The 71,208-nt window shown below is 50.8% G+C and overlaps 2 protein-coding genes and 1 long non-coding RNA gene across 3 annotated transcripts in view; 2 read left to right on the forward strand and 1 right to left on the reverse strand.

Moving 5' to 3' along the window:
* Positions 1-26,633: 26,633 nt before the first annotated feature.
* On the forward strand, positions 26,634-32,826 carry LOC142076396 (uncharacterized). The gene is made up of 2 exons (XR_012671183.1): positions 26,634-26,915; positions 31,081-32,826. It is a non-coding gene; the product is annotated as an uncharacterized LOC142076396 (long non-coding RNA).
* A 2,505-nt stretch (positions 32,827-35,331) lies between these two features.
* LOC142076405 (olfactory receptor 14C36-like) lies at positions 35,332-36,267 on the reverse strand. The gene has a single exon (XM_075138705.1). It carries the CDS (start codon positions 36,265-36,267, stop codon positions 35,332-35,334), a length of 936 nt encoding a protein of 311 aa, XP_074994806.1.
* A 34,514-nt stretch (positions 36,268-70,781) lies between these two features.
* Positions 70,782-71,208, forward strand: part of LOC142076431 (olfactory receptor 14J1-like) — a 1,344-nt gene continuing 917 nt past the window's right edge. The window contains exon 1 of the mRNA XM_075138733.1: positions 70,782-71,208. This exon is cut by the window's right edge and continues 917 nt beyond it. Within this exon, the coding sequence (XP_074994834.1) occupies positions 70,782-71,208 (427 nt within the window).

A 71,208-nucleotide genomic window follows, 5' to 3' on the forward strand; every position in this document is an offset into this window, starting at 1 on the left:
GAAGCATAAATCTGTACAGGAAAATGGTTCAATGACATGAAAGGAGTATGGAATGGTTTAGTTTATTGTGTATTAGCACTGAGTATGATCAGTGGCTCAGCAAGAGCTCTGCACTGTTGGGAGAGAGGGCAGTTCTTGAAGTGCTGATCTCTTCTGATGCACAACATGCCAGTTGCAATGGTGTACGTTAGGTACAAAGAGAGGAAACCTGCTCCTAGGGAGATGATGTAACTTACTGAAGGAGGGGAGGTGTTTATTCCAGATAAAGCAATACAGAGTTTTAGATATGGCTGTTACAAAATTTTCCATAAGCAACATCTGATTCTGACGTCCCCTGCAGCAAGATTTTAGAGGTTTTTTCCCTTTTCTTAGTGCCACTAGAAAAGAGTGACAGATATAGTTCACTGCCATGGAAGGAATCTTCATAGCACTGGGGGTGTTTTTGTATAAAAATTGATCTTTGCCAATTTGTTTAGATTTATGAAAGTCATATGGTTTAGTTTTCGGTAGTGCTGTGAGGAGCAGGGAGTTGGACTCCATGACCCTTCTGGGTGCCTTCCAACTTGAGATATTCTAGGATTCTAGGATTGTGGGTACCACGGAAAGGCATTTAAAAGATAATGCAATCATCAGGCACAGTCAGCATGGGTTCACAAAGGGCTTTTGATACTGTCCCTCACAGCATCCTTCTGGGCAAGTTGTCCAGCCGTGAGATGAGGGGGCTCCCGGAGCACTCACGGGTGAAGAACTGGCTGGACGGCAGGGCTCAAAGTGTCGCAGTGACCGGGGCTGCATCTGGCTGGCAGCTGGTCACCAGTGGTGTTCCTCAGGGCTCCATCCTGGGGCCGGTTCTATACATTTATCAATGTTCAATGTATTTCTCAATGATCTGGAGGCAGGAGTGGAATCCGTTGTTAGCAAGTTTGCTGATGATCCCAAACTGGGAGGTGCTGTTGACTCTCTCGAGGGATGAGAGGCCTTGTCGAGGGATCCGGCTAGGTTGGAGCATTGAGCAGTCATCATGAAGGGCATGACATTCAACGAGTCCAAATGCCGGGTTCTGCACCCGGGACGGAGTAACGCTCTGGACACAAGTACAGAGTGGGAGTGGCTGGAGAGCAGCCCTGCAGAAAGGGGTCTGGGGGTGCTGGTTGGCAGCAGACTCCATGTGAGTCTCAGTCTGGGCTTGCCCCGCAGCAGTGCCTGCTGCAGGGTGCTGCAGAGCTCTGGGCACTCCCACCACAGCCCCAGCCTCTCGGAAGGACCCAGAAGCTCCTCGGGGTGGGGAGGGGCTCTCATCCTCCCCATCAGTCCCACGGCTCGAGACCGGCAAAGGTCCAAGGAATTGGTTCTGTCACTCTTGGTGTGCTGTTGTGTCCTTTCCAGAAAAGCTCCCAGACAGCCTGTGCCACCCCCACCCCCAGGTCCAGTGGCACAGGAGCTGCCCCAAGCTGGTGAACAGAAAAACCTCTTTCTCCTGCTTCTGGCCTTCTTTCTGACCCACACGTGGTGCTCCACTCTTCTCCAGGCAAACCCCTGCTCCACAGAGAGCCTTTCCCCAGGGGAGTGTGTCCGTGCTGGCCTGGCCAGTTGTTGCTGGCTCCCTCCCCTGAGGTGCCCACAGGGCCCGGAGCTGGTGCTGCTGCTCTGCAGAGCTGCCCTGGCACCATGGGCTGACTCCATCCTGGCCATGCTGGTGCGGGAGTGAAGCAGATCTGGCCAGACTGGCATCACTGCCCTGACAGGTTTCTCCCATGGCTCTGGGGCTGGGATACTCCGAGAAATCACAGGGCCTTTCAGCTCTTTCAGGATGTGTTCAGGTGTGTCACTGCATCCAGCCCATGGCTCCTCACTGAAGATGATGTGAAGCACTCTTCAGGCTGCCTTCCTCGTGCCTGCTGTGTCTCCGCTGCCTCTCTGGCATTGCAGAGCCCCGTTGGGCTGTGCATCCTTCAGGTTAGCCCTTTTCCTTTGGGTGACTCCACTTTTGGGGAAGTTTTGGAAACCTCCATTCACTTCCCACCCTGAGGAACCCAGTGACCCAGAGATGCCCTGTGCTCTCCTGGTGGGTTCAGATCCCCTGTCTGAAGGTCGGGCATCTTTGACCAGCCCTGCCGTATGTGAGAGAGCCTCAAGCAGATGCCTTTTGACCGTCCAGGATCTCCATGGCATTGGGCACCAGTAAAGTGAAGGCTCACTCCAGCCCTCATTCCCTCACACATCAAGCCATGCCCTTGTCCCCCTAAGCCAATGCAGCACCCAAGCCCAACAGCAGGGCCTTTTCGCCTGCAATTCCCTGAGCGTATTCTGCACTCCACTGTGGAAAGAAGAGCCCAAGCTGCACACGCTGCACGCAGGCAATCCCCTTTATTTACAGACATGCCACAAAGGAGGCCAGCAGTAGCGCAGTGATAGACTCATGGAGAGAAGGCCTTTGGGCCAGACAGACTGGCTTCAGCCTCTTGAGAAGGACGATGAAAGCAAACATTTCCGAACAAACACGATTATAACCAGTACAATGCCAAAAGGACACAAGTTGCCTGAGATCACTTGGAGAAACCTTGTGAAGAGAGATGGGCAGCTTATTTCTGCTGAAATACGACTTCTCGAATCAGGTTCTTCAGGGCATTCTTGAGTTCCTTGTTCCTCATGCTGTAGATGAGGGGGTTCACTGCTGGAGGTACCACTGAGTACAGAACTGTCACCACTAGATCCAGGGATGGGGAGGAGATGGAGGGGGGCTTCAGATAGGAAAACATGCCAGTGCTGACAAAAAGGGAGACCACAGCCAGGTGAGGGATGCACGTGGAGAAGGCTTTGTGCCGTCCCTGCACAGAGGGGATCCTCAGCACAGCCCTGAAGATCTGCACATAGGACACCATAATGAAAATAAAACAACCAAAATGAAAAGAAAAACTTACCACAAGAAGCCCAATTTCGCTGAGGTAGGCGTGTGAGCAGGAGAGCTTGAGGAGTGGGGGTATTTCACAGAAGAACTGGTCCACAGCATTGCCCTTGCAGAGGGGCAGTGAAAATGTATTGATGGTGTGAAGGAGAGAATTGAGAAAAGCAGTGCCCCAGGCAGCTGCTGCCATGTGGACACAAGCTCTGCTGCCCAGGAGGGTCCCATAGTGCAGGGGTTGGCAGATGGCAACGTAGCGGTCATAGGCCATGATGGTGAGAATGTAATACTCTGCTATTACCAAAAAGGCAAAGAGAAAGAGCTGGGCAGCACATCCCAAGTAAGAGATGGCCCTGGTGTCCCGGAGGGAATTGGCCATGGATTTGGGGACAGTGGTGGAGATGCAGCCCAGGTCAAGGACAGAGAGGTTGAGGAGGAAGAAGTACATGGGGGTGTGGAGGCGGTGGTCGCAGGCTATGGCGGTGATGATGAGGCCGTTGCCCAGCAGGGCAGCCAGGTAGATGCCCAGGAAGAGCCAGAAGTGCAAGAGCTGCAGCTCCCGCGTGTCTGCGAAGGCCAGGAGGAGGAAGTGGGTGATGGAGCTGGTGTTGGACATCTGCTGCCTCTGGGCATGGGGGACTGTCCAAGAGGGAAAAGACAGTGACAAGTTAGGAGAAACTTCTCTGAGCAAAACCAAAGCCATTTCTCATAGGACCCCCAAAAGTGTCTCTCGCCCTTCAAGAAGACCTTTGGCAGGTCCCTTGCACGAGCTCTGGTTGGTGCTGGCTGAGGGTGCCCCAGGGAGCCGCAGGCTCTGCTGTGGGCTCTGGAGAAGTCAGCCGCTCTGTCCATCAGCTCTGATCTCACTGCCCTGTGCTGGCAGCTCTTTCAGCTGGAGGATTCTGGCACTCGCGTGTTCCCCCAAAAGAAACTGGACACTGTTGGGAGCAGAGGAATCCACGTTCTGAGTGCACATCTCCAAAGCCCTCACCCCATCGTACCTGAGGAGGATCTCAGCTCTCCCCTCCCAACCACGGACACAGAGGGCTCCTCACAGCTGCCCACATACAGCCACCCAGCAGCATTTCAATGGCCTTAGCACCGAGGTGTCTTCTCCATGGGGCTCCTGCATGACATAGCGATGCCCCGGGAGAGCTTTGCCCTACTGGCGGGCAGCCTGCAGCCCAGCAGGACCTCCCAAGGAAAGACTCAACTCTCCTAAATCTCCTATGTCAGGGAAGGAGGGTGAGATGTGTGCCAGCCGCACACCCTGCAGTGCCCAGAGCCCCAAAGGTTAACAGGGTGCGAGTTGGATGCTTTTCCTCCACGGACATACGGGCATGACAGTAGACACAGCGTTGGTGTCTGAGCTGCACTTGAATCCTCACCCCCCACAGCAGTGAGTGTCACAGTAAGAACAAGGGCGGCAGGGAGAAGAGGAGAACGTGCCAAAGTTCCCCTGCCAAGGGAGGCAGGGGAGGGAGACACAGTCAGAGACTTGAGTTTTTCTCCTCTTTGGTGGTCAGGCTGCTGGGAAGGCAACTCATGGCCAAGTGTCCATGACATGAAGGGCAGAGGCTCTGCTGTGTGAGTGAGGAGAGCAGGGGGTTGCTCCAGGGAAAGCATCTGCACTGCAGGGGATGGCAGGGAGGTGCCTGAACCCCTCCTGCCATGGCCTTTCTGGAAGCAGTTCTCTCTTCCTCGCTGCCCATGGCTCTGCTGCCTGGAGCTCTTCTGGGCCAGGACCTGTTTCTCTGCCCTCACCTCTCCTCCCTCTTCATGCTCACAGAGCCCATCCACCCTGCTGCGTGCTCAGCTCTGCCCTGCAGACTCCTCCTGGCAGCAGGGCACTGCCCAGGGACATCTCGGTGTGTGCAGGGGCTAAGGAGCAGCTCAGGCAAGTCCTAACGAGAACTGGGGTCTCATTGCCTACTCCAGAGCAGAGCAACCAATTCCCATCTCCCACTGCCCACCCAGACAACCCAGGGGAGAAAACTCAAAGCACACACTGCTTCCCTTTCAGGTAATCCCCTACCTCGACACCCATCTTTAACATGACCCTCTGCAAATGTCCTCTGGGTGATGGAGAAGCCTGAGTAGCCCTGACCCACGCTGCACCCTCTGGACAGCAGAAGGACCCTGCCCTGCCGGGGCTCACTCCTTCACCCACAGCTTCTCCCCGCAGCGTCGTGGGGAGCTCCCCGGGCAGGCTGAGTGCTGAGCCTGGCAGGCGGCAGAGTCCCTGCCCTGGTGCTCAGCCCCCTGGGGTGCAGGGACCCTGCTCGGAAGGACAGCCCTGGCCACCCCTGCCTGCACACACGCCTTCACACCCTGGAGCAGTGCCCAGGAGAAGGCAGCCGTCATGCCCTCTCCTTCTGACGGTGCAGCAGGGAAGCCCTGCTCTGCAGTACCTCCTCCTCCTCTACAGCAGGGAAGCTGTGAGAGTCCTCCTGAAAGATCATAGTTGCTGTGGCATGTACCAGCTTTTGGATATACCTCCAGGAACAGCAGCTACATTGTCCTGCACCCAGGCACTTACCATGTAGAGGGCTGTGAAGATCTCTCCCCGCAGTGAGCTCTCAGCATCCTCCCACTCCAGACTGCCTTTACGCTCTCTCTGCCTCGCTCCCTCCCCTCGGAGCCTGCAGGCAGTGCCCTCAGCCCTGCTGCACTTTGCAGAGGAGCTGCTCCTGGGCAGAGCTGTCTCTCTGCAGCACTGCCCACTTGCCAGGAGCTCCCTCCTTCCAGGAGCCCAGCCCAGCTCAGCAGCAGAGGACCAGCCCAAGGCAGCACTTGCTCTGCCCCTTGGGGCTCCCTCGAGGGGTCCCTGGGGCTCCAGGGGAACCTGCTGGGAAACAGCCTGAAGTCATCCCTGATCTTCCCTCCCTCAGCTGCGCAGAGACACTTCCTTCTCCTCTCAGGAAAAGACTTGGCCATGAGAATCCCCTTTCTTTGTCCCAGAATTAGACAGGACTCCCAGGAAGGTGACAAGCAAAGACCTAATTTCTCCAAGCTGGGGGATATCCTCACGTGAATGAAATAGGCATTTCAGTGTGGCTCTGTAGTCCTAGGGCTCGAAAGACATTCAGCTCTCTGTTGTCCACGCCATGTCTCTGCTCTGAAGCAAAGCCTTTGCACACAGGGGGTCTTGGGCGCTTGGGACCAGGTTTCCTTGGGGCAGGGACGAGCTTGCCTGCTTCCACAGCTGCAGGGCTTCAGCCCAAACGTGCAGCAATGGCCTCAGCCAGGGCCACAGGCAGGAAGAGCTGGAGCTGCTCCTGAGGAGACAGAGCTGTGACATGGTTGCAGAGCTTCGGACAGCTGCTCTTCAAGGACAGCATCCTCCAAGGTCAGCAAGGCTCTAGATTGAAACTCCCTCTGAACTTGAAAGGCCATTGAAGGGCACCAGAAGGAGCATTCACTGCTTCAGGAACAGTTAAAGAAGAAACAAAGGTGCTGTGTGGCCACTGCTGAATGTGGTGAGAGCAGGAGCAGATAGATCTGAGGTTCTCTGTGTCCTCTTTGCCTCAGGCTTCCCCAGCAAGGTCTGCCAGACCTCTGGGACTCAGGGCAGGACTCTGGAGGAGATCAAGCAGCGGTGCATGGGGATCAAGTCAGGGATCACTTGAGCCAACGCAATCCTTACCAGTCGAGGGGACAGGAGGGGCGGCATCCCAGGGAGCTGAGAGAGCAGCCCAACGTCACAGTGAAGCCTCTCTCCATCATCTTTCACAGGTGGTGGTGTCTGTGGGGATTCCCTGATGACTCGCAGCACCCAAACCTTGCACGCACCTTTCAAAACTGCCCCAAGGATGTGCAGAGGAGTGGAAGGCTGTGCCCCAGATCATGTTCCCTCAGGTCCCATTTCTGGGGGTCTGAAAGAGAAGGTGACTGGATTTACTGGATTTAGCTTGTCTCTCGCCATCCTCTTTGCTTTCTGTGGTGAAAGGACAGGACTGCTGGACACAGGGAGACCAGTGGTTGTCTTTTAACCTGGAAGTCAGTGAAGGTTTCAACATGCCTGGAGGCATCGAGCTAGTAGGGTCTTGCAGGGGTCTGTCCTTCCACCTGCCTTCTTTTACCTTTTTTTAATGCCCAGGAGGAGATGAGACAGGGCTCTGTGGCTGGGTAGCAGCTCTGTGGGAAAGGCTCTGCTGGTCCTTGGATTTCATTAGGCAAAACAGGAGCCATCACCAAAGAAGGCCAACAGCATCCTTTGTTTCTCTCTTCATTCCTTGAAATTACAAGTGCTTCTCTTTTATTATCCTAATACCCTCCAAAACGAACAGCCTACCCTCTTAAACCTTTCCCGATTGGCTGTGCATTTCTTGATTTGCTCCCGCTTTTGCTCCTGCGGTTGGTGATTCCCCAGCCTTTGGTGGGAGCCTGGACCAGAGACCCCCAGTAGTCCCTTTTCCCACCATCTCTTCCATGCCCTTGTGCTTTACAATGTCCCCAGGTTGTGGAGGATCACAAAATCAAATGAAGCAGGTGATAGATTCAAAAATAAACTTGATTTAAATCAAAATATTTTAGCAGATAACTAACTCGAAATGAGGCTCATCAAAATCATTCAACCTATAAGATGAGGGCTCTCAACCTCGAGGAGTTTCCTTGGGCAGCGTCCCCACCCAAGGGGAGAGTCCCCGGCTGCAGCCCCGCTGCTCCGAGGAGGACCGACTCAACTTGCCCTCCGGTGGGGCTCCATTTGTACCCCAGTTGAATCTGACCTGTGGTCAACTCTGAGTGGCTGAGGGCCTTAACTTTCTTACTCCTCGCCCGAGGTGTATATGTGACCTATAGAGTGTACGTGTTGGCCGGCACGTGCCACCTTAAAGGCGCAAAATTAAGGGCGCAAAAAGTAAGGATGCAATGGTCCTGGTGCCTCCGGTCTTTTGTCGAGGCGGGTGAATCCGCCACACAATCCACCCCCTGACCACAGTCACCATTCGACTGGTTTGCTTGGAGTGGAGGTACAGTCAAATCTTGCCTCCAAAGTTAAAAGGGAGCGCAGTCTCGGTGAGGTCCGTGCTCACCGTGAATCTTCATTTCTCAGTTTAAGGTCGTACTGGAACATCAATTGTACCAACAGAGTCTAAAGGAACACCAATTATACAAACAGATTTCGAGGGAGTACACTCCATGGTTAATATAGATTTCCTTATTGTGCACTTAACACAACTTATAACAACACAAATCACAACAATCACAAGTACTACCATTATCAGAGATTGGAGAAGGCTGGTTAGCCATCCTGACAAAGAAAACCCAAACACATCGAAAACTTTCCCCAACCAATTAGTCCCCAGTGCAGCAACAATTGCCTCTGAGTCCTTTGCTACTTTTGTCATTTTGTTGATCTGGTCTTGAAGGGGTCCTGACACGTTCGGAATGTGGGCACAGCACTCATCTACCCATCGGTTCACGACTCCACATACGCCTTTCTCCTTTACCAGCATCAGATCTAATACAGCTCAGTTTTGAATAGTCATTCTACTGGTATGCTGTAATTGATCATCTAAAAGCCCCGAACTATCAGACGTGGCGTTGGCCAAGGCTGACAGCTCCAGACCCAGTTCCAGAATAGCCTGCCGGTTCCGTACCAGAGCAACTCCCATCCCAAAAATTGATTCCAGCCACCATCCTACTTGTGTTGAGGCTTCCCACCATTCCCCCTGCAAGTCCCTTGGGCTGCGTTCCCACCGCTTATGTGGCATGGATCCTCCCTGATAAATGGGACAGAGAGAGAGCACAGCGAATGTGCAGGCTAGTCCCGGGATGGTTGGGTATCATCGGGAACACAGGCGGCCGTCAGAACATGCCCCCACTGAGTTAGGAGGTGCAGAGACAAAGGATGTTTGGCCTGAACCTGGCATGGCAGTAAGGGGACAACAGTAATCTTTCTTACTACAACCCAGGGCAGAGGGCCGAAAGTAACTGGCATTGTTACATAGGCAGCCCTGTGTTAAAGCTTCCTGAGCAGGAGGGTATAGCCATAACAGTGGCATTTCATCTCTGTCTTTACACCCGATCTGTGCCTGGCAGTTCCAGAGCGGAGATTTCCCTACCGGGAATACCTTATCCTTTTCCCCGTACCAGCTGGGCGCATGAGTGTATCCAGCCCACGTGCAGTTGAGGAGGCAGTCCCATGAATTCTGATTACACACGCTGGGACATCCATTATTATCCTTTTTGGGGTGTTTGATGCACCATGAGGCCTTTAACGGTTTTGTATACTGTAGGGAGAGGTCATCAGTGCTCCAGCGAGCACTGTATTCGCTAGCTCCCCGTGGAATTTCGGGGCATGGTGTAGGTCGAAGAATATAATCACATATGGCATCCCATCCCGAACTAGAATTTACTGCTCCTGGTGACCAACTGTAGACAATATAAGTATAGCCTCTTCCCTCGATCTCCCTAAATCTCCAACTAGAATTATTATATTGCTCCCATGTGAGCTTGAGGGCTAGAGATATGTTAATGTCCTCCACAAAAATTGGTAAAGGGTCTTCTGCTGACTTGGGTGTGGGCAGGCAAACCGTTACAGAGGTTAAGTTCATCATTCGGGCAAATCCTACCATCATTTTTGCTACCATATGGCTGTCCAGGTCCTGGTTGTTTCCGTTGGTCACTGTCACCATTGCCAGTAGGAGCACCAAGGCAGTCGCTTTTCCATTGTCCTCTAAGAAAACACAGAGCTGGGCCTCGGGCTTGAACGCAGGCGTCAGGGTTAGAAGTCAGGGCTTATCCACCGAGCATTAATACGGTGGGTTTTCCTGTTCCCGTCCAGAGCTTCCCAGGTATATAAGCCTTTGGGTTTTGCCAGGGTCATGGGTACAATGCCAATGGAAGGTAGCTTCACCATGACAGGTTGGCCCACGTACACCCGTAGTAGGAATTGGTCCCTTTTTTTGCCAGTATGGTGTCGTCTCCCATTAATGGTCCCATAGGACAAAACGCTTGAATTTTGGGGTTTCCATAACTTCCCCAGCAGTTGTTAAAAACAAAGACTGCCTGTGGTAATCGTATGTCCCAGTTGTGGCGTGAGACATCGGCATGTCTTTTAATCAAACCATTGGTTATTTCAACTATACCGTTAGCCTGAGGATAATATGGTGTATGGAACACCCATTTGATGCCTTCCTCTCCAGTCCAGTCTTGCACCACTGTGGCTGTAAAATGTGACCCATTATCACTTTGAATGCACTCGGGAGCGGGTAAAATACTAAACCAGTTTCTTAAAGCTTGGACCGTCTGGTCTCTGGTGGCGGTGCTAACAGCTGTAGCCATAGTCAGTCCTGACACCACCTCTACTCCTACCAAGTTCTATTTCTTCCCATGGGATGGCTGCAAAGGACCAATATAATCGATTTGCCAGGTGCTCCAAAGAGCCTTGCCTAGTCTGATATGTTGGAGTGTGCTGTGTTGGAGTGACCCGGGGTCGGAATAGGAGCGCGTTCCCGGAGTAATGAGGAGTCCCAATGTGGGTATGGTCATTCTCCTTTATTTCAAGATACTGTGCTACCTTTATAAGCTAGCCACACTAACACACGCACCTACGAATCCTCTATTGGTTTACAGTCAGCAAGCACACGAATCTTAACATACACAGATTGGTCAAAAGCAGGTGTCCACGCGAACGCTTCCTGCGCCTGCATTCCGTTACCTAATCTACTGATAGTTACATTCCTCAGCCTGTTTTTCCTACTCTACTATCACTTCAGAGACTCTAAAACTACAGTTGCTCTTTAGCAGCCTTATACTATTACTAACAAATCCTCAGTGCTTGGAATGTTCATAGGATGACCGTTATTTAATAAAAATCCCTCCACAAATTCCCCCCTTTTTGTTTTTGAACAATCCAAGCCTGATTTACTACTTTCGATACAGCCTTTTTTATACAACTAAAAGCAATAAAAAAGCATACACACAATATTAAGATGATAATCAATATACGCAAGCCTTCTTTTATCAGAGCTATCAGCCATTGCGGCAACTCTCTAAAAAGATTCATGAGCCATTCATCTAAAATGCCATGATTTTGTGGTATCATGTTTACATGGTTTTTTAACCATTGTAATTGTTTATATGTAGACTCACCATGATCGGATAGGTTCATGCAACACATAAACTCTTCTACCCAGAAACCAGGCACACCAAACAGGTTCTGAAAGGCTCAGTTGCCGTAGCAAGACACAAAACAAAACGCAGATTGATCTGTTTTGTTTGCCTAGGTAACCTCTTCTTGTGAGAGTGCAGGCTTCACCGCTCGGCTAGGCACCCATATTGGTCCCTTATCTGTGGAAACACACATGTATCCCCTTCTATTAAATGTTACCGAAACTGGGCCCAGCCACATGCCAGTGATTGGGTCTCGATACCTTACTTTTAGTTTCAGAAGCGTTGTATGAGAGTTAAACTTAAGGTTTTGGTGATGGATTATAATCGATGGCTCTTCTCTGTCTCCCATCAGACACAAATAATTTAGGGTAAATAGGACTTTATGCAGTCTCATCTGCGGGTCCTTTTCTTCCTCCTTTTGCTTTGCTAGATAGTCCTTCAATACCTGATGCATGCGTTCTACAAGGCTTTGCCCCGTCGGTGAGTGTGGGATGCCAGTAATATGCTTGACCCCCCATCTCATCAGAAAGGTTCTCAACTTCTGACTGGTGTAAGCAGGGCCATTGTCTGTTTTCAGTTGTTCTGGCACACCCAACACCGCGAAGCAAGCAAGGAGGTGCTTACACACATGATGAGCCTTCTCACCCGATAAAGCCGTGGCCCATATTACTTTAGAGAAGGTATCTATGGTGACATGTTCATATTTGAGCTGCCCAAATTCAGCAATGTGAGTGACGTCAGTCTGCCAGAGCTCTAAAGCCTTGAGACCTTTTGGATTAACGCCCAGCCCTATTCCAGGTCCATGATTTCCACACTTGGGACAGGCCTGTATGCTAGAGCGAGCTTCGTTTTCTGATAACCCATATTGCCTTCTTAAACCCTTTAAGTTTTGATGAAATATTTCATGACCCTGCCTAGCTTGTAAAAATTTATCTACAGGTGGTACATGACACGCTGGACTGACAAGATTGTCCGCTATCTGATTGCCTTGTCCTAAACCCAACTCCCATTGATGGCTACAGATATCAATAACACAACACGGAGCCACTCGCTGGGAGATGGTCGATCTTAATTGAATAAATAATTTACCTAGCTGAGGATTATTTGTTTCCCTAATCAGCGCATCTTGAATTCTTGGTATAAGCCCAGCTACATATAGAGAATCAGTCACCACATTCAAAGGATGATCAAGCCAGTTCCCTAACGCCCATACCACCGCCATTAATTCTAAAGTCTGTAAGGTATCTCCAGCTTGCCCTTGCAAAATCTTTTTGCACCATTGATCTGTTTCCCACCATACGCATGCAGCTTGTCTAGAGCGTTTTCCCGCATCTGTATATACCGTCAACCCCTCGAGAATCGGGCTAACAATCACTTTAGGTTTTTCTAGCCACTGATTTCGTTTTAGAATCTGCCACAATTTCCCTTGAGGTTGCTGAGAATGCACCTTTCCGCTAAATCCTAACAGAGATTCTTGAATGGCCAGCATGTGACATATCCACCATTCTAAATCTACAGCATTAACAGGAATACCGATGTCTGCTGGTTCCTGTCCTGTCAGCTCTATAATTCGCGTTCTCCCTTTTCGGATTAATTCCCCTACGGCTTCAGGACGAGTTTGTATACTGAAATGTGGTTGTACCCGTAAGAAAACGCATTCCAAAATTTGAAAAAGGGAGGAATTTGGCGAGTTATCATTACTCTTGTTGTCAATGGCAATCACGGAGTTCATTCCCTGTTGTCCCTTCATCTCCCCCTTCTTGTTTTGCCATTGACATATAACGGCAAAAGGTGATTCTTCGGTGTTACAGATAAGCAAAGAAAGTGGCAGTTCAAGGACTCTTCTTGCAGTCCAGGCTATAGTAAGTTTGTTTATAATGTGCTGTAAGGCTACGTGATGTTTGTCCGTCATATGAATTTCAGCTGCAGGCTGAGTGCCTCGCAGTAATTCAGTTAGTGGTTTAATGTCTGCATTGGTAATGCCAGCGCAATTGCGAACCCATTGGATGTCGCCTAAGACCGTTTGCACATCAGCCAATGTTTTAAGTGGAGTTTTTAGTGCTATTTTTTGAGGACGAATTTTTGCCTGTTCAATGATCCACCCTAGGTATTTCCAAGGTGGAGACCTTTGGATCTTTTCCGGTGCAATTACAAGTCCCTTGTCTGCTAGCATGGTTGTTAACTGTTGTATATGATGCACCTCAAAAGGAACTTGTTGACAACACAAAATATCATCCATATAATGATAGATGATAGTTTCAGGCCATTTTTCTCTTATCGGTTGCAGTGCCCAGGCGACGTATAATTGACACAATGTAGGAGAGTTTTTCATCCCTTGTGGAAGCACCACCCACTCATACCGCTCTGCTGGTGCTGCTTTATTTATCGAGGGTATGGAAAAGGCAAATCTCTGAGTGTCCTGAGGGTGCAGTGGGATTGTGAAAAAGCAGTCCTTTAAATCAAGTATAAGTATGTGCCAATTTTCAGGTAACATATTAGGTGATGGCATTCCAGGTTGTAAGGCTCCCATAGGCAACATTTGGTCATTTATTTTCCTCAAATCATGTGGTAAACGCCACTTCTCACTTTTCTTAAGGATGACAAAAATAGGAGTATTCCATGGACTGACAGATGGTTTGATATGTCCCTCTAGAAGTTGTTCGGATACCAGTTGTTTAATTATTTGCAATCGCTCTTTAGTCACGGGCCACTGGTCAACCCAAACAGGGTCATTGGAGATCCATGTTAACGGTGGGTTGGGCGATTGCTCCCCAGTGCCCATGACTAAAAATGCTTTGTAGTCAGCATTGTCCCGATCTGACTGAGAACATCACGTCCAATTAATGCTTCCAAATTTCCAGGGAGTGACAAAACATGGACCTTCAGTGTTGCCCTCTGGCCTTCTGGGAAACTCACTTGAACCGGTTTACTACTTATATATGGGGCTGAGTTCCCTCCCACTCCTGCAATTAATGCCTTTGGGGTTTCTATTTCCCACTGCAACGGCCAAATTGCTCGAGTTATAATAGTTATGTTGGCACCAGTGTCTAACATTGCATTGATTCTTATTGAAAGGTTATCCTGAGTCAAAGTCACAGTTTCGAGTGGGCGATGGTCTAATTTTGTAGTGAAACATACAGCAGGTCCAGTAGAACCAAATCCTTTACACCCACGTTCTTCCCAATCTTGGTTTGATCGATTTAAAGGATTTTTAAAAGCTAATATCTGGGCTATCTGACTGCCTTTTGGGATGAAGAGAGGAGGACTTATTGTATAGGCCATAATATGAATTTGACCAGTATAGTCTGCATCAATGACTCCAGGAATTACGATCAATCCTTTTATTCCTGCAGAAGATTGACCTAAAAGGATTCCACCTATCCTATTACTATCAGCTACTAAAGGCCCTACTGCATTGCTAGGGATTTTGCACACTTCTGTATTGGTTAAAGTGAAATCTATTGTTGTTTCCAAGTCGACCCCCAAACTTCCTTTGGTGGCAGCCGAGTGTTTTAGTAAAAAACCTGATTGCTGCTGTTGTTCTGAGGGGGCATTTGTTTCTGCACGCGGCCTCTCCTCGCGCTCAATTTGAAGTTTCCCGAACAGGCCTTAGTAGCATGGGTATTTTTTTGACACCGATCACACCATACGGGAGCACGACAATTTCGCTTGCTATGCCCCTGTTCCCCACAATGATAGCAGATGCCTTTAAAGGGCTGAACTATTCCTGGAGAGTGTTTTCGCCTAACAACAGCTGCCAATGGTTGCACTACTTCTTTGACAGCACTTTGCAGCACAGCTGCCATCGACTCATTTTGTTGTTGAACCCCTGCTCTTTCCACCCGAGAAAGCATTTCTTCCACTCCTGCCCCTTTGGGCAGACTGGCTAGAATGGCCCTGGTAGTGTTATTGGCGTTATCAAAGGCCAAAATTCTAAACATTTGTTGTTTATTGTCCTCTCCCAAATCTGGGTGGTTCATTACTGCATCCCAAAGCCTATCAATAAAGTTGCTATACTTCTCAGTTGCACCTTGCGTCACCGAGCTGACAGAAGGGCCTTCTGATCCTGGTAAGGAAAGAAACGCATCTAAAGCAAGCTTAGAAGATAACTGTAACATATTGACAGGAAAAGTTAGTTGGACATTTATATCAGCATAACGTCCCCCCCCAATGAGCATTTCTGCTGTGACCCCATATAATGGATCCCCTTGTGTTGATGTTGGGCAGCAGCATTCACTGCCCTCTGAGACCATGACGATCCCCATAACAAAAACTGCGTAGGTGTCAACAGAAGTCTCATCAGACTTTGACAATCATGAGGACACATCAAATCAGCAGAAAAAATCCAAATAACAATTTGTAGCGAGGCTTCCGATTTAACACCATACTGCGATATAGTATTTTTGGCTTGTTGTAGAATCTTCCAATCATGCGGTTCCCATTTTCCTTGACCGTTTTGCTGTACCACCGGAAAAGCCATGGGGCCAATGTTGGATGCAACCCCCCACTGTCCATCCAAAATAGCATCCCGAACAACTCCACTCCATCGGCCGGGATGGGTAGCCACGGTAGGAGGCTACCATTAACCATGGAGTGTACTCCCTCGAAATCTGTTTGTATAATTGGTGTTCCTTTAGACTCTGTTGGTACAATTGATGTTCCAGTACGACCTTAAACTGAGAAATGAAGATTCACGGTGAGCACGGACCTCACCGAGACTGCGCTCCCTTTTAACTTTGGAGGCAAGAGGTGACTGTACCATCACTCCAAGGAAGCCAGTCGAATGGTGACTGTGGTCAGGGGGTGGATTGTGTGGCGGGTGCACCTGTCCCGATAAAGGACCGGAGGCATCAGGACCATTGCATCCTTACTTTTCGCACCCTTAATTTTGCACCTTTAAGGTGGCAAATGCCGACCATCACGTACACACTATAGGTCACGTATACACCTTGGGCGAGGAGTAAGAAAGTTAAGGCCCTCAGCCACTCAGAGTTGACCACAGGTCAGATTCAACTGGGGTATAAATGGAGCCCCACCAGACGGCATGTTGAGTCGGTCCTCCTCGGAGCAGCGGGTGTGCAGTCGGCGACTTTCCCCTTCGGTCAGGCCGCTGCCCAAGGAAACTCCTCGAGGTTGAGAGCACTCATCTTATAGGTTGAATGATTTTGATGAGCCTCATTTCAAGTTACTTTGCTGCTAAACAATTTTTGCTTAAATCAAGTTTATTTTTGAATCTATCACCTGCTTAATTTGATTTTGTGAGCCTCCACAACATGGGGACACTGCAAGGCACAAGGGCATGGAACAGATTGTGGGAAAAGGGACTACTAGGGGTCTCTGGTCCAGGCTCCCAACAAAACCTGGGGAATCACCAATGGCGAGTCAGGTCGGCTGTGACTTTGTAGAGCTGAAACCTGAAAACCTCCAAAGATGGAGAGCACAGAGAGTCTCTGGGTGTCCTGCTGCTCTGCAGCATCACCCTCCCAGCCAGTTTTTCCTGAGGCCCAGTCTGAAGCCCCCAGGAAGAAGCCTTGTGGCTGTTGTCTCTGTCATAGCATCTGCCATTGCAGAAGAGCTTGGCTCCACCACCGCTCCAGGCAGGTGTCACCTGCTTTTAGACTGCCCTCTGCCTCCCCTTCAGCAGACTAAAGAGGCCCAGTTGCCTCAGCCTCTCCACACAGCTCATGTGCTTTAGGCTCCTAAGCCCATGGTAACAGCCTTCCTCTGGACCTTCTCCAGTTTCTCCATCCTCCTTTCAAGATGGGAAACCCATGGGCTCCTAGGGCATCCACCAGAACTCCCATGCCCTTCTCCTCAGAACAATCCTCAGCCAGTCAGGTCCCAGCCTGTCCTGATGCACGAGGTTCTTCTGACCCAGTGCAGACCTTACCCCCTTCACCTTTAAATCATCAGGAGGTTTCTGTTGGCCAAGTCCCCATGTGTGTCAAGGTCCCTCTGGAGTGAAACTCCAACACGTCAGCAGTTAAGGTTTGTGGGCCAGTGTCTCAAACAAGATAACGAGATGGGGAATTGCAGGACATTCCAAGGACTGAAAGGGCATGATGTGCTTAACTGAGTTGCTATACAAGATTGAAAACTACCACAGCAACCACCTCAGAAATACCAAAAGAGGGAAAGAAACAAAAAATGCACAGGCAATGGGGAAAGGTTTAAGAGGGTAGGCTGTTCGTTTTGGAGGGTATTAGGGTAAGAAAAGAGAAGCACTTGTAATATCAAGGAATGAAGAGAGAAGCAAAGGATGCCATTGGCTTTCTTTGCTGATGGCTCCTGTTTTGCCTAATGAAATCCAAGGACCACCAGAGCCTTTCCCGCAGAGCTGCTACGCAGCCACACAGCCCCTGGCCTCTGTCATTGCATGGGATTGGTGCACCGCAAGGCAGATTTGTCTTTAGTGGACATTGTGATGTTACTTTTTGCGAATCCCTCTGGCCTGTCTTTGTCCTTCGGGATAGCAGACCTGCTCTCCACTGCAGCGTCTGCTCTCCTCAATATGATGTCATCTGCAAATGCTATGAAAAAGCACTCGCTCATCTCCTCCAGGTCATGAAAAACACGTTAAAGAGGGCAGGTGGCAGGACAGACCCCTGCAGGACCCTACGAGCTCGATGCCTGCAGGCAGAGTACCACGCATTGATCACGTCCCTCTGAGCCCGACCATTCATCTGGTTATTTACCCATCTACTTATCCACCCATGCAGACCATAATATCTGAACTTGGGACAAGAATATAGTGGGTGGGTGATGTTGAAAACTTCACTGACTTCCAGGTTAAAAGACAACCACTGGTCTCCCTGTGTCCAGCAGTCCTGTCCTTTCATCACAGAAAGCAAAGCGGATGGCGAGAGACAAGCTAAATCCAGTAAATCCAGTCACCTTCTCTTTCAGACCCCCAGAAATGGGACCTGAGGGAACACGATGTGGGGCACAGCCTTCCGCTCCTCTGCACATCCATGGGGCAGTTTTGAAAGGTGCGTGCAAGGTTTGGGTGCTGCGAGTCATCAGGGAATCCCCACAGACACCACCACCTTTGAAAGATGATGGAGAGTGGCTTCACTGTGACCTTGGGCTGCTCTCTCAGCTCCCTGGGATGCCGCCCCTCCTGTCCCCTCGACTGGTAAGGATCGCGTTGGCTCAAGTGATCCCTGACTTGATCCCCATGCACCGCTGCTTGATCTCCTCCAGAGTCCTGCCCTGAGTCCCAGAGGCCTGGCAGACCTTGCTGGGGAAGACTGAGGCAAAGAGGACACAGAGAAGCTCAGATCTATCTGCTCCTGCTCTCACCACATTCAGCAGTGGCCACACAGCACCTTTGTTTCTTCTTTAACTGTTCCTGAAGCAGTGACCACTCCTTCTGGTGCCCTTCAATGGCCTTTCAAGTTCAGAGGGAGTTTTGATCTGGAGCCTTGCTGAGCTTGGAGGATGCTGTCCTTGAAGAGCAGCTGTCCTGAGCTCTGCAACCATGTCACAGCTCTGTCTCCTCAGGAGCAGCTCCAGCTCTTCCTGCCTGTGGCCCTGGCTGAGGCCATTGCTGCACGTTTGGGCTGGAGCCCTGCAGCTGTGGAAGCAGGCAAGCTCGTCCCTGCCCTAAGGAAACCTGGTCCCAAGCGCCCAAGACCCCCTGTGTGCAAAGGCTTTGCTTCAGAGCAGAGACATGGCGTGGACAACAGAGAGCTGAATGTCTTTCGAGCCCTAGGACTACAAAGCCACACTGAAATGCCTATTTCATTCACGTGAGGATATCCCCCAGCTTGGAGAAATTAGGTCTTTGCTTGTCACCTTCCTGGGAGTCCTGTCTAATGCTGGGACAAAGAAAGGGGATTCTCATGGCCAAGTCTTCTCCTGAGAGGAGAAGTAAGTGTCTCTGTGCAGCTGAGGGAGGGAAGATCAGGGATGACTTCAGGCTGTTTCCCAGCAGGTTCCCCTGGAGCCCCAGGGACCCCTCGAGGGAGCCGCGAGGGGCAGAGCAAGTGCTGCCTTGGGCTGGTCCTCTGCTGCTGAGCTGGGCTGGGCTCCTGGAAGGAGGGAGCTCCTGGCAAGTGGGCAGTGCTGCAGAGAGACAGCTCTGCCCAGGAGCAGCTCCTCTGCAAAGCGCAGCAGGGCTGAGGGCACTGCCTGCAGACACCGAGGGGAGGGAGCGAGGCAGAGAGAGCGTAAAGGCAGTCTGGAGTGGGCGGATGCTGAGAGCTCACTGCGCGGAGAGATCTTCACAGCCCTCTACATGGTAAGTGCCTGGGTGCAGGACAATGTAGCTGGTGTTCCTGGAGGGATATCCAAAAGCTGGTACATGCCACAGCAACTATGGTCTTTCAGGAGGACTCTCTCAGCTTCCCTGCTGTAGAGGAGGAGGAGGTGCTGCAGAGCAGGGCTTCCCTGCTGCACCTTCAGAAGGAGAGGGCATGACGGCTGCCTTCTCCCGGGCACTGCTCCAGGGTGTGAAGGCGTGTGTGCAGGCAGGGGTGGCCAGGGCTGTCCTTCCGAGCAGGGTCCCTGCACCGCAGGGGGCTGTGCACCAGGGCAGGGACTCTGCCGCCTGCCAGGCTCAGCACTCAGCCTGCCCGGGGAGCTCCCCACGATGCTGTGGGGAGAAGCTGTGGGTGGAAGGAGTGAGCCCCGACAGGGCAGGGTCCTTCTGCTGTCCAGAGAGTGCAGCGTGGGTCAGGGCTGCTCAGGCTTCTCCATCACCCAGAGGACATTTGCAGAGGGTCATGTTAAAGATGGGTGTCGAGGTAGGGGATTACCTGAAAGGGAAGAAGTGTGTGCTTTGAGTTTTCTCCCCTGGGTTGGCTGGGTGGGCAGTGGGAGATGGGAATTGATTGCTCTGCTCTGGAGTAGGCAATGAGACCCCAGTTCTCGTTAGGACTTGCCTGAGCTGCTCCTTAGCCCCTGCACACACCGAGATGTCCCTGGGCAGTGCCCTGCTGCCAGGAGGTGTCTGCAGGGCAGAGCTGAGCACGCAGCAGGGTGGATGGGCTCTGTGAGCATGAAGAGGGAGGAGCCGTGAGGGCAGACAAACAGGTCCTGGCCCAGAAGAGCTCCAGGCAGCAGAACCATGGGCAGCAAGGAAGACAGAACTGCTCCCAGAAAGGCCATGGCAGGAGGGCTTCAGGCACCTCCCTGCCATCCCCTGCAGTGCAGATGCTTTCCCTGGAGCAACCCCCTGCTCTCCTCACTCACACAGCAGAGCCTCTGCCCTTCATGTCATGGACACTTGGCCATGAGTTGCCTTCCCAGCAGCCTGACCACCAAAGAGGAGAAAAACTCAAGTCTCTGACTGTGTCTCCTTCCCCTGCCTCCCTTGGCAGGGGAACTCTGGCACGTTCTCCTCTTCTCCTTGCCACCCTTGTTCTTACCGTGGCACTCAATGCTGTGGGGGGGTGAGGATTCAAGTGCAGCTCAGACACCAACGCTGTGTCTACTGTCATGCCCGTCTGTCCGTGGAGGAAAAGCATCCAACTCGCACCCTGTTAACCTTTGGGGCTCTGGGTACTGCAGGGTGTGCGGCTGGCACACATCTCACCCTCCTTCCAGGACACAGGAAATTTAGGAGAGTTGAATCTTTCCTTGGGAGGTCCTGCTGGGCTGCAGGCTCCCCTCCCGTAGGGCAAAGCTCTCCCGGGGCATCTCTATGTCATGCAGGAGCCCCATGGAGAAGACACCTCGGTGCTAAGGCCATTGAAATGCTGCTGGGTGGCTGTATGTGGGCAGCTGTGAGGAGCCCTCTGTGTCCGTGGTTGGGAGGGGAGAGCTGAGATCCTCCTCAGGTACGATGGGGTGAGGGCTTTGGAGATGTGCACTCAGAACGTAGATTCCTCTGCTCCCAGCAGTGTCCGGTTTCTTTTGGGGGGAACACGCCAGTGCCAGAATCCTCCAGCTGAAAGAGCTGCCAGCACAGGGCAGCTGAGCTCAGGGCTGATGGACAGAGCGGCTGTCCTCACTCTGCACTGAGGGACAGTCCCTTTGCCTCTCAGGACCCACACGATTTCACTTGCAGTGCAGCAGAAATGCCCAGGATCTCTGCATTAGAAACACTGCTCAGCTGTGGTGGGGCAACCAGACCAGAAGACACAAACCAAAACCCCCACAGCTCTGCTCTGCAGGCAGGTGAATTGGCAGCGACAATGCTGAGAAGCTCTTTGGTATCACGAGTGGATTTAATCTGAGATCACCCCATGTTCCTGTTTACCTATTGCTGTGAGGCAGGATTGACTCCTCCAGAGCCCACAGCAGAGCCTGCGGCTCCCTGGGGCACCCTCAGCCAGCACCAACCAGAGCTCGTGCAAGGGATCTGTCAATGATCTTCCTGAATGGAGAGAGACGTTTTTGGGGAGGTCCTATGAGAAATGGCTTTGATTTTGCTCAGAGAAGTCTCTCCTAACTTGTCACTGTTTTTCCCTCTTGGACAGTCCCCCATGCCCGGAGGCAGCAGATGTCCAACACCAGCTCCATCACCCACTTCCTCCTCCTGGAGTTCACTGACACACGGGAACTGCAGTTCTTGCACTTCTGGCTCTTCCTGGGCATCTACCTGGCTGCCCTGCTGGGCAACGGCCTCATCATCACCGCCATAGCCTGCGACCACCGCCTCCACACCCCCATGTACTTCTTCCTCCTCAACCTCTCTGTCCTTGACCTGGGCTGCATCTCCACCACTGTCCCTAAATCCATGGTCAATTCCCTCTGGAACACCAGGGCCATCTCCTACTTGGGATGTACTACTCAAGTCTTTTGGTTTCTCTTTTTAGTTGTAGCAGAGTATTATATTCTCACCATCATGGCCTATGACCGCTATGTTGCCATCTGCCAACCCCTGCACTACGGGACCCTCCTGGGCAGCAGAGCTTGTGTCCACATGGCAGCAGCTGCCTGGGGCAGCGGGTTTCTCATTGCTCTGCTGCACACTGCCAATACATTTTCACTACCCCTCTGCAAGGGCAATGCTGTGGACCAGTTCTTCTGTGAAATCCCACAGATCCTCAAGCTCTCCTGCTCACACACCTACCTCAGGGAAGTTGGGCTTCTTGTGGTTAGTTTTTCTTTAGGTTTTGGGTGTTTTGTGTTCATTGTGCTTTCCTATGTGCAGATCTTCAGGGCTGTGCTGAGGATCCCCCATGAGCAGGGACGGCACAAAGCTTTTTCCACGTGCCTCCCTCACCTGGCCGTGGTCTCCCTGTTTTCCAGCACTGCTGTGTTCGCTAACCTTAAGCCCCCCTCCATCTCCTCCCCATCCCTGGATCTGGTGGTGACAGTTCTGTACTCAGTGGTACCTCCAGCAGTCAACCCCCTCATCTACAGCATGAGGAACCAGGAGCTCAAGGACGCACTGAAGAAGCTGATTCAATCCGTGGTCTCTCAGCAGCAGTAATCTGCCCCCGTCTCTTTGCAAGTGATTTCCAATGTAGCTGGGGAACCTCCTGTGCTTTGGGCATTTACCTGTGATAATTCTGTTTCTCCAGGAATGTCTGCATGCACTCCACTTCTCCACAGGCACAAAGCCAATCTGACTGACCCAGAGCTCTTTGCACATGTGTCTGGCCCAAAGGTACAGCTGGCCTCCCATGTCACATCTCTGTAATAATAGGGGGTTTCCTCAGTGCCGGTGTCTGGAGGTTGGGCTCTTCTTCCAAAGCTGAGGTCAGGAACAGGCTGAAGAAATTGGCCCCACGAGGCCGTGCTGCTGTGCTTGGGTTCTCCATGGGCTGAGGGGAGGAGGGCATGGGGCGATGTGTTAGGGAATGGGCCTGGAGCGAGCTTTCACTGGTGGCCTCCCTATTCGGCCTCTTCCAACCCTGGCCGCTCTCCACAGGTTTATGGGTGAGTTTTGCTGCACGGCCATTTCCCTCCTCCTGCTGGGCTCAGTGCCTGCCCTGGGGGAATGGCCAGCCCTGCTCGACCTCTCTCCTCCAGACCCTGCCAGGCCGCGGAGCAGGGATGTCTGCGAAACCCCCCATGGGATGCGCATAGGCCTGGGTAGGTTCCAGGACCTGGGGGAGGCTGTCTCAAGTAGGAGGAACAGCAGGGGGACAGGGCACGAAGGGGTGTCATGGGCATCATGCGAGAGAAACTGTTCCTCACCCTCAATACACCCTTTCTCATGTTGTGCCTGCACAGTGGGGCCGTGGGACCATGTGTGGGACAGCGGGGCTGGGCCAGCACAGGACAGGGCACTGCCAGGGGCAGTGAAGCAGCTGCCGGGGGGTGACCACCTGGAGTTGGTGGCTGCAAGAAAAGTCAAGAGCAAAGAGAAGAGCTTCAACTGCTGTGTTAGAGACCAAGGCTGAACAAGAGCAATGCAGGGCTGCTGCTGAACGAGGACGGTGATCTAATAAACAGCAGACACCAATGGGGCTGAGGGACTCAAGGCCTTCTTTGCCTGAGTCTCTACTGAAAAGGTCTCCCAGGCCTCTGTGCTCAGTGAAGAGGTTCAAGGAGGAGGAGAGCACGTATTGGCAGGAACCTCATGGAATCCCAGGAGGACAAATGGCAGTTTGTGCCCCTGCAGGGGACTCACCCTGGCCATGGCACAGGCTGAGGGCTGCCAGGCCGGGAGCAGCCCTGTGGGAAAGGTCTTTGTGGGCAGGGAGCTGGAGAGGAGGCAGCCGTGTGCCCTGGCTGCAAGGGAGGCCACCAGCATCCTGGGCTGGACGACCAGAACATGGCCAGGAGATTGAGGGAAGGGATTCTCTGGAATACTCCATCCAGACTTCAGATCCCCAATTCAGGAAAGATATTGGCAAGCTGGAGTGGGGTTAGCGAAGGGCCCTCAGGACAGTCGGGGACTGGAGTGCTTTGCTGGTGAGGAGAGGCTGAGGGAGCTGGGCTTGTGCAGCCTGGAGAAGGGAAGGCTGAGGGGGACCTCATCCCAGCCTGCCAGTACCTACGAGGAGGATATGGAGAATACAGAGCCAGACTCTTCACCATGGTGCATGGTGGGAGGACAAAAGACAGTGGGAGGAAGGTGAAAGAGGAGAGGTTCAGCCAGGAGATAAGGCAAACTGTTTTCGCCATGAGCTCAGCCAAGTGCTGGAACAGGCCACCCTGAGAGGTTGTGCAGTCTCTGTCCTTGGGGGTTTTCTATCTTGGACTGAATCAAGCCTTGAACAACGTGGTCTGACCCTGTTTCTGACAGGCTGGCCTGCAGACTTCCTGAGGTCCCTTCAACCTCCGTTCTCTTATGACCCTGTGAAGTTGGGCCCTGTTTCTCACTGGAGCAGAGCAGATGTCAATGGGGCATGAATCCTCCTGTGCTGTAAGCAACCTTCTAAACCAACATGTGAACCAGTGCAGAGAGGTCGACACCTCAGTGTGACTCACTCTGTGCCAAGACTGAGGAGTCCTGGGCAGGGAAGGTTTTGGGGGGCACGGGGCTGTGTGCAAGACACCACGTGACCTTGGTTTAATGCCTGTAGGCCTGTCACATGTCCGTTAATGTCAATGAAAATGAAAGTAAGAAGAAGAGAAGCTAAAGATCCAAAGCAAAGAAAGGTGTCAACACACTTCTCAGCTTTCTTCCCGTCCTTGGGGGGATTTCCTTTTTTTGAAAAGGCAAGGGTTTTCCAGAACTGGGAATGGATGTAGGACACAAATGTCTTCAGCTACGGGGACACAGACACCTGGTGCCAGTGTAGATGCCCTGGGAACCCTTGCCCAGCCTCCACATGCAGCTTGAAGGTGCTCTGGTCTCCCACAGGTTCTCTGTGATAGATGCTGATCCCAGGCCAGCACTCAGCTACACTGGGGCCCCTAGAAGTGGCACTGCCTGTTTATGGTCAGACAACTGGTGTCTGCCTGGAAAGGTCCACAATTTCTTTTTTAACATTTAAAAAATAATACAAGCACATTTTCATCAGCCAAATCATTGGAGTACTTTTAAGAAATGGCAACGTTTTCCCACCATGACACAACAGGAATTTCCTGGAAGTGTTCTCAGGGCAGGAGAAAAAATATTGATCTTCCCCTGTTCTTGTAGTACCACTGCTCTGTCTATTATTTCATCTCCCCCGTCATTCAGGTGTTTCCACCTCTCCTGATTCAATGGCCATGTCTAAGGACATCTTGTCAGCAAACTGTCTGGATGTGCCCTTTGCTTTGCTCTCAGGTTTCCTCCTCCACCTGCTCTTTGGTCATTCAGATGCCTCTCAACTGTCTGATGTCTGCTTTGAGCTTCAGGGAGTTAGAAACTTGCCCCATCTTTCAGGAGTCTAATTAACTCTTTAGTCAACACCTGAATTGTGTTTATGCCTGCCCTTTCTTATGTCTCTGTCTAAAACTGTTCTTGAACGGAAATCCCTTGTGAAAGGTGGACCACGTTAGATCTGCTTGGACGTAGCATACAGCAGGGGAGAGAGGTTTAAAGTTTATTAAATTGTGTCATGTTTAACTTTTGTTTGTCGGCAATGAAGAGAAACCTTTCTGTGCCTGTGGGCAGCCCAGTTCTCTAAGGAAAGCAGGGGGGAGCTGGTGCAAAGGAGCTGTAACACCCAGCTGCAGACCTCAGTGGAGAAGTCTGGTGTAAGGAAAAGTGAGTGACGGCTGTGTGGGGCTCAGCTGATGGCTGGGGTTAAACCATGACAATTGATTATTTAAAAAATTTTGGGAAGTGAATGCATGCCCTCAAGACTTCTCTGCTACTGTACGTAGAGAGGAGAAGGGAGAGTTCCAAGGCAAGAACCAGCTGTTCTGCAGGAATTTTAGCAGCATCAGTGCAATGAATGGCTTTTAAAAATAAGCATAAATCTGTACAGAAAAATGGTTCAATGACATGAAAGGAGTATGGAATGTTTCAGTTTATGATGTATTTGTCACGAATGAGTGGTTTTAAGGCCGCGTAAAGAATCACTGGCAAAGGTATTGGCAAAGGGTGATTTTAATAGAAATTTATAGAAATGTGACTTAACAGAATTCGATGGCAATGTTCACTCTCATTACATGGATTAAGTATACACAGGGAAAAATCGTTTCAGAATTGTCTTGGAGTGATTTGTACAGAGACTGAGGATAAAAGGGTCAGGGGGACCCTCCCGTTGAGTCACGAGGTTCAGAGAAGATCAAACTGGACCCAATCTTAGTCTCAGACTTGGACAACGGTTTATGGACAGTTACAAAAGGAATAAGGAGGCCCTTCCGTTGAGTCACGAGGTTCAGAGTAGACCCCCTTGCTCTCTAAACTCCTTCTCAGAGAGGAGTCTAGGTGCGGCCTAGGATCTACCCTTAGTCTCAGACCTGGGCAACGGTTTATGACTAAGGGTTAAGGGTGTTTAGCAGCAAGTGTGTGTGGGATTTTCTGCAATTAAGTAAAATGACTGAACGATGTTACAACGTGGTAGATAAGGATTTGGCAAAGTCTAGTGATTAAGCTGAATTATGACTCATGGAAAAGTTACGGTTTGGCAAAATCCAGTAATTAAGCTGAGTTATGACTTTCGGAAAAGTTGTGTACAAAGAATAAGGAGCTTGGCGATAAGTAGGAAACAATAAATAAGGAATAGAATATCATTAAAGAAGGTGGAACATAATTTGGAGGAACATTTTGCTAATTACAGAGCTTGTAATTTGTTTATAATATAATCTGGCTTTATCTTGTATTCTGTTTTAAGATCCTGTTTATCTGTAATTGTGCTTTGGACAAAGACCAAAAATGTACTCGAAGGTCGCGAGTTGATTATAAATACTTTGCTAACAAGCAAATAAAGACAGACATGATTCCTGCTTCATATTGAAGAAGTCTCTGTCTCGCGTCGTTATGCAACAATTGGTGACCCCGACGTGATTCGACGTTGGAGAATGAAAACTGTACTATGAATATTTTGAGTCAGCCTTAGTCATAAGACGGCTGGGATAACGACGGGCGCCGCTGGAAACTGACTGGTACCAGGTGAGCGGCTTGCTTCATAATGGGATCTACTGTATCAGTAGAAGTGAAAGCTGTTTTAGCTATATTGTTATCTCTGGCAGAGAAGCATGAAATAGCTCTGAAGGAAAAGGGAGCTTTGGACTTGTTGCAATGGGGACAGAGAAGGAACATTTTAACAACGATGGATGAGGTTTTTAAGGAAGACTGCTGGCAGGCTTTAGGAAAGGATCTATGGGAATCCGTGCAAGTTGGAAATAAGGAAGCAGTAACCCTTAGTCATGTATGGTATTTAATAAATCAGTTGATGAAAAAGACTCGCGTTGAGTCTGAAATTATGGAGGCTGCAGAACGAGCATTAGGATATTCATTCCGAGAAAAAGCCAAAAAGAGTGAGCAGGCTTCTATTTCTTCACCTGATCCTGTGGTTCTGCCAGCAAATGTAAGAGATGCTAAGTCTATTTTTGAAATCCCATTGCCGCCTGATTATTTTTCCCCTGAAGAAACTGGTGCAGAGGCGGGTATGGAGTCTGCAGCCCTTACTGCACCTCCAATCAGTGAAGATGAAATAATGGAGCAAGAAAATTCGCCGTTAGAGGAACTCCGGCAGATAAAGCGTGAGGAGGAGGAATTAAAAAGGCAAGCTTCTGCATTACAGTTAGAAGGTGATAGGCAAAAAATTGCTCTCGGGCAGTTGGGTACGAGGCTGCAGGAGGTGATGAGACAACAATCAGGACTGTTACAGAATCTATATCAACAACTGCAACGACAATCAGTAACAGGTTTTAAGAGTACAAGTATGCAAGACGAAAAAACGCAGACTGTGGACGCTGGTCAGAAATGGCATGGAATAATACGGGATGCAGCTATTGAAGGCGAATTCTTAGGTCCATTAAAGGCTTTTCCTGTGCACCTTCATCATAACGCTGCAGGAGCGGAGGTGCGAGAATGGCAGCAGTTCGATTGGCAGTTATTAGATCGACTGCAAAAAGCAATAATGCAATATGGTTTGGATAATACATATGTAAGAAACTTGATTGATGTGGTATTTTCGCAAAATATTCTCACCCCTTTTGATATAGAAACGTTGGTATCGTTAATTTTGTCACCCATGCAAAAATTAGTTTTTAAAGATGATTGGAGAAAACGTTGTGAACTTGCAGTAATGAAAAATTTGGACTTGCAAGATGGGGACCCATTGAAATTTGCGACAATCGATATGTTGATGGGACAAGGAGCTTTTGTGCATCCTAGGGCACAAGCTCGGTTAGATCGACGAATATTACAGCAATCTCAATCTCTTGCTGCCGTCGCATTAAAAGCACTACAGGTTTCTGCGACCGCATCCCCACCTTATGTTAAAATACTGCAACTGCCATCGGAATCTTTTTCTACATTTTTGGATAGGTTAAGAACTGCAATAGAGAAATCACCAAACTTATCGACCGAAGCAAAGTCAGCTGTAATGCTTGATCTGGCCGTACAAAATGCTAATGATGTGTGTAAACGAATACTTTCAACGTTACCAAAAACGGCTGGGCTAGTACAAATGATGGAAGCCTGTGCTAGGGCAGATCTAGTAGCAGAACAAGATAGGGCTGTAGTATATGCCCAGGCACAAGCTAAAGCTTTGGCCGCTGCCCTTCAACCTGTTTTACAACCTAGAAATACTCGGCAACGCTTGGGAATTTGTTTTTTATGTGGACAAAAAGGACATTTTAAAAAGACTTGTCCCAAGAAATCTCAAAATAATTCAGGAAGCAAATATTGTACGCGGTGTCAGCGACAAGGACATGTTGTAGAGGAATGCCGTGCGCGATTTACTAAACAGGGGCAGCTTTTGCAGTCGGGAAACATGATAATGAGCGCCAACCAGAGGGGCGCTATGACACTAAATACCTCCAAGAAAAACCAGCAGATTCCCTATGCTTGGGTACCCAGTTCAATGGATGCTTGGACCGTCTCCGGGGGAAAACTGCCGGAAGCGCCGGAGTAGATATTAGGGTTGCTAATACTGTTCAATTATTAAATGATATGGTACAGGTGGTAGATTCTACGGAAAAGGGACCGCTGGGATATGGGCTCAGTGCTTTGATAATTGGACGATCATCTGCTTCTCGTTTGGGAATTTTTGTTCTCCCAGGTCTTATTGATTCAGATTATACCGGGACAATTAAGATTATGATTAAAGCATTGTATCCACCCATAACGATAGAAAAAGGAACAGAAATAGCACAGTTAATTCCATTCCAGGCAATGGTGCCCAATAAGGAAGAAAGAATAAGAGGGGCAAGTGGATTTGGATCAACTAATGATCCTTCTGTATATTTTTCTATACCTATCCTGAAAAACAGACCTACAATTGAAGTAGAACTTAAGCAAAATGATGGTTTTACTTTTACATTGTTGATGTTATTAGATACAGGTGCTGATATTACAATTGTTCCAAAAAAGGTATGGCCAACTACTTGGCCTCTACAAGAAATTAGTGCCATGATTCAAGGAATAGGAGGAAAACAATCTACAATGCTTAGTACTCAGTATGTGACTATGTGTAAGACAAATGAACCCCACCTATCTGCAAAAGTCCGACCTTATGTTATGCAAACAGAAATCGCATTGCTAGGCAGGGACTGTTTAACGCAATGGGGAGTTGTGTTACAGACATCGCCTTTTACTTAGCGGTCACTGCACAGCGACAGTTGACGGACCCAATACCTTTAAAATGGAAGCAAACTGCTCCTGTTTGGGTAGAGCAGTGGCCGCTAACACTTGAGAAACTGTCGCATTTGCAGACCTTGGTAGAGGAACAGTTGAAATTAGGTCATTTAGAGGAATCATTTAGTCCATGGAATACTCCTGTTTTTGTTATAAAAAAGAAATCAGGAAAATGGCGACTTTTACAGGATTTAAGAGCTGTTAATGCTGTCATGGAAACAATGGGGCCTTTGCAGCCTGGTCTACCAACTCCAACTATGCTTCCTGCTCAATGGGAAATTTTAGTAATTGATTTAAAAGATTGTTTTTTCACGATACCATTGGCTGAACAAGATAAAGAAAAATTTGCCTTTTCGGTGCCAACTATAAATAAACAAGCACCTTATAAACGATATCAGTGGCGAGTATTGCCGCAAGGAATGAAAAACTCTCCTACCATTTGTCAGTATTACGTAGCTGCCGCTTTACAACCCATTCGTTTTACTTTTCCGAATTGTATTATTTATCATTATATGGATGATATTCTTTGTGCAGCGGAAAACCTTGATTCTAATTTTATCGATTTCCTTCATCAGGCATTAAATGCCGCTGGTTTAATAGTGGCGCCTGATAAAATTCAAAAACATTCACCTTATTCTTATTTAGGATTTAAAGTTACACAATTACAGGTTAAGCCTCAAAAACTTGTGATTAATCTCAATATTTCTACATTACAAGATGTTCAAAAGGTATTAGGAGATATTCAATGGCTTCGCTCCTATTGTGGAATTTCCAATGAGGATATTGCTCCATTGGTGCACCTGCTGAAAGGAGGAGGGGGGGCGAATGCCCCCCGAAAACTTGACAAATTGCAGCAGAACGCTCTTAAAACTATTGCTAATAAAATTACGCGAGGATATGCGAATCGCATTGTTCAAAATATACCCCTTTTTGTAGCAATACTCAACACTGAAAAATATTTAGCTGCCTTAATTTTTCAATGGCTTCCACACCAGTTGGACCCTATGAATGTTATCGAATGGAAATATCCGTCTATAACACAAAAACAAACAATTATTCCACGGATTGTAGCGATATCTAACTTAATTTATTCTACTCGTCAAAGGGTCATAGACATAAGTGGGATTGACCCTCAAGTCATTTATTTACCGTACACAGATATGCAGATACAACAAATGTTTCAAACCATAACTGAATTCGCACTAGCTACTTACGACTTTAAGGGAATTTTGTCTAATCATTATCCGAAACACCGGTTGTTTTCCACAACACTTTGCTTGGAGCCAGACGTAATGTTATCTGTTACCCCTGTAGCTGGTCTTACTGTTTATACAGACGCTAGTTCCAGAACAGGAAAAACAGGAACTTCAAATCAGGCCTCCAGTATTGTGGTATGACGCCCGAACTAATCAATGGCGGGGACCTGCTGAACTATTAACCTGGGGAAGAGGGTATGCTTGTGTTTTAACAGATATTGGACCTAAATGGTTGCCTGCAAAATGGATTCGACCTACAGTTGCTGCCTTATCCTCTTTGCAAGCTTCTTGACCCTTGGAAGAGCTCATGCAGTACCAGTGGAATTGGCTGAAATGCAGAATCAGGACAATGTTTGGATAAGATGGGCTCAAGCGACAGACACGAATGACTTCTGTCTTTCATTAAAGCAAGTAGGAAATCCATTCCGGACCTGCTTGATCGGGTTTGCTTATGTGAATATATCAGATTTTACTGACTGGATCCAGGGGTCTGTAAATATGTCAATTATACAGCAAATGTCTAATGTTATGAGCTGGGCAATTAATACTACAGTTAATGCATTCTTAATTAAGAATTTGAAGAAGGCAATGTTGCCTCCTCAAGAGTTAGATTTGCTTGGAACATTTCCCAACAATGGATGTGTCAAATTTAGTTCCCTGAGTAGTAATGATCTGCCCACCAATGTTTCACCTCAACAATTACAATATCTAAATGAGAGTTTTTGCAATCATACGATGCAAGATATACCTTATAACCGAACCAAAGCATACGCTTTGCCTCCTGGGTATTTTTTGATCTGTGGAGATAGAGCTTGGCCCGGGGTTCCCCCATTGTCATTTGGAGGGCCATGTATGATCGGAAAATTGACGTTATTGTTGCCAAAGAAACAACATTTGCAGCAATTGCAGATGTTATACCAAGCACAGGGACAGAGTGGTCATAGACAAAAGCGATCTACCACACCGTTATTGGAGAATTGTACAGATGATGTCCTAATTTGGGGACAGTCTACTCTGACGACAATGTCCTTATTCTTGCCTCCCTTGGCCTTAATGCATTTGGGAAAGGTAGCAAGGAACTTAATGTGTTGGTCAGGAAAACAATTCAATCGCACTTCTTTAATTCTTTATGATATGGCCACAGAATTCGACAGTATTCGAAAGGCAACCTTGCAAAATAGGGCGGCAATTGACTTTTTGCTTTTAGCCCATGGTCATGGTTGTGAAGAGTTTGCTGGGATGTGTTGTTTTAATTTGACGGACAAATCTCAATCTATACAGAGTAAATTAAGAGAACTCCAGGATGGATTGGGGAAGTTAATGGAAGAAAGAAATCCTTTTGATAATTGGCTAGTTTCCCTTAATGTCGGATCGTGGTGGAGAATGATTTTGAAGTGGATATTGATGATAATTTTAATTGTCGTAATTGTACTCATTATTTTCCCATGTTTGATTCAGTGTGCTATGGGAATATTACAGAATATAGCAAATAGAGCCTTTATAAAACAAAAAAGGGGAGTTGTGGGATTTTCTGCAATTAAGTAAAATGACTGAACGATGTTACAACGTGGTAGATAAGGATTTGGCAAAGTCTAGTGATTAAGCTGAATTATGACTTATGGAAAAGTTACGGTTTGGCAAAATCCAGTAATTAAGCTGAGTTATGACTTTCGGAAAAGTTGTGTACAAAGAATAAGGAGCTTGGCGATAAGTAGGAAACAATAAATAAGGAATAGAATATCATTAAAGAAGGTGGAACGTAATTTGGAGGAACATTTTGCTAATTACAGAGCTTGTAATTTGTTTATAATATAATCTGGCTTTATCTTGTATTCTGTTTTAAGATCCTGTTTATCTGTAATTGTGCTTTGGACAAAGACCAAAAATGTACTCGAAGGTCGCGAGTTGATTATAAATACTTTGCTAACAAGCAAATAAAGACAGACATGATTCCTGCTTCATATTGAAGAAGTCTCTGTCTCGCGTCGTTATGCAACAAGTGTGTTCAGCAGTGCCTAAACATTAATCAATTTGACAGCTGTACAAAGAGTTAGTCAAGTTCCTACAAATACTAAAACAACTTAACCACAGATTATACTTGTTAGTAATTGTAAATGCACAAAAAGAATTAGGTCAATCAATACGTATATATATATGCAGATGAATATGGAACCAAAGCTGATCTCTTCTGATGCACAACATGCCAGTTGCAAGGTTGTACGTTAGGTACAAAGAGAGGAAACCTGCTCCGAAGGAGATGACGTAACTTACTGAAGGAGGAGAGGTGTTTATTCCAGATAAAGCAATACAGAGTTTTAGATATGGCTGTTACAAAATTTTCCATAAGCAACATCCGATTCCGACCTCCCCTGCAGCAAGATTTTAGACGTTGTTTCTCTTTTCTGAGTGCCACTAGAGAAGAGTGACAGATATAGTTCAGTGCCATGGAGGGAATCTTCATAGCACTGGGGGTGTTTTTGTAGAAAAATTGATCTTTGCCAATTTGTTTAGATTTCTGAAAGTCATATGGTTTAGTTTTCGGTAGTGCTGTGAGGAGCAGGGAGTTGGACTCCATGATCCTTATGGGTGCCTTCCAACTTGAGATATTCTAGGATTCTAGGACTGTGGGTGGCATGGAAAGGCATTTAAAGGACAATGCAATCATCAGGCACAGTCAGCATGGGTTCACAAAGGGAAGGTCCTGTTTAACCAATCCGATATCCTTCTAAGATAAGGTCACCTGCCTCGTGGATGAAGGGAAGGCGGTGGATGTCATTTTTCTGGATGTCGGAAAGGCTTTTGATACCATCCCTCACAGCATCCTTCTGGGCAAGTTGTGCAGCTGTGAGATGAGGGGGTTCCCGGAGCACTCACGGGTGAAGAACTGGCTGGACGGCAGGGCTCAAAGTGTCGCAGTGAACAGGGCTGCATCTGGCTGGCAGCTGCTCACCAGTGGTGTTCCTCAGGGCTCCATCCTGGGGCCGTTCTATACATTTATCAATGTTTAATGTATTTCTCAATGACCTGGAGGCAGGAGTGGAATCCGTTGTTAGCAAGTTTGCTGATGATCCCAAACTGGGAGGTGCTGTTGACTCTCTCGAGGGACGAGAGGCCTTGCCGAGGGATCCGGCTAGGTTGGAACATTGAGCAGTCATCATGAAGGGCATGACATTCAACGAGTCCAATTGCCGGGATCTGCACCCGGGACGGAGTAAAGCTCCGGACACAAGTACAGAGTGGGAGAGGAGTGGCTGGAGAGCAGCCCTGCAGAAAGGGGCCTGGGGGTGCTGGTTGGCAGCAGGCTCCATGTGAGTCTCAGCCTGGGCTTGCCCCACAGCAGTGCCTGCTGCAGGGTGCTGCAGAGCTCTGGGCACTCACACCACAGCCCCAACCTCTCGGAAGGACACAGAAGCTCCTGGGGGTGGGGAGGGGCTCTCATCCTCCCCATCACTCCCAGGGCTCAAGGACAGCAATGGCCCAAGGAATTGGTTCCGTCACTCTTGGGGTGCTGTTGTGTCCTTTCCAGAAGAGCCCCCAGACAGCCGGTGCCACCCCCACCCCCAGGTCCAGTGGCACAGGAGCTGTCCCAAGCTGGTGAACAGAAAAACCTCTTTCTCCTGCTTCTTGCCTTCTTTCTGACCCACGCGTGGTGCTCCACTCTTCTCCAGGGAAACCCCTGCTCCACAGAGAGCCTTTCCCCAGGGGAGTGTGTCTGTGCTGGCCTGGCCAGTTGTTGCTGGCTCCCTCCCCTGAGGTGCCCACAGGGCCCAGAGCTGGTGCTGCTGCTCTGCAGAGCTGCCCTAGGAACATGGGATGACTCCCTTTGGGCTATGCATCCTTCAGGTTAGCCCTTTTCCATTGGGTGACTCCACTTTTGGAGGAAGTTTTGGAAACCTCCATTCACTATCCACCCCGAGGCACCCAGTGACCCAGAGATGCCCTGTGCTCTCCTGGTGGGTTCAGATCCCCTGTCTGAAGGTCGGGCATCTTTGACCAGCCCTGCCATATGTGAGAGAGCCTCAAGCAGATACCTTTTGACCGTCCAGGATCTCCATGGCATTGGGCACCAGTAAAGTGAAGGCTCACTCCAGCCCTCATTCCCTCACACATCAAGCCATGCCCTTGTCCCCCTAAGCCAATGCAGCACCCAAGCCCAACAGCAGGGCCTTTTAGCCTGCAATTCCCTGAGCGTATTCTGCACTCCACTGTGGAAAGAAGAGCCCAAGCTGCACACGCTGCACGCAGGCAATCCCCTTTATTTACAGACATGCCACAAAGGAGGCCAGCATTGGCGCAGTGATAGACTCATGGAGAGAAGGCCTTTGGGCCAGACAGACTGGCTTCAGCCTCTTGAGAAGGAGGATGAAAGCAAACACTTCTGATCACGATTATAACCAGTACAATGCCCAAAGGACACAAGTTGCCTGAGATCACTTGGAGAAACCTTGTGAAGAGAGATGGGCAGCTTATTTCTGCTGAAATACTACTTCTCGAATCAGGTTCTTCAGGGCATTCTTGAGTTCCTTGTTCCTCATGCTGTAGATGATGGGGTTCACTGCTGGAGGTACCACTGAGTAAAGAACTGTCACGACCAGATCCAAGGATGAGGAGGAGATGGAGGGGGGCTTCAGGTAGGCAAACATGGCAGTGCTGACAAACAGGGAGACCACGGCCAGGTGAGGGAGGCACGTGGAGAAGGTTTTGTGCCACCCCTGCTCAGAGGGGATCCTCAACACAGCCCTGAAGATATGCACATAGGACAGCACGATGAAAATAAAACACCCAAAAGCTACTGAAAGGCTAAACTCTATAAGCCCAACTTCCCGGAGGTAGGTGTGTGAGCAGGAGAGCTTGAGGATCTGTGGGATTTCACAGAAGAACTGGTCCACAGCATTGCCCTTGCAGAGGGGTAGTGAAAATGTATTGGCAGTGTGCAGCATAGCGTTGAGAAACCCACTGCCCCAGGCAGCTGCTGCCATGTGGACACAAGCTCTGCTGCCCAGGAGGGTCCCGTAGTGCAGGGGTTGGCAGATGGCAACATAGCGGTCATAGGCCATTATGGTGAGAAGATAAAATTCTGCTGATATCAAAAACACAAAGAGAAAGAGCTGGGCAGCACATCCTGAGTAGGAGATGACCTTGGTGTCCCAGAGGGAATTGACCATGGATTTGGGAACAGTGGTGGAGATGCAACCCAGGTCAAGGATGGAGAGGTTGAGGAGGAAGAAGTACATGGGGGTGTGGAGGCGGTGGTCGCAGGCTATGGCGGTGATGATGAGGCCGTTGCCCAGCAGGGCAGCCAGGTAGATGCCCAGGAAGAGCCAGAAGTGCAAGAGCTGCAGCTCCCGCGTGTCTGCGAAGGCCAGGAGGAGGAAGTGGGTGATGGAGCTGGTGTTGGACATCTGCTGCCTCTGGGCATGGGGGACTGTCCAAGAGGGAAAAGACAGTGACAAGTTAGGAGAGACTTCTCTGAGCAAAATCAAAGCCATTTCTCATAGGAACCCCCCAAAGTGTCTCTCTCCATTCAGGAAGACCTTTGGCAGGTGCCTTGCACGAGCTCTGGTTGGTGCTGGCTGAGGGTGCCCCAGGGAGCCGCAGGCTCTGCTCTGGGCTCTGCAGGAGTCAGTCCTGCCCCACAGCAATAGGGAAACAGGAACATGGGGTGATCTCAGATTAAATCCACTCGTGATATCAAAGAGCTTCTCAGCATTGTCGCTGCCAATTCACCTGCCTGCAGAGCAGAGCTGTGGGGGTTTTGGTTTGTGCCTTCTGGTCTGGTTGCCCCACCACAGCTGAGCCGTGTTTCTAATGCAGAAATCCTGGGCATTTCTGCTGTACTGCAACTGAAATCGTGTGGGTCCTGAGAGGACCTGACTGTCCCTCAGTGCAAAGTGAGGACAGCCGCTCTGTCCATCAGTCCTGATCTCAGCTGCCCTGTGCTGGCAGCTCTTTCAGCTGGAGGACTATGGCACTCCCGTGTTCCCCCCTAAAGAAACCGGACACTGCTGGGAGCAGAGGAATCCACGTTCTGAGTGCACATCTCCAAAGCCCTCACCCCATTGTACCTGAGGAGGAGCTCAGCTCTCCCCTCCCAACCACGGACACAGAGGGCTCCTTACAGCTGCCCACATACAGCCACCCAGCAGCATTTCAATGGCCTTAGCACCGAGGTGTCTTCTCCATGGGGCTCCTGCATGACATAGAGATGCCCCGGGAGAGCTTTGCCCTACTGGCGGACAGCCTGCAGCCCAGCAGGACCTCCCAAGGAAAGACTCAACTCTCCTAAATTTCCTGTGTCCTGGAAGGAGGGTGAGATGTGTGCCAGCCGCACACCCTGCAGTACCCAGAGCCCCAAAGGTTAACAGGGTGCGAGTTGGATGCTTTTCCTCCACGGACATACGGGCATGACAGTAGACACAGCGTTGGTGTCTGAGCTGCACTTGAATCCTCACCCCCCACAGCAGTGAGTGTCACAGTAAGAACAAGGGCGGCAGGGAGAAGAGGAGAACGTGCCAGAGTTCCCCTGCCAAGGGAGGCAGGGGAGGGAGACACAGTCAGAGACTTGAGTTTTTCTCCTCTTTGGTGGTCAGGCTGCTGGGAAGGCAACTCATGGCCAAGTGTCCATGACATGAAGGGCAGAGGCTCTGCTGTGTGAGTGAGGAGAGCAGGGGGTTGCTCCAGGGAAAGCATCTGCACTGCAGGGGATGGCAGGGAGGTGCCCGAACCCCTCCTGCCATGGCCTTTCTGGGAGCAGTTCTCTCTTCCTCGCTGCCCATGGCTCTGCTGCCTGGAGCTCTTCTGGGCCAGGACCTGTTTCTCTGCCCTCACCTCTCCTCCCTCTTCATGCTCACAGAGCCCATCCGCCCTGCTGCGTGCTCAGCTCTGCCCTGCAGACACCTCCTGGCAGCAGGGCACTGCCCAGGGACATCTCGGTGTGTGCAGTGGCTAGGAAGCAGCTCAGGCAAGTCCTAACGAGAACTGGGGTCTTATTGCCTACTCCAGAGCAGAGCAATCAATTCCCATCTCCCACTGCCCACCCAGCCAAGCCAGGGGAGAAAACTCAAAGCACACACTTCTTCCCTTTCAGGTAATCCCCTACCTCGACACCCATCTTTAACATGACCCTCTGCAACTGTCCTCCGGGTGATGGAGAAGCCTGAGCAGCCCTGACCCACGCTGCACCCTCTGGACAGCAGAAGGACCCTGCCCTGCCGGGGATCACTCCTTCCACCCACAGCTTCTCCCCACAGCATCGTGGGGAGCTCCCCGGGCAGGCTGAGTGCTGACCCTGGCAGGCGGCAGAGTCCCTGCCCTGGTGCTCAGCCCCCTGGGGCGCAGGGACCCTGCTCGGAAGGACAGCCCTGGCCACCCCTGCCTGCACACACGCCTTCACCCCCTGGAGCAGTGCCTGGGAGAAGGCAGCCGTCATGCCCTCTCCTTCTGACGGTGCAGCAGGGAAGCCCTGCTCTGCAGCACCTCCTCCTCCTCTACAGCAGGGAAGCTGTGAGAGTCCTCCTGAAAGATCATAGTTGCTGTGGCATGTACCAGCTTTTGGATATCCCTCCAGGAACACCAGCTACATTGTCCTGCACCCAGGCACTTACCATGTAGAGGGCTGTGAAGATCTCTCCGCGCAGTGAGCTCTCAGCATCCTCCCACTCCAGACTGCCTTTACGCTCTCTCTGCCTCGCTCCCTCCCCTTGGTGCCTGCAGGCAGTGCCCTCAGCCCTGCTGCGCTTTGCAAAGGAGCTGCTCCTGGGCAGAGCTGTCTCTCTGCAGCACTGCCCACTTGCCAGGAGCTCCCTCCTTCCAGGAGCCCAGCCCAGCTCAGCAGCAGAGGACCAGCCCAAGGCAGCACTTGCTCTGCCCCTCGCGGCTCCCTCGAGGGGTCCCTGGGGCTCCAGGGGAACCTGCTGGGAAACAGCCTGAAGTCATCCCTGATCTTCCCTCCCTCAGCTGCGCAGAGACACTTCCTTCTCCTCTCAGGAAAAGACTTGGCCATGAGAATCCCCTTTCTTTGTCCCAGCATTAGACAGGACTCCCAGGAAGGTGACAAGCAAAGACCTAATTTCTCCAAACTGGGGGATATCCTCACGTGAATGAAATAGGCATTTCAGTCTGGCTTTGTAGTCCTAGGGCTCAAAAGACATTCAGCTCTCTGTTGTCCACGCCATGTCTCTGCTCTGAAGCAAAGTCTTTGCACACAGGGGGTCTTGGGCGCTTGGGACCAGGTTTCCTTGGGGCAGGGACAAGCTTGCCTGCTTCCACAGCTGCAGGGCTTCAGCCCAAACGTGCAGCAATGGCCTCAGCCAGGGCCACAGGCAGGAAGAGCTGGAGCTGCTCCTGAGGAGACAGAGCTGTGACATGGTTGCAGAGCTCAGGACAGCTGCTCTTCAAGGACAGCATCCTCCAAGCTCAGCAAGGCTCCAGATCGAAACTCCCTCTGAACTTGAAAGGCCATTGAAGGGCACCAGAAGGAGCATTCACTGCTTCAGGCACAGTTAAAGAAGAAACAATGATGCTGTGTGGCCACTGCTGAATGTGGTGAGAGCAGGAGGAGATAGATCTGAGGTTCTCTGTGTCCTCTTTGCCTCAGGCTTCCCCAGCAAGGTCTGCCAGGCCTCTGGGACTCAGGGCAGGACTCTGGAGGAGATCAAGCAGCGGTGCATGGGGATCAAGTCAGGGATCACTTGAGCCAACGCAATCCTTACCAGTCGAGGGGACAGGAGGGGCGGCATCCCAGGGAGCTGAGAGAGCAGCCCAAGGTCACAGTGAAGCCACTCTCCATCATCTTTCAAAGGTGGTGGTGTCTGTGGGGATTCCCTGATGACTCGCAGCACCCAAACCTTGCACGCACCTTTCAAAACTGCCCCAAGGATGTGCAGAGGAGCGGAAGGCTGTGCCCCAGATCGTGTTCCCTCAGATCCCATTTCTGGGGGTCTGAAAGAGAAGGTGACTGGATTTACTGGATTTAGCTTGTCTCTCACCATCCTCTTTGCTTTCTGTGATGAAAGGACAGGACTGCAGGACACAGGGAGACCAGTGGTTGTCTTTTCACCTGGAGGTCAGTGAAGTTTTCCACATCACCCACCCACAATATTCTTGTGCCCAAGGTCGTATATTTTGGTCTGCATGGGTGGATAAGTAGATGGGTAAATAACCAGATGGATGGTCTGGCTCAGAGGGACGTGATCAATGCGTGGTACTCTGCCTGCAGGCATCGAGCTCGTAGGGTCCTGCAGGGGTCTGTACTGCCACCTGCCCTCTTTAACGTGCTTTTAATGGCCTGCAGGAGATGAGTGAGTGCTTTTTCATCGCATTTGTAGATGGACACTATATTGAGGAAAGCAGACTCTGCAGTGGAGGTCAGGCCTGCCATCATGAAGGACAAAGAAAGGCCAGAGGGATTTGCAAAAAGTAACATCCTGATGTCCAGTAAAGACAAATTTGCAAGTCCTGCCTTGATGTGCACCAATCCTGTGCAATGACAGAGACCAGGGGCTTTGTGACTGGTAGCAGCTCTGTGGGAAAAGCTCTGGTGGTCCTTGGATTTCATTAGGCAAAACGGGAGCCATCACCAAAGGCGGCCAACGGCATCCTTTGCTTCTCTCTTCATTCCTTGAAATTACAAGTGCTTCTCTTTTCTTATCCTAATACCCTCCAAAAAGAACAGCCTACCCTCTGAAACATTTCCCCATTGGCCGTGCATTTCTTCTTTCGTTCCCTCTTTTGGCATTTCTGAGATGGTTGCTGGTTTTCAACCTTGGGTAGCAATTCCATTAAGCACATCATTCTCTTTCAGTACTTGTAGTGTCCTGCAATTCCCCATCTTGTTATCTTGTTTGAGACACTGCCCACAAACCTTAACTGCAGACGTGTTGGAGTTTCAGTCCAGAGGGACCTTGACACACATGGAGACATGGCCAACAGAAACCTCCTGAAGTTTTAAAGGCAAAGGGGGCAAGGTCTGCACTGAGTCAGAAGAACCTCGTGCATCAGGACAGGCTGGGACCTGACTGGCTGAGGATTGTTCTGAGGAGAAGGCCATGGGAGTTCTGGTGGATGCCCTAGGAGCCCATGGGTTTCCCATTTTGAAAGGAGGATGGAGAAACTGGAGAAGGTCCAGAGGAAGGCTGTCACCATGGGCTTAGGAGCCTAAAGCACATGAGCTGTGTGGAGAGGCTGAGGCAACTGGGCCTCTTTAGTCTGCTGAAGGGGAGGCACAGGGCAGTCTAAAAGCAGGCGACACCTGCCTGGAGAGGTGGTGGAGCCAAGCTCTTCTGCAATGGCAGATGGTATGGCAGAGACAACAGCCACAAGCTTCTTCCTGGGGGCTTCAGACTGGGCCTCAGGAAAAACTGGCGAGGAGGGTGATGCTGCAGTGCAGCAGGACACCCAGAGACTCTCTGTGCTCTCCATCTTTGGAGGTTTTCAGGTTTCAGCTCTACAAAGTCACAGCCGACCTGCGGTTGGTGATTCCCCAGGCTTTGGTGGGAGCCTGGACCGGAGACCCCCAGTAGTCCCTTTTCCCACCATCTCTTCCATGCCCTTGTGCCTTGCAGTGTCCCCATGTTGTGGAGGCTCACAAAATCAAATTAAGCAGGTGATAGATTCAAAAATAAACTTGATTTAAGCAAAAATTGTTTAGCAGCAAAGTAACTTGAAATGAGGCTCACCAAAATCATTCAACACTCCAACAACATCACTAAACCACAGGTTCAGGATGGTGTACAGGGAATTTAGACTTCACGGCCGGGTTCAGAAATGAGCATCTAAAATGTGCACAGTCACTGGCTTATAAGATGAGGGCTCTCAACCTTGAGGAGGTTCCTTGGGCAGTGTCCCGACCCAAGGGGAGAGTCCCCGACTGCAGTCCCGCTGCTCCGAGGAGGACCCACTCAACTTGCCCTCTGGTGGGGCTCCATTTATACCCCAGTTGAATCTGACCTGTGGTCAACTCTGAGTGGCTGAGGGCCTTAACTTTCTTACTCCTCGCCCAAGGTGTATACGTGACCATAATTACTGACCCAAACTGTGTACGTGATGGTTGGTACTTGCCACCTTAAAGGCGCTAAATTAAGGGCATGAAATTAAGGATGCAGTGGTCCTGATGCCTACGGTCTTTGATTGGGGTGGGTGCACCCGCCACACAATCCACCCCCTGACCACAGTCACCATTCGACTGGTTTCCTTGGAGTGATGGTACAGTCACCTCTTGCCTCCAAAGTTAAAAGGGAGCGCAGTCTCGGTGAGGTCAGTGCTCACCGTGAATCTTCATTTCTCAGTTTAAGGTCGTACTGGAACATCAATTGTACCAACAGAGTCTAAAGGAACACCAATTATACAAACAGATTAATATAGATTTCATTGTTGTGCGCTTTAACACAAGTTATAACAATACAAATCACAACAATCACAACTACTACCATTATCAGAGATTGGAGAAGGCTGGTTAGCCATCCTGACAAAGAAAACCCAAACACATCGAAAACTCTCCCCAACCAATTAGTCCCCAGTGCAGCAACAATTGCCTCTGAGTCCTCTGCTACTTCTGTCATTTTGTTGATCTGGTCTTGAAGGGGTCCTGACACATTCGGCATGTGGGCACAGCACTCATCTACCCATTGGTTCACAACTCCACATACGCCTTTCTCCTTTACCAGCATCAGATCTAACACGGCTCAATTATGAATAGTCATTCTACTGGTATGCTGTAATTGATCATCTATGTCCTGGTTTCGCTGGGATAGCATTAGATTTCTTCCTAGTGCTGTGTTTTGGATTTAGTATGAGGAGAATGTTGATAACACACTGCCACCATTCCTGTTCTTCGGGAGCTATCTTTGGAAACTATTAATAATTACACTTTTTACCCCTTCCCCTCGGAGAGCCAATTTACAGGGGAGATAGCTTCCTTCACCTTCCCCTTCTCCTCCAGGCTGATTACAATAGCTCTGGAAGATTTTGGATATCTTTGGGATGCTGAAACCAGCGTGTTCCTATTGCTATGTCTTCTGAATATGTTTCAGGCCTTGTTTAAGTTTAAACTATTTAAGGATACCACCCAGAGATCTGCCCTGAGGCTGGATAGTTATGAGTGGCAGGGTGTGTGGGAAAGCATAGGCAAGTACCTAGGACAGTGGTCACCTCCAATGTTTTGGAGCTTCACCCCTGAACAAGTGCAGAATCCTGAAAAACTAGTAAAATTATTGGAAAATGTATGCTGTCACCCTGGCAATTCCAGAGAGACCCAGATTACTGCAAGGGGCTGGGGCCTGGCCCATGCCTACCGAGCCCTGTTCAACACTATTCAGAACCCTCAAGGGGGAAAGAAGGTCTCCGGATCCGATGACAAAACGACTGCGGCTCCTCCAACCCCAGCAACAGGTACTACAGCTGAACCAGAGGACCAACCCTTGCTGGTATCCGTCACCCCTGTACAGAAGAAGAAATCTTGGAGGCAAAAGTCAGGTCATTTAGAAAGGGATGATGGAAAAGCAGGGCCATCAGGAGGAGGGCAGGAGGAAGAGGAAGAACTCATAAATGAGATGAAACCACCCGATCCCTATCCCTGAGTGAGCTACGAGATATGTGGAAGCCGTCATCCAGGTGAGCACATTGTTACCTGGCTCCTCTGATAATGGGGCCAGCAGCCTGGAATTAGAGGGGAAGCAGCTGGGATCCCTTGCTAGGGAAGGGGGCATTGACAAAGCGATTGCAAAAGGGACACAGGTCCTCAGCCTGGTTTATAGTGATCTGGACAACGACCAAATGCCCAAAGATCCGGATGAAGTCCAGTGCACGCGACCCATGTGGAGGAAGTTGGTACGGAGTGCAACAGCGTCACATGCCAGTTCATTGGAAGTACTGTGCTGGAAAGAGGAAGAAGCACCAACAGTGGATGACGTGGTTGGCAGACTCTGGGAATACGAAGAAATTCTCTCCTCCTCCCTTGTCTCAGCTGTGGAGAAACTGTCCTGGGAGGTCCAGCAACTCAAAGAGGATATGTCCTATTCTCCACCTGTACGGACCTGTATCTCAGCCATTAGGAGTCAGCGTTGTTCTGCTCAAGAGAGAGGATATAGAAAGTACACACCTCGTGGCACCCTGTGGTTTTACCTGCGTGACCACGGAGAGGACATGAGGCAGTGGGATGGAAAACCTACCTTGACCCTAGAGGCACGGGTACGTGAGTTGCAAGGAAAAACAATGACACAAGGGGGTTCTCCCAGGAAAAATGCTGCTCTGGTTTTCAGGAAAAACCTGTCTCACGATGGTCCAGTTTCCAGTGAACAGTTCCCCAGAAAGAGTAGAAAGGCTGATCTTACTTTGGATTGTAATTGTAATGAAGAAATTCTTGACTCGCGTTTGCAAGAAGTGAGAGATGGATTCTATGACCAGAACTGGAGGGGCCCTGCCTCCGGCCAGGTGGAGGAAAGGGACAACCGGGTTTACTGGACTGTGTGGATTCGATGGCCTGGCACATCAGAGCCACAGGAGTATAAGGCTCTCGTAGACACCGGTGCACAGTGCACCCTGATGCCATCAAGCTCTAAAGGGGCAGAACCCATTTGTATTTCTGGAGTGACAAGGGGATCCCAGGAGTTAACTGTGTTGGAGGCCGAAGTGAGCCTGACCGGGAATGAGTGGCAGAAGCACCCCATTGTGACTGGCCCAGAGGCTCCATGCATCCTTGGCATAGACTACCTCAGGAGAGGGTATTTCAAGGACCCAAAAGGGTATCGGTGGGCTTTTGGTATAGCTGCCCTGGAGACGGAGGAAATTAAACAGATGTCCACCTTGCCCGGTCTCTCGGAGGACCCTTCTGTTGTGGGGTTGCTGAGGGTTGAAGAACAACAGGTACCAATTGCTACCACAGCGGTGCACCAGCGGCAATATCGCAGAAACCGAGACTCCCTGTTTCCCATCCATAAGCTGATTCGTCGACTGGAGAGCCTAGGAGTGATCAGCAAGACTCGCTCACCCTTTAACAGTCCCATATGCCCCGTGCAAAAGTCCAATGGAGAGTGGAGACTAACAGTAGACTATTGTGGCCTGAATGTAGTCACGCCACCACTGAGTGCTGCCGTGCCGGACATGCTGGAACTCCAATAGGAACTGGAGTCAAAGGCAGCCAAGTGGTACGCCACAATTGACATCGCTAATGCGTTCTTCTCCATCCCTTTGGCGGCAGAGTGCAGGCCACAGTTTGCTTTCACTTGGAGGGGCTTCCAGTACACCTGGAACCGACTGCCCCAGGGGTGGAAACACAGCCCTACCATTTGCCATGCACTGATCCACACCGCACTGGAACAGGGTGAGGCTCCGGAACACCTGCAATACATGGATGACATCATTGTAGGGGGCAACACAGCAGAAGAAGTTTTTGAGGAAGGGAAGAAAATAATTCAAATCCTTCTGAAGGCTGGTTTTGCCATAAAACAAAGTGAGGTCAAGGGACCCGCACAGAAGATCCAGTTTTTAGGAATAAAATGGCAAGATGGATGTCGTCAGATCCCAACGGACATGATTAATAAAATAACAGCCATATCCCCACCACCTAGCAAAAAGGAAACACAAGCTTTCTTAGGCGTTGTGGGCTTTCGGAGAATGCATATTCCAAATTACAGTCAGATCGTAAGCCATCTCTATCACATGACCCGGAAAAAGAATGATTTCAAATGGGGCCCTGAGCAACAACAAGCCTTTGAACAAATTAAACAGGAGATAGTTCAGGCAGTAGCCGTTGGGCCAGTCCGGGCAGGAGAAGATGTGAAGAATGTGCTCTACACCACAGCCGGGGAGAATGGCCCTACCTGGAGCCTCTGGCAGAAAGCACCAGGAGAAGGTGAAGGTGAATCGAGCCAGTTTGCAGAGGTGAAAGCCATCCAGCTGGCCTTGGACATTGCTGAACGAGAAAAATGGCCAGTACTTTATCTCTATACTGACTCATGGATGGTGGCAAATGCCCTGTGGGGGTGGTTGCAGCAGTGGAAGCAGAACAACTGGCAGCGCAGAGGTAAACCCATCTGGGCTGCCACTTTGTGGCAAGATATTGCTGCCCAGGTAGAGAACCTGACTGTAAAAGTACGTCACGTAGATGCTCACGTACCCAAGAGTCGGGCCACTGAAGAACATCAAAACAAACAGCAGGTGGATCAGGCTGCTAAGATGGAAGTGGCTCAGGTGGATCTGGACTGGCAACATAAGGGTGAATTATTTATAGCTCGGTGGGCCCATGATGCCTCAGGCCATCACGGAAGTGAGGCAATGTATAGATGGGCTCATGATCGAGGGGTGGACTTAACCATGGACACTATTGCACAGGTTATCCATGAATGTGAAACGTGCGCTGCAATCAAGCAAGCCAAGCGAGTAAAGCCTCTTTGGTATGGGGGACGATGGTTGAAATATAAAGATGGGGAAGCCTGGCAGATTGATTATATCACACTCCCACAAATCTGACAAGGCAAGCGCCATGTGCTCACCATGGTGAAAGCAACCACCAGATGGTTGGAAACATATCCCATGCCCCATGCCACTGCCCGGAACACCCTCCTGGGCCTTGAAAAGCAAGTCCTATGGCGACATGGCACCCCAGAAAGAATTGAGTCAGACAACGGGACTCATTTCCGAAACACCCTCATAGACATCTGGGCCAAAGAGCATGGCATGGAGTGGGTCTATCACATCCCCTACCATGCACTAGCCTCCGGGAAAATCGAACGATACAACGGGCTGTTAAAGACTACGCTGAGACTAATGGGTGGTGGGACAGTCAAGCATTGGGGTACACATTTAGCAAAAGCCACCTGGTTAGTCAATACCAGGGGATCTGCCAATCGAGCTGGCCCTGCCCAATCAAGACTCTTACGTACTGTAGATGGAGATAAAGTCCCTGTCGTGCACATAAGAAATATGCTGGGGAAGACGGTCTGGGTTACTCCTGCCTCTGGCAAGGGAAAACCCATCCGTGGGATTGCTTTTGCTCAAGGACCTGGGTGCACTTGGTGGGTGATGAGAAAGGATGGGGAAGTCCGGTGTGTACCTTAAGGGGATTTGATTTTGGGTGAAAATAGTCAATGAACTGAATTTTTTGATGTCAATTTTTATATGATATTGTATATCAATATTTCTATGGTTGCTATCAATGGTATAGCAGTGAAAATCACCCAGATTAACGAAGAATGAACTAACTCCGATGAAACCGAGCAAAGTGCAACGATGATAGAACTGGACGAGTGCAGCAGTACCGAAATGAGAACTGGCTTCAGGATGCAACAGCCCAACACCACACACCATCTCTCTGGCCCTGAAAGACTGTTATGACAGATGGAGCCCAAAGTTGTGGACTAAATGAACTCAATGGACATTTTAAAGAGATAGTCCATAGACTAAGGGAATGATATCTGTGTGTGCATATATATATATGTATATATAAAAAAAGATAGTGGTGATTAATTGAAATATATCGAAAAATGTGAGACCTAAGCATAACGTAAATGGTATGGAATAAGGGGTGGATACTGTCCTGGTTTCGGCTGCGATAGGGTTAAATTTCTTCCTAGTGCTGTGTTTTGGATTTAGTATGAGGAGAATGTTGATAACACACTGATGTTTTCAGTTGTTGCTAAGTGCCCTCCTAGTCCAAGGACAGCTCCCGTGCCTACTGACTGAGCTAGGTACACAAGATGGGAGGGAACATAATCAGGACAGCCAGCCCAGCTGGCCAATGGAGTATTCCATACCATGTGACGTCATGCTCAGTATATGAACGGTAGGCATGATCCAGGAAGTACCGATCGCTACTTGGTTATCGGTCAGCGCGGGTGGTGAGCAATTGCATTGTGCATCACTCATTTTGTATATTCTATCATTATTTATTATCATTATTTTCCCTTTTCTGTTCTATTAAACTGTCTTTATCCCAACCCACGAGTTTTTCTCACTCTTACCCTTCCGATTCTCTCCCCGTCCCACTAGCGGAGCGGGGGAGTGAGTGAGCGGCTGCGTGGTATTTGGCTGCCTGCCAGGTTAAACCACGACAGGATGCCAGATGTGATCATATTCTTCAACCACCCATGAATCCATGGGGTGGAGCTGGAACAGCACTACGCCATGCCCCGAAATTCCATGGGGAGCTAGCGAATACACGGGTCGCTGGAGCACTGATGACCTCTCCCTACAGTATACAAAACCATTAAAGGCCTCATGGTGCATCAAACACCCCGAAAAGGATAATAATGGATGTCCCAGCATGCGTAATGGGAATTCATGGGACTGCCCCCTCAACTGCACGTGGGCTGGAGACACTCATGCGCCCAGCTGGTACAGGGAAAAGGATAAGGTATTCCCGGTAGGGAAATCTCCGCTCTGGACCTGCCAGGCACAGATCGGGTGTAAAGACAGAGATGAAATGCCACTGTTATGGCTATACCCTCCTGCTCAGGAAGCTTTAACACAGGGCTGCCTATGTAGCAATACCAGTTACTTTCGGCCCTCTGCCCTGGGTTGTAGGAAGAAAGATTACTGTCGTCCCCTTACTGCCATGCCAGGTTCAGGCCAAACATCCTTTGTCTCTGCACCTCCTAACTCAGTGGGGGCATGTTCTGACGGCCGCCTGTGTTCCCGATGATACCCAACCTGCCTGGGACTAGCCTGCACATTCGCTGTGCTCTCTCTCTCTCCCATTTATCAGGGAGGATCCATGCCACATAAGCGGTGGGGTCGCAGCCCAAGGGACTTGCAGGGGGAATGGTGGGAAGCCTCAACACAAGAAGGATGGTGGCTGGAAGCAATTTTTGGGATGGGAGTTGCTCTGGTACGGAACCGGCAGGCTATTCTGGAACTGGGTCTGGAGCTGTCAGCCTTGGCCAACGCCACGTCTGATAGTTCGGGGCTTTTAGATGATCAATGACAGCATACCAGTAGAATGACTATTCAAAACTGAGCTGTATTAGATCTGATGCTGGTAAAGGAGAAAGGCGTATGTGGAGTCGTGAACCGATGGGTAGATGAGTGCTGTGCCCACATGCCGAACGTGTCAGGACCCCTTCAAGACCAGATCAACAAAATGACAAAAGTAGCAGAGGACTCAGAGGCAATTGTTGCTGCACTGGGGACTAATTGGTTGGGGAAAGTTTTCGATGTGTTTGGGTTTTCTTTGTCAGGATGGCTAACCAGCCTTCTCCACACTCTGATAATGGAAGTAGTTGTGATTGTTGTGATTTGTATTGTTGTAAGTTGTGTTAAGTGCACAATAACGAAATCTATATTAACCATGGAGTATACTCCCTCGAAATCTGTTTGTCTAATTGGTGTTCCTTTAGACTCTGTTGGTACAATTGATGTTCCAGTACGACCTTAAACTGAGAAATGAAGATTCACGGTGAGCACGGACCTCACTGAGACTGCGCTCCCTTTTAACTTTGGAGGCAAGAGGTGACTGTACCATCACTCCAAGGAAACCAGTCGAATGGTGACTGTGGTCAGGGGGTGGATTGTGTGGCGGGTGCCCCCACCCCAATCAAAGACCAGAGGCACCAGGACCACTGCATCCTTACTTTTTGCGCCCTTAATTATGCGCCTTTAAAGTGGCAAGTGCCGGCCATCACGTACACAGTATAGGTCACGTATACACCTTGGGCGAGGAGTAAGAAAGTTAAGGCCCTCAGCCACTCAGAGTTGACCACAGGTCAGATTCACCTGGGGTATAAATGGAGCCCCACCGGAGGGCAAGTTGAGTCGGTCCTCCTCGGAGCAGCAGGTCTGCAGTCGGGGACTCTCCCCTTGGGTCAGGACGCTGCCCAAGGAAACTCCTCGAGGTTGAGAGCCCTCATCTTATAGGTCAGTGACTGTGCACTTTTTCGACGCTCATTTCAAAAGCCGGCCATGTAGTACTACTTCCTCATACACCATCCCGAACTTATGGTTTACTGATGTTGTCAGAGTGTTGAATGATTTTGATGAGCCTCATTTTGAGTTACTTTGCTGCTAAATAATAATAATTTTTGTTTAAATCAAGTTTATTTTTGAATCTATCACCTGCTTAATTTGATTTTGTGACCCTCCACAACATGGGGACACTGCAAGGCACAAGGGCATGGAACAGATGGTGTGAAAAGGGACTACTGGGCGTCTCCAGTCCAGGCTCCCACCAAAACCTGGGGAATCACCAACCGCAGGTCAGGTCGGCTGTGACTTTGTAGAGTAGAAACCTGAAAACCTCCAGAGATGGAGAGCACAGAGAGTCTCTGGGTGTCCTGCTGCACTGCAGCATCACCCTCCTAGCCAAACTTTACTGAGGCCCAGTCTGAAGCCCCCAGTAAAAAGCCTTGTGGCTGTTGTCTCTGCCATAGCATCTGCCATTGCAGAAGGGCTTGGCTCCACCACCGCTCCAGGCAGGTGTCGCTTGCTTTTAGACTGCCCTGTGCCTCCCCTTCAGCAGACTAAAGAGGCCCAGTTGCCTCAGCCTCTCCACACAGCTCATGTGCTTTAGGCTCCTAAGCCCATGGTAACAGCCTTCCTCTGGACCTTCTCCAGTTTCTCCATCCTCCTTTCAAAATGGGAAACCCATGGGCTCCTATGGCATCCACCAGAACTCCCATGCCCTTCTCCTCAGAACAATCCTCAGCCAGTCAGGTCCCAGCCTGTCCTGATGCACGAGGTTCTTCTGACCCAGTGCAGACCTTGCCCCCATCACCTTTAAATCTTCAGGAGGTTTCTGTTGGCCAAGTCCCCATGTGTGTCGAGGTCCCTCTGGAGTGAAACTCCAACACATCAGCATTTAAGGTTTGTGGGCCAGTGTCTCAAACAAGATAACAAGATGGGGAACTGCAGGACACTCCAAGGACTGAAAGAGAATGATGTGCTTAATGGAATTGCTACCCAAGGTTGAAAACTTCCACAGCAACCACCTCAGAAATATCAAAAGAGGGAACGAAAAAAGAAATGCATGGCCAATGGGGAAAGGTTTCAGAGGGTAGGCTGTTCTTTTTGGAGGGTATTAGGATAAGAAAAGAGAAGCACTTGCAGTATCAAGGAATGAAGAGAGAAGCAAAAGATGCTCTTGGTCGCCTTTGCTGATGGCTCCTGTTTTGCCTAATGAAATCCAAGGACCACCAGAGCCTTTCCCATAGAGCTGCTACCCAGCCACACAGCCCCTGGCCTCTGACATTGCATGGGATTGGTGCACCACAAGGTAGGACTTCAGGTTTGTCTTTACTGGACATCATGATGTTACTTTTTGTGAATCCCTCTGGCCTGTCTTTGTCCTTCGGGATGGCAGGCCTGCCCTCCAGTGCAGTGTCTGCTCTCCTTAAGATGGTGTCCATCTACAAATGCAATGAAAAAGCACTCGCTCATCTCCTCCAGGTCATTAAAAACAGGTTAAAAAGGGCAGGTGGCAGGACAGACCCCTGCAGGACCCTACGAGCTTGATGCCTGCAGGCAGAGTACCATGCATTGATCACGTCCCTCTGAGCCTGACCATCCATCTGGTTATTTACCCATCTACTTACCCAGCCATGCAGACCATAATATATGAGATTTGGCACAAGAATATTGTGGGGGGCGATGTGGAAACCTTCGCTGCCTTCCAGGTGAAAAGACAACCACTGGTCTCCCTGTGTCCTGCAGTCCTGTCCTTTCATCACAGAAAGCAAAGTGGATGGTGAGAGACAAGCTAAATCCAGTAAATCCAGTCACCTTCTCTTTCAGACCCCCAGAAATGGGATCTGAGGGAACACGATCGGGGGCACAGCCTTCCGCTCCTCTGCACATCCTCGGGGGCAGTATTGAAAGGTGCGTGCAAGGTTTGGGTGCTGCGAGTCATCAGGGAATCCCCACAGACACCACCACCTTTGAAAGATGCTGGAGAGTGGCTTCACTGTGACATTGGGCTGCTCTCTCAGCTCCCTGGGATGCCGCCCCTCCTGTCCCCTCAACTGGCAACGATTGCGTTGGCTCAAGTGATCCCTGACTTGATCCCCATGCACCACTGCTTGATCTCCTCCAGAGTCCTGCCCTGAGTCCCAGAGGCCTGGCAGACCTTGCTGGGGAAGACTGAGGCAAAGAGGACACACAGAAGCTCAGATCTATCTGCTCCTGCTCTCACCACATTCAGCAGTGGCCACACAGCACCTTTGTTTCTTCTTTAACTGTTCCTGAAGTAGTGAACGCTCCTTCTGGTGCCCTTCAATGGCCTTTCAAGTTCAGAGGGAGTTTCGATCTGGAGCCTTGCTGAGCTTGGAGGATGCTGTCCTTGAAGAGCAGCTGTCCTGAGCTCTGCAAACATGTCACAGCTCTGTCTCCTCAGGAGCAGCTCCAGTTCTTCCTGCCTGTGGCCCTGGCTGAGGCCATTGCTGCACGTTTGGGCTGAAGCCCTGCAGCTGTGGAAGCAGGCAAGCTCGTCCCTGCCCTAAGGAAACCTGGTCCCAAGCGCCCAAGACCCCCTGTGTGCAAAGGCTTTGCTTCAGAGCAGAGACATGGCATGGACAACAGAGAGCTGAATGTCTGTCGAGCCCTAGGACTACAAAGCCACACTGAAATGCCTATTTCATTCAAGTGAGGATATCCCCCCAGCTTGGAGAAATTAGGTCTTTGCTTGTCACCTTCCTGGAAGTCCTGTCTAATGCTGGGACAAAGAAAGGGGATTCTCATGCCCAAGTCTTTTCCTGAGAGGAGAAGGAAGTGTCTCTGCGCAGCTGAGGGAGGGAAGATCAGGGATGACTTCAGGCTGTTTCCCAGCAGGTTCCCCTGGAGCCCCAGGGACCCCTCGAGGGAGCCCCGAGGGGCAGAGCAAGTGCTGCCTTGGGCTGGTCCTCTGCTGCTGAGCTGGGCTGGGCTCCTGGAAGGAGGGAGCTCCTGGCAAGTGGGCAGTGCTGCAGAGAGACAGCTCTGCCCAGGAGCAGCTCCTCTGCAAAGCGCAGCAGGGCTGAGGGCACTGCCTGCAGGCACCGAGGGGAGGGAGCGAGGCAGAGAGAGCGTAAAGGCAGTCTGGAGTGGGAGGATGCTGAGAGCTCACTGCGCGGAGAGATCTTCACAGCCCTCTACATGGTAAGTCCCTGGGTGCAGGACAATGTAGCTGCTGTTCCTGGAGGGATATCCAAAAGCTGGTACATGCCACAGCAACTATGATCTTTCAGGAGGACTCTCTCAGCTTCCCTGCTGTAGAGGAGGAGGAGGTGCTGCAGAGCAGGGCTTCCCTGCTGCACCGTCAGAAGGAGAGGGCATGACGGCTGCCTTCTCCCGGGCACTGCTCCAGGGTGTGAAGGCGTCTGTGCAGGCAGGGGTGGCCAGGGCTGTCCTTCCGAGCAGGGTCCCTGAGCCCCAGGGGGCTGGGGGCTGGGGCAGGGATTCTGCCGCCTGCTAGGGTCAGCACTCAGTCTGCCCGGGGAGCTCCCCACGACTCTGTGGGGAGAAGGTTTGGGTGGAAGGAGTGAGCCCCACCAGGGCAGGGTCCTTCTGCTGTCCAGAGGGTGCAGCGTGGGTCAGGGTTGCTCAGGCTTCTCCATCAGCCGGAGGACATTTGCAGAGGGTCATGTTAAAGATGGGTGTCGAGGTAGGGGATTACCTGAAAGGGAAGAAGTGTGTGCTTTGAGTTTTCTCCCCTGGGTTGTCTGGGTGGGCAGTGGGAGATGGGAATTGATTGCTCTGCTCTGGAGTAGGCACTGAGACCCCAGTTCTCGTTAGGACTTGCCTGAGCTGCTCCTTAGCCCCTGCACACACCGAGATGTCCCTGAGCAGTGCCCTGCTGCCAGGAGGTGTCTGCAGGGCAGAGCTGAGCACGCAGCAGGGCGGATGGGCTCTGTGAGCATGAAGAGGGAGGAGAGGTGAGGGCAGAGAAACAGGTCCTGGCCCAGAAGAGCTCCAGGCAGCAGAGCCATGGGCAGCGAGGAAGAGAGAACTGCTCCCAGAAAGGCCATGGCAGGAGGGGTTCAGGCACCTCCCTGCCATCCCCTGCAGTGCAGATGCTTTCCCTGGAGCAACCCCCTGCTCTCCTCACTCACACAGCAGAGCCTCTGCCCTTCATGTCATGGACACTTGGCCATGAGTTGCCTTCCCAGCAGCCTGACAACCAAAGAGGAGAAAAACTCAAGTCTCTGACTGCGTCTCCCTCCCCTGCCTCCCTTGGCAGGGGAACTTTGGCACGTTCTCCTCTTCTCCCTGCCGCCCTTGTTCTTACTGTGACACTCACTGCTGTGGGGGGTGAGGATTCAAGTGCAGCTCAGACACCAACGCTGTGTCTACTGTCATGCCCGTATGTCCGTGGAGGAAAAGCATCCAACTCGCACCCTGTTAACCTTTGGGGCTCTGGGCACTGCAGGGTGTGCGGCTGGCACACATCTCACCCTCCCTCCAGGACACAGGAAATTTAGGAGAGTTGAGTCTTTCCTTGGGAGGTCCTGCTGGGCTGCAGGCTGCCCGGCAGTAGGACAAAGCTCTCCCGGGGCATCTCTGTGTCATGCAGGAGCCCCATGGAGAAGACACCTCGGTGCTAAGGCCATTGAAATGCTGCTGGGTGGCTGTATGTGGGCAGCTGTGAGGAGCCCTCTGTGTCCGTGGTTGGGAGGGGAGAGCTGAGATCCTCCTCAGGTACGATGGGGTGAGGGCTTTGGAGATGTGCACTCAGAACGTGGATTCCTCTGCTCCCAGCAGTGTCCGGTTTTTTTGGGGGGGAACAGGGGAGTGCCCTAGTCCTCCAGCTGAAAGAGCTGCCAGCACAGGGCAGCTGAGATCAGGGCTGATGCACAGAGCGGCTGTTCTCACTCTGCACTGAGGGACAGTCCCTTTGCCTCTCAGGACCCACACAATTTCACTTGCAGTGCAGCAGAAATGCCCGGGATTTCTGCATTAGAAACACTGCTCAGCTGTGGTGGGGCAACCAGACCAGAAGGCACAAACCAAAACCCCACAGCTCTGCTCTGCAGGCAGGTGTATTGGCAGCAACAATGCTGAGAAGCTCTTTGATATCACGAGTGGATTTAATCTGAGATCACCCCGTGTTCCTGTTTCCCTATTGCTGTGGGGCAGGACTGACTCCTCCAGAGCCCAGAGCAGAGCCTGCGGCTCCCTGGGGCACCCTCAGCCAGCACCAACCAGAGCTCGTGCAAGGGACCTGCCAAAGGTCTTCCTGAATGGAGAGAGACACTTTGGGGGGGTCCTATGAGAAATGGCTTTGCTTTTGCTCAGAGAAGTCTCTCCTAACTTGTCACTGTCTTTTCCCTCTTGGACAGTCCCCCATGCCCAGAGGCAGCAGATGTCCAACACCAGCTCCATCACCCACTTCCTCCTCCTGGCCTTCGCAGACACGCGGGAGCTGCAGCTCTTGCACTTCTGGCTCTTCCTGGGCATCTACCTGGCTGCCCTGCTGGGCAACGGCCTCATCATCACCGCCATAGCCTGCGACCACCGCCTCCACACCCCCATGTACTTCTTCCTCTTCAACCTCTCCATCCTCGACCTGGGCTGCATCTCCACCACTGTTCCCAAATCCATGACCAATTCCCTGTGGGACACCAGGGCCATCTCCTACTTGGGATGTGCTGCACAGCTCTTTCTGTTTGTCTTCTTGGTAATAGCAGAGTATTCTCTACTCATCATCATGGCCTATGACCGCTACGTTGCCATCTGCAAACCCCTGCACTATGGGACCCTCCTTGGCAGCAGAGCTTGTGTCCACATGGCAGCAGCTGCCTGGGGCACTGCTTTTCTCAATTCTATCCTTCACACTGCCAATACATTTTCACTGCCCCTCTGCAAGGGCAATGCTGTGGACCAGTTCTTCTGTGAAATTCCCCCACTCCTCAAGCTCTCCTGCTCACACACCTACATCAGGGAAGTTGGGGTCATTGGGTTTAGTTTTTCCTTACATATTTTGTGTTTTATTTTCATCATGGTATCCTATGTGCACATCTTCAGGGCTGTGCTGAGGATCCCCTCTGAGCAGGGACGGTACAAAGCCTTTTCCACGTGCCTCCCTCACCTGGCCGTGGTCTCCCTGTTTGTCAGCACTGCCATGTTTGCCTACCTGAAGCCCCCCTCCATCTCTTCCCCATCCCTGGATCTGGTAGTGGCTGTGCTGTACTCAGTGGTACCTCCAGCAGTGAACCCCCTCATCTACAGCATGACGAACAAGGAACTCAAGGATGCCCTGAAGAACCTGATTCGAGAAGTAGTATTTCAGCAGCAATATGCTGCCCATCTGTGGGTAGTTAGGATCAGGCGGCCGGAAGATATCGCGCTGTACGGAAAGATAGGACCCCCTCCCCTAATAGCCAGTAGCATTTAGGTGTGAAGTAAGCAGGCGGAAATGACGTCGTAAACCCAAGGTATATAACACCGTGTTACCTACCAATAAACGCCATTTGCCGTCCACCACATTGGTGTCTGCGAGTCGATGGCCCGAGCGCCCCGGGGAGGGGGGTTGCCGTGCCGTTCCTGAACCAGGTCGCCACGCCGTACGAAGGCGACAAGTGGTGCCGAAACCCGGGAAAGCCCACCTGGAATCGGGTGAACGGTGGCCGGAGCGGCAGGACCAGCCCGGCGGGGAGGATGCTCCCGGACCAACAAGGAGGATGGAAGCTCTTGTGAAGGTCTTATCGCAATTACATAAGCAGTGGGGTATTGATTGTAGGCCCAAAGATTTTACCCTCGCCGTTGCGAGGCTTTTACACATTGGGACCATTGACCAGCCGGTCGATATCCTTCACCCTGAAGTGTGGGATAAATGTACTAAAGCGTTAGCCGAGGAGACGATGTCCTCGGGTTGTGGGAAAACCCTTAAGTCGTGGGGGAAAGTCGTACAGGCTCTGCAGAAGGCAATACAAGAACAGGAGACTTGGAGGGCGGCAAAGAACTGTTTGCTGGCCATCCCGAAATTGGGAGTCGGGGCAGCCACGCAGACTTTGCACCCCTTAGATGGTGATGATTCTGCCGAGCCTAAAGATCTGAAAGAGGGCGCCATGTCCCCTCAATCCCTGAACCCTGACCCGCTTACGGAGGCGCAAGAGAGAGCTAAATCCTTCTGGGGAGGGCTGGCTGAGGAAGCCAGGGGCGTTACGAAAAGGATGGAGTCTGAGGAAGCCCGGGCTAAACCACCACCCTATACGCCCCAAGATGGCGCCGAGCACAAAGGGGATGGGCGGGCCGAAGATGCCCGCGGCGGGAACTGGGAGGAGGCGCTAGCATTAACAAGCGCACATGAACAAAAAGGGGAGGAGAACGAGAAGAAGAAAGGCGGCGGGAGTGGCCAGGAGGAGGAGGGGAGCGTGAGCGAAGGGCGGAAAGCCAATCAGAGCGACCATCTGAAAAAATGCCCTCAGAGGGCAGACACCCCCCCGAGCAAAGGGTGGGGCGAACCAGAAAGGAGGGGCGGGCCAAGAGGGAGGGAATGGCTCGCCCGCAGGAGAAGCGGGCGGGGCTGGAGCCCGACAAAAAGGTATCAGAAACCGGAAGCAGCCGGTCAGTCGAGTTCCGGCTCCGGATCAGACACTAGCTGGGACGAGTGGCTCGTGACCGATCCAAGCTCAGAGGAGGAGGAAATGGGAGTACACACAGTCAAAAGCCAAAACACTTTCATCCAAAATAAAAACAAAAACCTCCCCCTCACCGACTGGAGGAAAATAAAGACTGTGTGTGCCGAGTGGGTTCCATCAGCCAAGCTAGCGTTCCCGGTCCGAGTGACGGACGGGGGACAGAGGGTTTACTCGCCAGTAAACCCTAAAGATATACAAGCGATCGTTAAGTCGATTGCAGATAAAGGCCTTAATTCTGCCATGGTCTCCACTCTCATAGATGGTGTCTTTGGGGGAGACGATATGCTCCCGTTTGATATAAAACAAACTTGTAGATTGATTTTTGATGGGGCAGGGATGATCGTTTTTAAACAAGAATGGGAGGACAACTGTGCGAGACAATTAGCCCAAGTGGCCGGGGCGGATCACCCGCTGCATGGTTCCAGCCTGCAGCAGCTGATGGGTACAGACCCCACCATGATTACCCCCCAGGCGCAGGCCCAGGGCCTGCGGGCCCATGAAGTTATGACAACTACCCGCGCGGCTAGAGAAGCTATTCGCACCGCTTCTAGAGTTATTGCCAAGCCGTCGCTGTGGTCCACAATTAAGCAAAATGAAAGCGAGAGCTTTACGCAGTTTGTGGATCGCCTTCAGGCAGCGGTCGACTCCTCGACCCTGCCCGCGGAAGCAAAAGGCCCGGTTGTTGCAGATTGCTTACGTCAGCAGTGTAATTCGGCAACCAAAGAGATCCTACGATCACTGCCAGTGGGGTCAAGTATCGCAGACATGATCAAGCATGTCGCAAAGGAAGAGCACTTAGCCCCAATTCAGGTAGCTGTTCGCACTGCGATAGCTAATGTGATGGCATGTTTTAAATGTGGTCAGGCGGGCCATGTGGCGGCAAACTGCCCTCGGTTGGGGAACCCGCCCACAGCGCTCCCCCCGCGCCAAAATCGACCGAGAGGACCGTGTTGGGCCTGTGGAAAGAAAGGGCATTTTGCCAAAGACTGCAGATCTAAACACCAGGGAAACGGGAAGGGGAGAGGGCACTTGGGCCGCGCACAGCCCTCTCCCACTTGGGACATAATGCGGCCCAGTTATGCCAACCCCGGATGGGGCACAACACCCCCGAACCCGCTGCCCCCTCGAGACACGACCAACTTTATGGCCCAACCGACGATCCATCCGAACCAGTCCCTACCTCAAGGGCAGCAACAACCACCTCCTGGGGGCGAGACCCCAGGGTGGCCCTGGCAGTAAAATGCGATAGCCCGCCAGTAGTGTGGGGCATCTGTTCCCTCTATAATACCCTAGATGACACCACCATTAGTGTCCCCTTTTTGATTGACACCGGAGCAGATGTTACAGTTATTCCTGAGACAAACTGGCCCCCGCATTGGAAATTAGAAAACGCCCCCATGGTGGGTGGAGTCGGGGGGTTAACCCGGGCTCGGAAAAGTGCTCAACTAACAGCAATCACGCTTCACACTGAAAAAGGGCCGGAAAAAACCATTACCCTCTTCCCATATGTTATGTCAGGAGTCCCACCCCTGCTGGGAAGGGACGCTCTAGCCCTTTTGAAAGCCAGGGTGACAAATTTATTGTGAGGGCCACTGCCGCACACCCACTTCCACCTATTAGGCTGACGTGGAAATCGTCCGACCCAGTGTGGGTCGAGCAGTGGCCCCTGTCAAAGCCTCGAATGGACGCTCTTCTTAAGCTAGTCGACCGCGAGTTACAACGAGGTCATATAGAACCTTCCACTAGTCCATGGAACACCCCAGTTTTTGTAATACCCAAACGAACTGGCGAGGGGTTTCGTCTCCTCCATGACCTGCGCGAAGTAAACAAGAAAATTCAACCAATGGGTCCCGTCCAAACGCTGCTGCCCATGAACTCTATGATACCAGAAGGACAACCGTGTGCTGTCCTTGATATTAAAGACTGTTTCTTCTCAATACCACTGCATGAGGAGGACAAAGAGCAGTTTGCTTTTTCTGTAGTGTTCCCAAACAGCTCACGCCCCAACCTACGTTTCCAGTGGAAAGTGCTGCCTCAAGGAATGATCAACTCGCCTACTATCTGCCAAATTATAGTGGATCGCGCAGTAGCACCGGTTCGGCACGATGATCCGACTGCGACTATCATTCAATACATGGACGATATTCTAATCGCCGCGCCGACAGAAAATCAGGTGAACCAGCTAGTAACAGCGGTTTTGGAAACTTTAAAAACGAACGGGTTCGAAATCGCAGGCACGAAAGTTAAAAGGGGACCATGTGTAACTTTCCTGGGGGTGGGGATCACCAGTTCTTACGTAACCCCCCCCAAACAAAAATCCGTCGGAACATCAAAACACTCCATGATATGCAGCAATTGGTAGGATCCTTGCAGTGGCTCCGTAACATTGTCCTGATCCCTCCCGAAATCATGGCCCCCCTATACGATCTTCTGAAAGGAAAAAACCCCTGGGAACAAAAAACTCTGACGACGGAAGCAATGAACTCTCTCGACTTTATCGACCAACAGGTATCGTCGAGCACGCTCGCCAGGTGGAACCCTGGTGTACCGCTTGATCTGTATGTACATTTCACGGAGGGCGGGGGAGTAGGGGCATTAGCTCAGGGGCCCCCTGAAAAGGCTCGACCAATACAATGGATAGTCCTGGGAAAACCATCACGTGCATTCTCTCCAGGAGTCGAGTGTCTTGGTAATCTCATCATGAAAGGCAGAAAACTCGCCCTAAGACACCTAGGCATCGAACCCGCCAAGATATACCTACCCTTCCGCAAGCAGCTCCCAAAGCAATCAGTGACGATGTCAGAGTATCTAGCTATAGCTCTTGTTGGGTTTGGCGGAGAAGTCCGGTATGCTACAAAGCCCCCCTGGACTCAAATGCTAGCCATTGTCGACATCGACCTCCCACAGAAGATCATGGACCGACCCCAACAGGGACCAATGGCCTTTACAGACGCATCCTCAACGACTTCAACCGCGGCGGCAGTATGGCAATCTGGAGAAAAATGGCACTGCATTAAAATGACCGACTGTGCGCTTTCAGCCCAGCAGCTAGAAGCGATGGCCGTAGTACTGGCGTGTGGACTGTTCCCAGAAGAACATCTCAATATCGTGACCGATTCGATGTTCGTGGCCAAACTTTGCTTGGCCATGGCGGGGCCCGGCGTGTCAACATCCACAACAGCCCTGATGCTGGAAGAAGCACTTTTTTCTTGAAAGGGCACCATATCGGTCATCCACGTTAACAGCCACGACCCAATCAAAGGGTTTTTCCAAACCAGTAACGACAAAGCAGACGCCGCAGCGAAAGGGTTGTGGACGCTAAGGAATGCCCGTCAGCTACACGAATCCCTCCACATCGGAGCTAAAGCGCTAGCAAAGAGATGCGGAATCTCCGTCACTGACGCAAAACATGTAGTAGCCACATGTCCCCATTGTCAGAAAACACCACTGTGGTCCAGTGGAGTCAACCCCAGAGGTCTCAAAGCCTCCGAATTGTGGCAAACAGACTTTATGCTCTGTCAGTTGCTAAAACCCCGAGCGTGGCTAGCAGTAACTGTAGATACATATAGCGGAATGATCGTAGCCACACAACACCTTAGAACCAACTCCAAAGCAACCATCCAACATTGGTTAACGGTTATGGCGTGGCTTGGCATTCCTAATCAGATCAAAACAGACAACGGTCCGAATTTTGTCTCCAAATCAGTTCAGGCATTTGCTTTGAAATGGGGTATTACCCTGACACACGGCATTCCGTATAATAGCACAGGACAGGCCATAGTCGAACGAGCGAATCACACTCTAAAGTCTAAATTAGAGGTGCTGGCAAAAACAGAAGGGTTCACCAGCGCCATTCCCCCGGGAGACCAAGCACGCCTGTTAGCAACTGCTCTTTTAGCACTAAACCAATTTCCTAGGGGGGAAGAGAGAAATAGCCCCACCCAAAAACATTGGGCCACTCGGGCGCTAGAAGAAGGCCCATTGGTCATAATCAGAAATGAGCTAGGAGAATGGGAACAAGGGTGGAGGCTAGTCCTTACAGGGCGAGGGTATGCCGCGGTCAAAAGAGATGGAACAGTTAAGTGGTGTCCGCTTAAGTCCATCAAACCAGACCTCCAGAATAAAACTAATAAACATTGTGAGTTTTTCTCCACAGAACCGGATTATCGGACGCCCTCGTAATCCGTATGCTCCGGTAGCAGGAGAAGACGACAAATCAGCAAACGTTCTGCCCACACCTGAGAGTTCCACACCAGCAGAATCTGGACAACGGCGACACAACCCCTATAAGCAGAGGCTACAATGTTTACACCCACAATGTATAATCTTCATTGTAGGTCTCGTCACTATAGGACAAGCAGCATCAGAACACCATCCTCATCGTCCATTTAAATGGTCCCTCATTTGAGTTGAAGATCAGCACGTTATCGCTACTCAGATTACATCAAGTGCACCGAGCTTCACTGCCACTCTGTGTCAGCTTGTCCCGATAAACCCATGCTGGGAATACTCAGAATTTTATATGTGCCCCAGCTCTAATCCTGGGAAAGGTTATTGTAACTACCCTGATCAATATTTTTGCGGTCATTGGGGATGTGAGACCATAGCCCCTACTTGGATACCGGGTGACGGTAAGGATAAATACCTAAAAGTCCAGTGGGGTCCGCATAAGTGTTCTCCACCGCGAGCAGCGTCAGGACGTGCAAAATGGGGGCGTGCCCCAGCACAAGGGCCAGGACGAGCGACATCACAAAAAAAGGGAGCTTGCTCATTCCTCTTTCTAAATGTTACCAACCCCCGAGAAGACGCTTGGCTTCTTGGGAAAATGTGGGGAGTAAGGTATCTAGAATCAGGGTCAGACAGAGGTGGTTTTATCCTCATAAAAAAGGAGATTGTTCCAAAAGATCCACTGCCAGCAGGCCCTAACCGAGTAATTAAGCCTAACCGGGTTCCTCACCCAAAAATACCTGACCCGACAATACCTGCACCATTGCCACATAGTACTGTAAGTAGTACCGAACTTATTGTACACACCACCAGACTTACTGCACAGACCGCCGTAATTTCTGACCAACATTCTCTCTGGAAAATGATGCAAGCTAGCTATCAGCTGCTGAACAAAACTAACCCCAACCTTACGGAGCATTGTTGGTTGTGTTACGGAATACGGCCACCCTTTTACGAGGCTGTAGGAGTAAATAACAAGCCCATGCGAGTAAATGGTTCAAATCCAGCCCAGTGCACATGGGACATCATAGAAAAACAAGGGATTACATTAGCAGAAGTAATAGGAAGCGGCGTGTGCGTGGGTAAAGTCCCAAACCACAAAAAACAACTATGTGTTAATGAGACACAGGATAAAACTCCTGCAAAGTGGTTAATACCGGCCGACAATATCAAGTGGGTTTGTTCTATTATGGGAGTTACACCCTGTTTGTCGTTGGACAAATTTGATGAATCCTCGGAATATTGTGTCCAGGTAGCTATAATCCCTAAAATCTTTTACCATTCCGAAGACTTTGTCTATGACTCACAGATTACCCCAGCACACCATCTGTCAAAACGGGAACTCTTTACAGCACTAACAGTAGCCACTCTAATGATCATAGCAGGGACGGGAGTGGGTACAGGAGTAGCATCCTTAGTGCAACAAAATAAAGAATTCAGTGCCTTGAGAATAGCAGTAGATGAGGACTTAGCTAGAATCGAACAATCAATAAGTGCGTTAGAAAGTTCAATTAGATCACTATCTGAAGTAGTGCTACAAAATCGGAGAGGGTTAGACCTAGTGTTCTTACAACAAGGAGGAGTATGCGCTGCGCTGAGAGAAGAATGCTGTGTATATGCCGACCAGACTGGAATAGTGAGAGACACCATGGCCAAATTGCGAGAAGGATTGGAAAAACGAAAAAGGGAACGAGAGGCGCAGCAAAATTGGTTCGCATCATGGTTTAACCATTCACCGTGGCTTGCCACCCTGATATCTACCCTGATAGGGCCAGTAGTAACAATCATAATAGCATTGATCTTCGGACCCTGTATATTGAATAAGCTCGTGTCGTTTGCCAAGAGCCGGCTAGAACAAGTTAACATCATGATGATAGAACGCCGGCAATTGCCCTAAGAATGTTCTTGCTTAGAATTTTTTACCTACCTCTAGTTCTACCTCTAATTGCCCTGTTATTCCCTGTTACACCCTAGTTATCCCTTGCATTAGCGTGCCTTATATTTTCTATTCAAGTTTATAGTATATATTTCAACGTTTTTTACCCAAGATTATGATATATATCTTTTTAAGCTTTTTACATTTAGCTAGTTTCATTATGCATAGGGAGGGGGGAAATGTGGGTAGTTAGGATCAGGCGGCCGGAAGATATCGCGCTGTACGGAAAGATAGGACCCCCTCCCCTAATAGCCAGTAGCATTTAGGTGTGAAGTAAGCAGGCGGAAATGACGTCGTAAACCCAAGGTATATAACACCGTGTTATCTACCAATAAACGCCATTTGCCGTCCACCACATTGGTGTCTGCGAGTCGATGGCCCGAGCGCCCCGGGGAGGGGGGTCGCCGTGCCGTTCCTGAACCAGGTCGCCTCGCCTCACGAAGGCGACAATCAGGTATCTGCCCACGTACCGAAACATCTTAGCCTGGGCTTTTCAGCGTTGCCCGAGGAGAAGGGATTTGGCTGAGGCTGAGGGTGAGAATTCAATTACTGGCCCTCAAGAATTTCACCTTTATTAATTTCCCGTCTTCCCAAAGCCTGAACAAGTGATGGGAAAAAAGGATGAAACGAGAGGGGGGTCATCACTGCTTTTTCAGTCCATACACAGCTGAATTTTGTCCTAATACGGACGGTTTAATTCAGGTTAAGTTTGCTACCAAGCGTGACTCTTGGAAAGTGTTCAGATATCGTGTGCTTCTCTTTTTAAGGACTGAGGACTGTCTAGAAAAGCACCATCAAACATAAGTAGCTGTACTGTAGACACGTGTGGGGACCAGGTGGATTTGACTCATGAAGATTATGAATTAAGGAGTACACCACCTCCAAATAAGGTGAGAGCACATAGGAGGACACTGGTCTTTGTCTCCTCATGCCCCCAGCACTGCAAGGAGTTAAAATCCGGGGTTAAAACAACCCATGACTTGTGTTGTAGTATACATAGCGGGAGGATACTGGAGGTGTATGATGTCATAGTTGTACAGCAGAAGTACTACAGCAGGAGCGAGGCGGAAAAACGGAGGATGCGCAGTGGCAATCTGACCTGATCTGGTTTCGGTGCCCGACAATCCAACACAACACACCATCTTTCCTGTCCTGAATGACCGTCACCACACATGGAGCCCAAGTCGTGGACTAAATGAACTGAACGGGCATTTGAATGGACATTGGAATGGGCACGGCCATCAACTGGATTTTTACTGACCTACTCGTCCACCCACCCAAACAGTAAGGTCCTAACATGAAGACAAGGAGATGGTGGGGAATGGTGTTGAAAGCCCTAGAGAAGTCCAGGTAAATGAAACCCACCGCTCCTCCCGTATCAAGAAATATTTCATCTTAGAAAGCAATGAGGATGGTCAGGCATGATCTGCCCTGGGTTCATCCGGTCACCTTCTCTTTCAGGCACACAGAAACAAAATCCAAAAGCCATGTTCTCTGACACGCTCCTCACCAAAGTGAGGCTGAACAGCCTCTAGTTCCCCAGGTCATCCTCTGCGCCTTTTTGAAAGATGCATGCAGCATACTTTTTCCGAGTTGTCATGGAGTTTCCCTGATCTCCATGGACTCGCAAAGCCAATCCAGAGTGACCTTCGTCATGACATCAGCTTTCTCTCTCAGCACCCTTGGATGCAACCCTGCCAGTTCTGTGGACAGTTAACGTCTGAGCTTGCTCGAGTAACCCCTGACCTGATCCACACCTACTGCTGTTTTTTTTTTCCTCCAGAGCCCTGCTTCAAAGCACAAAGGCCTGGAAGAGCTTGTGGGTGAAGACAGAAGCAAAGAGGACAAAGACATATCTGCACCTTCTCTTACTAAATTCGGCAGTGACCACACATTATTTTTGGTGGTTGTTCTTGAACTGTAACTTCAGTACCAACAGCTCACCTTGATGCCCTTGGACACCCTTGCAAGTATTAACTCCAGGGGAGCTTTGGCTTTCCTCCCTATTCCTAAATTCCTCCTTTAAGTGAGGCCCTCTATCCATATCCTCTCTGCTCCCTTTTTTCTATGGAGCATCCCAACGAGTTGCCTGTTTAGCCAAGCTGGTGTCCTGAGATGTCTGCTTGTTTGCTGGAGGATCAGCGTGGACACCCTATGCGCTTAGAGGATGCCGTCCTTGAAGAGCAGTTGCATGAATTCCGCTCCCCTGGAGTGACACTGCCCACTGAACGTTCCCGGAATAGGCCCAAGTCTGCCGCTCTGAGACCTGGTGTCCGCACTCTGCTGCTCTCCTTCCTCACTCCCCTTGGGAGCTGAGACTCCGCTATTTCTTTGCTCCTAGAGCCAAGGCTGACAAGGATGACACAGGTTTTCAGATCCAGGGGAGCACCACATTTGTTGGCCCATCTGGCAGCTGTGCTAAAAAGCTGATGCAAAGAACCTCCAGGCACCTAAAGGAGCAGTTGCACTCTGCTGTCCTGTCAATGTCAGGGAGTGATGGGTTGACTTTTGGCCCCCGGGTGCCCCCCAAGCCTCTCTCTCACTCCCCCTCCTTCTTCACTCACCTTGGTGGCTGCAGGGTTGTTTCTCTCCCTCTTACAGCTGCTGCACACCGGTTTTTCTCCTTTCTTCAATAGGTTGTCACGGAGGTGCCACTAGAATTGTGTATTGGCTCAGCTTTGGGCAGCAGCTGGTCCATTCTGGAGCCAGATGGAACTGGCGCTCTCCAACATGGAGTCAGCTCTTCATCTCACCTAAGCCACCCCTGCAGCCCCCTTCACCGCTACCAAAACCTGGCCGTGTAAATTCAATACAGAGGGACATTAAAGTCCCCAGTAAGACGTGAGGTCATTGATCCAAAGACTTCCTCAGGCTGGTTAAAGAAGACTTTGTCCCCTTCCTCTCCCTGATTACACATTCTTTATGTCAGAGCAGAGATGTGCTGAACCTCAGCCGTGGCACCAGGACCGAGCTCAGACGTGTAACAAAGAAAGTTGGCACCAAGTTCCCAAGGTCCCACGCAAGCAAAAGCTTTGCTTCAGAACATGCTGGGGTGGGTGGTGATGGCAAAGTGAAGAGGAAATGAGGTGTCCCGAAGGAGAGCAAACCCTGCTGTCCTCAGGAGCAGAGAGACGCAGGGCTGGACTGTGCAGCCCTGGCAGGAGAGGGCTTTGCTCTCTGTGCTGTCCCTGCAGCTCTGGTGGTGCAAGTGAAGCTGATCTCCAGGAAGGACAAGGTGCTTTTGAAAATGTCCTTGGCTATGGATATCGCGTGAACCAGAAGCACCGTGAAAATCTTTGGTCTCTCCCCTGATTGCCTCATCAAAGGGATGACTAAAGGATGTGGGAGAAGCACTGCCTACATCTCCTGGATAGAGATGGGACAGGACTCATCTCACCGCAGTTGCTTGAAGGAAAGCACCGAACACGTCTGAGGTTCTCTTGGGGTCTGTTCCATGGCTGCTCTGAACGGGGATGGTGTTCCTGCAGGTCTTGTGCTGTCCCTGCTGGCCGCGTGTGGTTGTGCTGGAGAGCCCTGGCATCTCAGGTAGCACCACAGGTTGTAGTGAACCTTTAAATTGAGCAGGTGCCCTGAATCAGGTTAGGCATTGGGGGGGTGTCTGTGAGAAACCTGCCGTAACGGCCAATGGAGATGTGGTAAATACAGCTGGTGGAGAAGAGAGAGAGACTTAGCTCTCCCGATGGTGATGACTCCGTTTGTTCAGAGGAACACATCTATAGGCTGAACATAATGAGCAGGAACAGGCTTCAGCGTCCAAAATGTGGGCATCTTCTGTCACTCCAGCTGGCCAAAGGAATGGCCCACCAGCCTCCAAAATGATGACCCCAGACGCTGCCCTGTCCCTCTGAACTGCTCCATCCGAGCTTACAGTGACCTGCACATGTCTTGGACCACCTCTGGCACCTCAAGTGTCACCTCAAGTGTGTTTTGCATGGGTACAGGAGGTACAGAAGATTCTTCCCTTTCACTGCCTGGATGTCCTGTCTCATAGTGGGACAAGAAGAGGTGACTCTTGGAGCTAACTCTGCCTCTGCTAGGGGAAATGACACCGCTGGAAAGAAGTAGCCCTCCTAAGCTGAGGGAGGAAACATCAGTGATGACTTCAATTTGTTTCACGGTTGGTTTCCCTGGAGCCCCAGGGACATCTTTGAGGGAGCCCAGAGAGAGTTGAAAAAGTGCTGCCTTGGGCTGGTCCTCTGCTGCTGAGCTGGGCCGGGCTCCTGGAAGGAGGGAGCTCCTGGCAAGTGGGCAGTGCTGCAGAGAGACAGCTCTGCCCAGGAACAGCTCCTCTGCAAAGCGCAGCAGGGCTGAGGGCACTGCCTGCAGGCACTGAGTGCAGAAAAGAGAAGTGAGAGAGAGGTTAAAAGCAGTCTGGGGTGAGAGGAGAGCTGAGAGCTCACCGGGGGAGAAATCTTCACAGCCCTTTTACGCGGTAAGTCTCTGGCTGCAGGGCAATGCAGATGAGTTCCTGGAAGTTTCTCCTAGAGCTGGCACATGCCACGGCTGATAGGACCTGTCAGGATGACTCTCCTGGCTTTTCTGGTGTGGAGGAGGAGGACGAGCTGCAGAGCAGGGACTCCCTGCTGCACCATCAGAGGGACAGGGCATGATCCTGCCTTCTCCAAGGGCTGTGAAGGTGGCTGTGCAGCCCAAGGCTGTCCTTCCAAGCAGGGTCCCTGCACCCCAGGAGGCTGGGTGCTGGGGCAGGGACTCTGCCGCCTGCCAGGGTCAGCACCCAGCCTGCCCGGGGAGCTCCCCGCGGTTCTGCAGGGATGTCGTGGTTTAACCTGGCAGGCAGCCAAATACCACACAGCCGCTCACTCACTCCCCCCCCCCCCCCGCCAGTGGGACGGGGAGAGAATCGGAAGGGTAAGAGTGAGAAAAACTCGTGGGTTGAGATAAAGACAGTTTAATAGAACAGAAAAGGGAAAATAATGATAATAAATAATGATAGAATATACAAAATGAGTGATGCACAATGCAATTGCTTACCACCCGCGCTGACCAATAACCAAGTAACGATTGGTACTTCCTGGATCACGCCTACCCTTCATATACTGAGCATGACGTCACATGGTATGGAATACCCCATTGGCCAGCTGGGCTGGCTGTCCTGATTATGTTCCCTCCCATCTTGTGTACCTAGCTCAGTCAGTAGGCACGGGAGCTGTCCTTGGACTAGGAGGGCACTTAGCAACAACTGAAAACATCAGTGTGTTATCAACATTCTCCTCATACTAAATCCAAAACACAGCACTAGGAAGAAATTTAACCCTATCCCAGCCGAAACCGGGACAAGGGAGAAGCTGTGGGTGGAAGGAGCGGCACCAGGTAAGGTAGGGCTGGGCACGGCAAAGTCCTGCTCTCAAGAGAGTGCTGCATGGGTCAGGGCTGCTCACAGCTTGAGCTCCAACTCATGGCATTTCCAAGGGGACTTCTCAAGAAGCACATCAAGGTAGTGGCTCCTGGAAAGAGGAGGACCTTTCCTGACTCTTTGTCTGGTTGCCTGGGTTTTGCACTGGATATCAAAATTCTTGTTTCTGCTTAGAAGTACGCTTTGAGACTCCTGGTCGCTTTACACCGAGAGACGAGTAAGTCTGGGAGAAGCACCTCAAGGCCCTGTACCCAGCTGCCTCCAGCCAACTCGGCAACAACTTGCCCTTTCCAGCCTCATCAGGTTTTCTGTGATCTGGTCTTCAGCCCCTGCACACACAGAGATGCCCCTGGGCAGTGCCCTGCTCCCGGGAGGTGTTTGCAGGGCAGAGCTGAGCGCACAGCGGGTGGGATGGGGTTTGTGAGCACTGGCAGGGAGTTGAGCTGGGGACAGGGAGACAGTTCCAGGTAGGAACAGCTCCAAGCAGCAGAGACACGGGCAGGGGTGAGAGGTAGCCGCTGCCAGAAACGCTGAGGAGGGGGGTGCGGGCACCTCCCTGCTGTCCCTGTGGTGCAGACACCTTCCCCTGAGCAACTCCTCCCTGGTCTCCTCTCCCAGGCTAAGCAGAGCCTCTGCCCTCAAGCCCATGGGCTCTCGGGCACTCACTGCCCCTGCAGCAGCCAGAGCTCAGAAAAGGACAAACCCCTGATTTACATCTGTCTTTGCACGTCCCTCCTCCCTTGGCAGGAGCGTTTTGGCATTTCACTGCCATCCCCTCCTGCCTGTGCTGCCCTTGTTCCCCTCGTTGGATTTGCTGAGTCGGTGCGGGGGGTGGGGGTCGGGGGTGGCAGGTTCAGCTCCTGTTCAGACACCCACCCTTGGGGTCCTGCTACGCAGAGGTGTCTGAGGGAGCAAAGTGCCCAAGTGTCCTCCAGGCAACTTCAGGACATTCAGCTATTTCCCTGGAGTGTCCTGCTGGGCTGCAGGTGCCCTCCAGAAGGGCACAGCTCTCCCGTAGTATCTCTGGCTACCTAGGATCCCCACGGAGAAGATACCTCAGTGCTAAGACCATGGAAATGCTGCTGGACAGCTGTACGTGGGCAGCTGCAATGATCCCGCTGCTTCCCAGTCTGGGAGGGGAGAGATGAGATCCTCCTCAGATACCCTGAGAAGAGGCGAGGAGCCTTTCGATGTGCTCTTTGAACCTGGATTCCTCTGCTCTCAGCAGTGTCCAGTTTCTTTTTAGGGGAACGGCTGAGTGTGGTCATCCTGCAGCTCCAAGCTGCCAGCACAGGGCAGCTGAGAACAGGGCTGATGGGCAGAGCAGCTCTCCTCTCTCTGCAGTACGGGACAGTCCCTTTGCCTCTCGGGACCCACAAGGTTTCACTTGGAGTGCATTAGAAATGGCAGGGATTACAACCAACCAAACCCACTCCTAAATGTGGCAGGTGCAACTAGAACAAAAGAAACGCAGCAAAATCCCCTCAGCTCCGTTCTGCAGTTGGACAAATTGCGAGCAACTATGCCAAAAAGCTCTTTGATATAACACGAGTACATTTGAGATCACCCTGCATTCCTAGTTCCATCTTACTGCACAGCAAGAAGGACTCCTTGGGAGCTCCTTATAGAGTCCCTGCTCCCAACGGCCCCCTCAGCCAGCAGAACCTGGAGCTCAAGTGAGGGAGCTGCAGAGAGGTCTTCCTGAAAAGAGAGAGTCTGAGGGCGGAGTTGCAATGAGATGTGCAATATGCTCGGAGAAGTCTGACCTAAATCAGTACTGCATTTTCCTTCTCAACAGATAACCATACCCAGAGGCAGCAGATGTCCAACACCAGCTCCATCACCCACTTCCTCCTCCTGGCCTTCGCAGACACGCGGGAGCTGCAGCCCTTGCACTTCTGGCTCTTCCTGGGCATCTACCTGGCTGCCCTGCTGGGCAACGGCCTCATCATCACCGCCATAGCCTGCGACCACCGCCTCCACACCCCCATGTACTTCTTCCTCCTCAACCTCTCTGTCCTTGACCTGGGCTGTATCTCCACCACTGTTCCCAAATCCATGGCCAATTCCCTCTGGGACACCAGGGCCATCTCCTACGCGGGGTGTGTTGCACAGGTGTTTCTCTTTCTGTTCTTGATCACAGCAGAGTATTACATTCTCACCATCATGGCCTATGACCGCTATGTTGCCATCTGCCAACCCCTGCACTACGGGACCCTGATGGACAACAGAGCTTGTGTCCACATGG

Source organism: Calonectris borealis, unplaced genomic scaffold, assembly GCF_964195595.1.
Source record: "Calonectris borealis unplaced genomic scaffold, bCalBor7.hap1.2 HAP1_SCAFFOLD_49, whole genome shotgun sequence".
Lineage (NCBI taxonomy): Eukaryota > Metazoa > Chordata > Aves > Procellariiformes > Procellariidae > Calonectris > Calonectris borealis.

Coding starts and splice junctions, on each gene's coding strand:
- LOC142076405 (XM_075138705.1), bottom strand. CDS start 36,267: ATGTCCAACACCAGCTCCATCACCCACTTCCTCCTCCTGGCCTTCGCA.